The sequence below is a fragment of the Strix uralensis genome, chromosome 2 (assembly GCF_047716275.1).
Source record: "Strix uralensis isolate ZFMK-TIS-50842 chromosome 2, bStrUra1, whole genome shotgun sequence".
NCBI lineage: Eukaryota > Metazoa > Chordata > Aves > Strigiformes > Strigidae > Strix > Strix uralensis.
This window is the reverse complement of record NC_133973.1, coordinates 35,313,425-35,385,513: the sequence shown is the minus strand read 5'-3', so window position 1 is coordinate 35,385,513 and position 72,089 is coordinate 35,313,425. Positions and strand designations below refer to the sequence as shown.

The 72,089-nt window shown below is 40.9% G+C and overlaps 1 protein-coding gene across 7 annotated transcripts; it reads left to right on the top strand.

The window, feature by feature from the left end:
• The first annotated feature begins 33,293 nt into the window (after positions 1-33,293).
• On the top strand, positions 33,294-70,270 carry CLDN14 (claudin 14). Of its 7 annotated transcripts, none has more exons than XM_074858314.1 (3): positions 33,294-33,517; positions 36,271-36,455; positions 59,534-61,027. In XM_074858314.1, exon 3 carries the CDS (start codon positions 59,642-59,644, stop codon positions 60,350-60,352), a length of 711 nt encoding a protein of 236 aa, XP_074714415.1. In that variant the 5' UTR covers positions 33,294-33,517; positions 36,271-36,455; positions 59,534-59,641; the 3' UTR covers positions 60,353-61,027. The 7 variants fall into 7 exon arrangements, 6 of the variants coding, with proteins under 6 accessions (XP_074714415.1, XP_074714414.1, XP_074714416.1 ...); XM_074858313.1 differs by having other exon boundaries at positions 33,294-33,729; XM_074858315.1 differs by lacking the exons at positions 33,294-33,517; positions 36,271-36,455 and adding exons at positions 57,940-58,231; positions 59,342-59,406.
• The last annotated feature ends 1,819 nt before the right edge of the window (positions 70,271-72,089 follow it).

Sequence of the window (72,089 nt, the reverse complement as noted above, 5' to 3'; positions counted from 1 at the left end):
ATATGGAAATCCCATATTTTGGGATCAGCTCTTATACAAACACACAAGCAAAGTGTTTTGACAGAAAAAAGGATGCTTAATATGCTATTCACTTATTAGAAATGTAGGTAGCTATGTCTCTAGTACACTTGATTCCAGATATGCAAAACAATCACTTTCAAAATGGCAGGTGACAAGTCCAGTCACAGCCTTGTTTTAACATATTTAACACAGGCTTATGGGTACATCACCTCCCTTTTGCCCACTTACACTCCAGATCTCTAAGTGCAAGTAAATTAACATTTTAAAACAAGAAACAGCTATGTGAACTTGTCTGTGTGATGCTACCCTTCATAAGCCTAATTTTTCTAGAATGGGAAGAACAAGCAATGGTCAGTTTGGAAAAGTCAATGGATTTTACGCTGAGTGCTGCCTGGGCCAGAAGTCAGTGCACATTCATCATACTGTAAGTTTCTCTCTCCAACAGGCTGAGGGAAAAAAACCATAGGGGTGGTAAATCAAAAGGATCCAATTCACATTACCAGAAAATTTCGGGTATAATTTGCACTAAAAATCTGTGGTGAGCATGGTTCAGTAGCTTTTTACATCTTACAAGCACTTCAGATACCAAAAATCCTCAGTTAGCAGAGCTCCAAAAGGAAGAGAAAGAAAAAGTTCTTCTCTCTTACATACATTTGAGCAACTGAGCAGGTCAGACTGCAAAACAACAATAGGGATTGTGGGAACAGCAATGGGTGTGAGGGCTAATTTTTCTTCCCATGAAAGTTCATTAAAATGAAAGCCAAAGCAGTTGGTCTCCACTGAACTTCATCTTTGGGTTATATGTTTATATGAACAGGCTGTCCCTTTTTGCAATACCCTCTTCTCACCTTCTCCTTTTGTTATCTTGTTTTTTCTCACCCCCCCTTTGATTGTCCCTGTTGGCTACAGCTCCAGGCTCTCACTGCTCCTGGTCTTGGGGTACAGGGCAGCACTGGCCAGGATGAGATGGACGAGCTCTGTGCTTCCCGAACCAGTGGCGGTCTGCAAGACATCCTAATGTGTCAGATGCTGGCAAACCCTCTCTCCTGCCACAGCACGGCCTTCCCACACTAGCAAGTGAAATAGGTCTGAGACTGAGAAACACTGAAAGAGGTGTCCTTCTAACATCTTTTCCAGCCTTGTGTTTGGCCAGCTGGCCAAGATAATAATTCAAAAGTGGGCAGTTACTGAAATATTTGCTACAGAGGTTAGGATACACTTAAGTCCACTGCCTGGTTTCCTGACAGGAAGAAGCAAACGCGTATTTGGTGTCATGGCTCCTGCTCTGAAGGAAAAGGAGAGGAAGAAGAGAGACTGTGACAGAGCCAGGCAGAGAGGCTCAATGTTAAACTGTCAGCCCGTTCAGACTTTCAGCATTGCACTGCCTCTTCATGGTGAAAACTTTCACATTTAGACCAGGAACCTTTTATCTGGAGAGCTAATTTCTTTTGTTTGAAATGCCCAGGAAGCCTTGCAGCAAAGTGTTTTCACAGGGTTCCCTCCAAGTTTTTACTTTGGTCTTAAGAAGATTTCACCTACAAGTGCTTTCCTTTTCTGATAGATCCAAACAAGGCTCCCCACTTTCTATGAAGATTAATTTAGATTTTCTATTGCGGAGGCATCCACCCCCCAGCCACGTGATTCCCCTCCTTTTGAAAACTAGGTAAAGCCTGTAAAGAGGCAGCTGTGTTTCAAGCTCTTTGAACAGTGTCTCTTATAGAAGAGGAGAATAGATAAGCTGTCTTGCAAACACTGTTAGTAGAGACCAGTAATCAGTGTAGAAGAAGTCTGCACTGGGAATGAATGTATCAATTTACCTCAGGCTGTGCACTTCAGAGATGGGCTTTGCCCTAGATTGGGTACATTTTAAGCTTAGCCTGTAACTAAAATTAAACCACTTTGTTATGACAGGGGTTTGTTTCTAAATTGCAGATTTTCCTCTTTGTATGAAAAGGCACACTGATGACACTCTAAACCTGCCTCTTTGGGGGTTTTGCATCATGAATACATACATTATGCACACATGCACTTTTTGCTTATATATATATGCACATGTAGATATAGCTATCTATAAATAAATTAAATGAAATGCAATTAAAAACTTGCCTTCTCCCCATGCACATAAGCTGGCTATAAAACAGTCATTAAAAATCACACTTTATACTATACATTGATTTCTTAATTTGCACATTCCTATCAGCACTAAGGAAGGAATTCCTGGGAGCTGTAAAGCATCTTTATTTGCATTACACCAATGTTTGCATCTTTTTAGTTTTTTACTCCAGTGCTTGTCAGGTTAAAACCTTAAATTTGTGATATATAAAGCTAAAAGCAGAAGATTGAAAAGTGCTCTCTGCTAATCTAACCCTGTGCAGACTGAGTTAAGATGAGCACTCTAAGAAAGTTAACTAAAAAAATTAAACTCCTGTGATTCCTGCAGAATTGGTGTTTCAACCACTAGCTGGAAACAAAGTCAAGTTGCCTATAGTTGTCTTTCAGAAAAAAAGATTTCACATCCTGGAGGAAGTTAAGCACATCCAGTTCTGGGAGTGCATGGTGAGACACTGAGATGAGGCAATAACTCCATGCGCTTTTTGTTCCATAAAAGGAGGGAAAGCTGAAATATAGGAACAAAACCTTCAAGAAAATAATGGAGATCTTGGCTACATAAAAGATCAATAATTCAAAGCAACTAGCCTGACACTTCAGTTGAAGACCTCTGGAACTTCACTATGGAGGAGGCTTTAAATTTCTTTAAATCAGATATACAAAAAAAAGTGTCCCAAATCTATTCTAATGAAAGGGAAAATGTTCATAAGGAACATCTTCAGACTAAATGGCAAATCAAAAAATTGCTTTGCAGCAGATGCAAATGACTGCAAGGATGGAAAGTAAAGAGCAGAGAGCTGGGGATGAGTCTCTTTAACCAAGTAACAAGCAATAGAACAAGAGGTAATGGCCTCAGATTGCACCAGGGAAGGTTTAGACTGGATATTAGGAAGCATTTTTTTACAGAACGGGTTGTTAGGCTTTGGAATGGGCTGCCCAGGGAGGTGGTGGAGTCCCCATCCCTGGAGGTGTTTAAGAGTCAGGCTGACATAGTTCTTAGGGATATGATGTAGTTGGGAACTGTCAGTGTTAGGTTAACGGTTGGACTGGGTGATCTTCAAGGTCTTTTCCAACCTAGAAGATTCTGTGATTCTGTGTGATTCTGTGATTCTCTGAAAAAAGGCTGAGAACTGTGTTCTAAATAAGAAAGTGTAAGCATAAAGTGAGAATTTCCAAGAGTCAAGCTGAGGTAAATTTGTTTGGAAAAAAAAGCAAGTAGCAAAAGATTCATCCAGAATATCTACAAAAAAATCACAAGAAAATCGCTTAAGAACAAGTCAGGCATTAAAGATCATTCATTTGAGATTCAGATGAACTTGAATGTCTTGTTTCATCTTCTGAGAAATGTGCTGATAATGAGAGGCCACATGGGAAGGTGATTATAAAAATGGAATTAACCACCACATTGAAAATTAAATTGCAATTCCAGTGGAAGAAATTTTATTAAATTGATCAAATTAAGAAGTGGGACCACAAAAAAAGGGGGTTGTATTAGTGGCATATGTGTTAGAGAAGAGGTGGCAGACCAGGGCATCTTTGAGTCCATTGGTCTAATCTCAATAACACACAAGAGAACAAATGCTGAAAAAAAGAAAATTTAAAAGGAAAGGGCAACAGGATATAAAAATGTGTGACAGAGGTTTATTGAAGAGAGAATTTCAGACATTTTAAACTCTTTGATAACTGATTTTCTAGACAAGAGAAATCTATTATATCTACTCTGTCTGGCCTTTGTAAGGTATCAAACATGCTGACACATGGGTAATCTTTAGAAAGATGGGGATGAATTCAACTATTGAAAGGAAATAAAGAACTATCTGCCAGAGAGGCAAAACCAGGTTGTTATGAAAGCAAGCCGGTTGGGAAACTACTAGGATAATTCTTCAAAGATGGATCTAATATTAATGCAAATAAACTATTTCACAGAAAGTATGAACTTCACCAAAAAGTCAGTATGCGTTGCCAATACATAGAAGGGGCGGAATATCCAGGAAGAAATAGAGCAATGAAACTGCATTAGTAGTACAGAGCAAAACATCTTGCATTGTGGGAGCAGTTTTCTTTTCATTGAATACTGACAGATAAGGAGAAGATACTGTTGCTGAGCAATAGAGAGGGAAAAATATTTTCTTTTATTATTAGCCAAATAACAGAGTTTTATAGCAAAATTACACTCATGATATACGTCAGATGTCTAAAGCATCTTCTAAGAAATAGGCAAGTTTCTGGGAAAGATTTGACATATTTAGTTTCACAACACTTCTGAGAGTTAAGGAAAATATTCCAACTTCCACAGCAGGACCTGAGGGATGTTCAGCAAGTTCAGGTAGTACCACTGTAAACACTCAAGGCCTGTATGTACTGCCTGTGTGACATAAACTAGATCAGTGCTTCAGATTTAAGAGCTATTAACAGCCATACAATTGTCCATCACTATCACTGTCACTCCAATGGGGAACTGGGATAAGTCTGTTCTAGAGGAAAAGATAATTTTTCTTTTCTTTTTTCCCCAAGTGTATGCTTTGGAAAGGCAGTATGCAACTACTGAAGCAGATACTCCCCCATGTGAACAACAAAGCTGAGCAGGTTCCCCATATCATATGAGAAGTTGCTGCTGCAGTTGTGGGTTGCAGAAAGACCCAGTGCTCAGGAAGGCTCCCACCTCCAATAAATCTGTGCTTGCAATTCTGTAACGTTTCAGCAGATGAGGACACAGCTTAGTGATTCAAGCAGTTTAGCAGATTTAAGATCTTCTGGATCAGATTAGAACTGGACCATCTCAACCCCATGAAGATGAACCTGATGAAACATACAGAAATAAACATAGATAGTTTAATATAGGCATGGCTGGGGTTATAGAAGATCCTCTTCCATTCCATGTTCCAGGAGAGAAGAAAGATCTTTGATCTAAGTGATGTCTGTTTTTCAGTCATGCAGATGATGTTTTGTTTTCCACCACAAACACTTCAGTGATACAGTCTGGCGTGGAATCCTTCATGAGCTAGAAAACACTCTGAAAATGCTATTTTTAGAGAGTCTGAAACAGTCTTTGCTCTTAGTTCTTTCCACAGGCCAGAGAAATCACTAATTGCAACAAAAGAGCAGACCTGTGTGCAAATCTGGCAATGGAGTACAGGAAGAATCATCAAGGTTACTCAGCTTAGTCCTTCTCTGCTTCTGTTACGTTAAAATCAAATTTACCACTGCTTTAAAGAGAAGCATTCAAACTACTGCTTTTGCTTCTGAAAAATCTAACTTTTCCTCTTTGTGTTAGACCTGATTGCAATGTCTGATTCTAGACTGGGAAAGAGCTTCATGGCAGAAAGCCTAAATTTCTTGTAGGCTTAGACTATGGAGCCCTACCAATCCACAACTGTGTTCCAGCTATGCTAATTAGTCCATTAATAACATGCCTTGATAGGGACAATCTGGATTCATTCCAGAGTAATTACTCTTACGTATAAACTTCAGGGTGATTAAAAGATTACACATTTATTTTAAATAATAATTTGAGAGTGCTCTTTGTAATGGTTATACTCAACACAAGGATCATTTGTATTTATGTTGCTGAAAATGGTATCTTAAAAGGACCAGCACTTCATTTAAACACTTCATCACAATAACAGCAATAATGAAGCCTCTAAACTGCTCTCTCACTCTCTCTCTTTCATCCCTTCCACCACAAAACAAAATAGAATGGGACAACTAGGAAGATAAATAAGCTGACCCAGCATACAAGTTCTAGCAGAAAATACACAATATATGAGGTTGCAGCAATGGCCCCAAAGAAAACGTTACAGCTTTTCCCAGAAAAGTTCCCCTGCCATATCCACATTAAGCCCTCAGCCTTCCACGCCTGATCTGGAAAGATTCAAAAACACACACAAAAGATGTAATTTACTGAAATATAACAAAACTGAAAAAGGGAATGATGCATAGATTTATTGCAAGAGAAGAAATACTGAAAACATTTGGCATGCTTTTCAATTCAACTGAAAAGGGAGGCGTTTTTGATAAACCTGACATTTACCCCTTTCACATTGCATCCCTTAAGACAGAGTTCCAAAATAGCTGAAAACATAGATTTTCTTCCAGAAGTCAAGTAACTTGAAATAAATGAAAATGGAGGGTACTAGCAACCACAAATAATTAAAAAGTGCTTTGGAAATATGCTGATAAGAAATGTTGTTAGTGAAATAAAGGAGGAGTTGAACAAGAAGAGAACAGCATAGACGTAAGTGGTGAAAATATTTGCAAAAGACATCCCACTGATAGAAGTCTGTGGAGACAGTGGCCATTTTTATCCCACCAAAGGTTTTCTCACTTCTTTAGCATCTACCACCATAAACTAAGAGTCCTTCCCTGGTTACTTAAAGTGAATACCACAGCACACCAGGATGGGTCCTGGGCATTCTCTAGTTTGTTTTGAAAGTGAAAGCTCCCAGCTCAAGTTGAAACATCCTTCCTTCTAACTTAGGTGATCAGCTGTATTTATAGGGCCAAAACATTGAAACATAAAAAAATACTACTTTTTTTTTTGCAAATATTTGTTTAAGATTGCAAAAAAAAATTGATCAAGAAATCATTGAGGATTCTTTAAGAATTTTTGCCAGCTTCGAAATGCCTGGAAGAGCTTTTGAATTATAGACTATATACTTTCAAGATCTTCCTTGTGTGCTTGTGCTTCAAGTCACTTTTAATATCATGGTGATGACTATCTACAATTTCAAAATCCAAGATCTTTACAAGTTATTTTTAGATTTCATTTGCTTAATGTGCTTTTGTCAAGTATTGTTGCTAAAGAATAATTAAAAAGTAAAACTAAAACAATTTTCAGATTATTGCTCATTCCTACCAGAATAGGCTTTATGAATTAAATCCTTTGGACTTTAATGTTATTCTATATGCCCTCTGAAATTGCCACAGGAACATAATGTAATTAGGTAGAAGATTGTTTCATTTAGATTGAAAATTTCATTGCTCCAGAAGAGGAAGCACTGGTCAAAAAATGTACTTAAATATTAGAATTTTGAAAATACCACCCATAGCATTACTATTACTTAAGCATGTCAACTAGCCTCACTGGAAAGAACAACTCTAAGATAAAGATATACATACCTGCTGTATGTTTTGTTGATATCACTGTACACACTGATACACTGAGAGCTTAAACAGCTTAGCATGGTAGAATTAAACGACATAGTAAATTTATTTCCATAAATTTTTTTTTTTATTTATCAGTTGTGAGTCTTAAAATGTTGGTATTTAAAAAGTGCGGTCATGTAAACTATCATGTGTATTTTGAAGCAGCAACTGGAATCAGACTGTAGAGTCGATCACCACAGAGTGCAATGTAAGAAAACTCAGAAGTATAGAGCTTTTGTTCAATAGAAGTTTTACCACAATTTCAAAGGAAGCAAGGTTAGCATCTGTAAATAACATCCCATGGGTTTGTCCCATGATCCTGCCATTTATAAATCACTGCTTTTTTCTCAAGGTTACGCTTGTTACATCACATTACAACTTAAAGTCTCCTCCCCTGCACTCCTTCCACTGAATCCAGTTACAATTCTTCAACTTGTCTTCAAAGAGCTTCATTGTACTGATCCTTGATATTCCAGATGTGACACCCTTACTGTTCCTTCCCTCTGCCCAGGGCTCCCTCTACCTGCAATGTGCATCTCACAAGAGGTCTACATATATGTTAATGCTAATCCAGAGGCAAGTAGTAGTGGTTGGGAACAGTTTTGCAAGATCACCATACTTCAGCCACCATGATAAATAGACCTACATGAAATCTGATCAACTGGCAATAAGCTACGTATTAGAAGAGGCAAGGAGCACTCAACTCAAAACAAGCAAAGACAAAATTTATTTAGGTTGCAAAATGCATTTGTTTGATCACCCCATGACTACTGCTTATATGTTAAAATGTTATCTTCCCCATGCCCCTTTTCTGGCTTTCTCTGTTTTCTAATTGAACTTAAGCTAGGGACACTTTCTTCTCCTGTGTTTTGCACTACTGCTAATAGAATCATAGAATAGTTTGGGTTGAAAGGGACCTTTAAAGGTCATCTAGTCCAACCCCCCCTCCAATAAACAGGGACATCATCAACTAGGTCAAGTTTCTCAGAGCCCCATCCAGCCTGACCTTAAATGTTTCCAGAAATGGGGCATCTACAACCTCTCTGGACAACCTGTTTCTGTGTTTCACCACTCTCATTGTAAAATTTCCATCTCTGAAGGGAAATTCATTGCCACCAACATTGCTGCAGATAAAGGAGAACAGACTAGATATAGTCATTGTGTTGCACTGATCATTCAACCCCCCAAATTTTGGCTGTGGAAAATAATTCCTCATTTTCATTTCTTTCTTCACCCCTTACCAAGTACCCTTTCAGCACAGTGAATTTGGTAATCTCTGTCTGGAGGAATCCAATGCTGCAATAAAAACCAATAAAACAACTGAAGCATGGATATTGGACACATTACTTCTTAGATGTTAAACTGGGAAGGAAATTTCATGGAAGAAAATACAAATAAAATTCTAATTTAATTTCTTAAGGCGAGTTCAGCAACACATATTTGACTGCTAGTCTAGATATACCCAGCGGAAAAGGAAATATGTCCAGCACGCCTTTGATTTTAACAGTTTTTTGCATATGTACCTCGATGTAGCATCAACAGAGAAGGAAGACCAATGTTTTCAATTGGTGATGTAAATTCATATTAGATGTATATTAGACAGAGCCTATGTGGAATGGAGTTCACATTTCTTCTTCAGTTTACAGGCACTAGGAGTTTCAGCAAGAAATAGAAGATGATAAATTGTACTGCAGAGTTTTGGTCAGAAATGAGAGGTGTTATCCACTTTCCATCAAAATGTTAAAATAAAAGAATCAGTGGATACATGAATAAATGATCAAATGGATAACTGATTTCTTAGGAAAGAGTCAACATGGCTTTTATAGTGAGAAGTCATGCCCTTGCAGATCTCTTAGAATTACCTGAGCAACAAATCTGGACAAGGGAGATAGAGTTGCTATATACTGCCTGGATTTTCAAAAGGTTTTCAACAAGATTTTTCCCCAAATATTCTTAGAGAAAATCAAATTGCCATGGGACAAGAGGGGAGGTTGTGGCATGTTTACATTACTGATGAAAAGGTGAGGAACACAGAAAAAAAGAAATTATCTTTTTTTTCAAAGGACGAAGGTCAAGTGTGGATTTCCTCTGATTTCTGTGATAAGGCCTGTGCTCTTCAGAAATCAGCTGAAAGAGGGGATGAAGAGTAAGGTGGCAAAACTACCATCAGAGCTAAATTATTCAGGATATTAACAAGCAAAGTCAATTGCAGAGCCCCAGAAGGACCTCACTATATTGAGTAACTGGGCAGTAAAATGGCAGATGAAATTTGATGCAGAGAAATGTAAAGTAACACTCTTGGGAAAAAAGACATGCAAGTTTTGCATATAAAATGATATTTTTCAGACTATCTACTACTATTCAGGGAAAAGATTTCTGAGCTCTGATAGTCAGCTCAGTGCTCAATAGTGTTCAAAAAGCAAGTAGTATAGGAAAAGAGGATGATGACAGAATACCATGTCTCTAGATAAACCCACAATGCACCTGCATCTTGATTACAGGGGTAGTGTTGATTTCTAGCCTCTATTTCCAGTCAGATATTTCAGAACTAGAGATGGCTTGGACAAGGTGAGGGTGATATGGGAGAGTCTCCACATGAGGAGTGACCATAATCTAGTTTCAATGAGCGAGGAGTGGAGATTAGGGGAGAAAATAAAAGAATTAAGTTTACACAAACCATATATAAAATTCTAGGTGATGTCAAGATAGTGAATATGGAACATTATTGATTGCCACTGTAATACAAGGAAAAAAGGGTAAAACCAGCTAGGGTTATAATCAGAACAAGGAGGTATTTCTTCACATGACCTGCAGACAAGCTGTGAAACATGCTGCCATGCGGCTTGGTGGGAGTTCACAAACTAACATGGTTTCAGAGATCTTTTAGACAAATAGCAAAGAAAGTTCATCAAGCACAATGCTGGTGCTACCTTTGACTCAGAAAGTCTCTGAGCTGGAGACTTCCTCAGGCTGTGAGAATGGCCCAAGTAGGTGTCCCTCTGGGATTACCCCGCTGCATTACACTTTCTGGATATCTGCTAGTGGCCATTGACAGAGGCAGGAAACTGGGCTGGTCAGGTCTCCAGTCTGCAGTGGCTCTTATGTGCCCATAAACAGGTTTCCTGTGAGAAGGTATGTACATTTAGCAAACAAATATGTGTCCTTCAGATTGCAAAGACACTTGGTCAAACCTGTAAGAGAAAATTCTGATTTCCAGAACTGAATTGAAATTGTTTTTCCCTTCAGCTCAGGCTTTGTTTATAGGAATGCTTTTCCCATTGCTTATAAATTTACTAACTAAATGGACAGACTTGACAGTGTCCAGGAATGTTCTCTCATGTGTACTGTTTACATTGCACAATTTCAAATAATAGGAATTCCATCCATTATACTGAAAATTAGAATGATGCCCTGGTTAAAGTTAAAAATTAAGGTTTAAGTCAGACATAGTAGGAATAAAAACCAGTATTAAATTTTCATGAAAAAGTAACAGTAAATAATGTCACATTATTTCAAATTGATGTGCAGAATATGTGCAGTTGTATGTGTATGCACTATGCATGTATAAACTTTACAAATTTACATGTGTGAATGACAAGAAAATAATTTAAAGCAAAACAACTACGAATGGATTAAAACTTGCCTCTAACTTAATTATGATTTGGGAGTTACAATTAGATAAGGGATTCATAACACCTGAAAAGACATGAATTGCCATTTCTGTATTTTGAAGCAGCATTTTAAAAAAAACTTCCATTGATCTGGCATTGGTGGCTCTCAAAAGAAGTACAGGGTGCCATAAGGGATTCTAGACCTCATCAAAACTGTTTCTCTAGGGTGATTATTGTTAAAAGATGACTTAGGAGAAGAAAGCTTCTCCCTTTCCTTCAGAACGAAGACTATAAATTCTGTTGCAGTATGGATGTGCCTGAATGCAAATCAAAAGATTTGTAATACACACTTACTACAGAAGCAGATCCACTCCCTGGGTTTAGCAGAGACCAACTATTTCAGGCTGATTTCCCCTGCTCCCCTGTCCTTTTCCGTGAGTGTGTTGAAGATGAGGTATTGCGTTTGATGAAATCCAGGACTGCAGATCAATACACCGTGGAATCAAGATATGCCTGGAAAATGTAGTTCCTGCATCTTTAATATACTCTATTTCCTTTTATCCTAACCTTCACACTCCCAGGAGCTTAATAGCTCTTAGTCAGCTTGGTGGTTCCAGTGCCCCTCTTCTTCCTGCTGGCAGACACATGCCTTCCGGCTTGAAATGCCGACGCACGTCGGACAATCTAATTTATAATCCTAAATCTTCTGGAAAGGGCTACAGAGGCCAGACCATACAGGGCTTTCCAAATTAATTCTGAAAGTAAAACAGTATATGCAGCAGGCGGGTAACTTTATCTAGATTTCAGAGATTTAGTTACATGAAAGTGAGAATATAAAAACGCTTTCGCATGTAGCAGAATACTGTTGAACACATTTGGAAAGGATCAAGTCAAGACTACCTAAATCATTCAATAAAATCTGCTACATAAAACATCTAATAAATTGTAATGGCAAGGACTTGTGCAGAGAGGCTGAAATTCCAGCTATGCACTGAAAATAAAAGTTTGGTCACATAGTCACTCTCTTTTCTTTTCTTTGCTGACTTTACTAGCCATTGGGCTGGAAGTGTCCAGTTTCACTGGAACACCACAGAAAATGTTTGGCACCAGTCTCAAAGGAGAAATGATTTGGTATGCTGTGATTTGCTTTATGATTTTGGGGATACTTTATTAATCCCTGAAGTTTCAAATCTCTTAAGACCATGATTAAATAAAAAGAAAAAAACTCCCTTGGTGCAAAGACAACTCCTATCATTAAGAAAAACAATCATAAAACTCGAGTGACAAAGCAATAAGGATTTCATAGTAAATTACAGAGTTAAATAATGATAGTATCTAACATGAAAATAAAACTTACTAATTCAGTTAAGCACTCTGTAATTAAAACTGGAATGCTGCTAATACAATAAGATTTTTGTAATCACATTAGTAAGAATAATAGCCTTATGTTCCATATCTTGTTTCTCAAGTTCAGTACCTATAGGATGCAGTGCAAGAAAACAACCCCACAGAATACATATGAGGAATCTGGAAGCATCTATTTCTGTTACTCTTTGTTCTAGCCAATAGGTATGTTTATTAAATTGCATTTATCTGCATTTTTGCTGCTGATCTGCCTTAAAAACACAACAACCAAGTCTAGGAAGCTATTCAACATACGCAATAGCATGTATTGTGTATTGTCTGAACCAAGCTCTCTTAGAGACAGGATATAAGATACTTGTTATTAGTTTCTAGTTGTCATGATCCAGGAATTAAGTTCAGTTTGGGTGGGTTTTAGAAATTGGACATGTTTTCTCTTAGTAATTATTTTTTTAAAGTAACATTGCCCAATATGTTCTCTTCATTTTAAATGTGACTTGTAACATCCCCATAATTTTAACTACTAATTTAAACTAGTTTCAACAAGCACTGCAGAAGTTAGCATGGAGGAACTGGGAGAAATCTTTGATATATCAGTATAGCCTAAGAAGGAGCAAATGTTTCCTCAGAAACAACTTCCTCTACTCTCAAGACTATTTTTGTCAACACTTTTAATTTTAATGTAGATGATGGCCTTGTGCTGCATTTGGACCTGCTAATTTTTTGCTTATTAATGGCTAATGAACTCAGAGAGGCAACAAGTCTGCATGGTCCATGCAAAATGTGGCACACAAGTTCGGTTCACATGTTATGAGCAAGACAGCTCTGCCTGGACTTGAGTTTCCTGGGTACAGCTGCAGTGCTAACCATTTCTTTTCTCTGCAGCTTTGCTCCCTTGAGGCCAGGCCAGTGACAGCTTAAAAATAGGGGTCAGATTGTATCTGTACGGTGGGAGAAACTATACAGTGTAAAAGGACTACACAACAGGTCTCCAGCTTGCTGTTTACACTAGCTCCTCCAAATAAGATGAGAGTGGTACAAAGGTAAGACCACAATTCAGCAAAGTTTCAAGTAAAACCAGCTGCCCGATATGGAGGGAATGTAAAACACAAATTTAAAAAAAATCAAAACAAAACAGGTGGCATGACTACTGCAGCACAACAAGCAAAGGAGCTGAAAGCTACAAACCTGTTCTTTTCTAGGTTGTTCTTGTAGTAAGACTGTGACTTCCATGAGCCAATATTTGACATAGTTTTTAGCTCACTAATGTCTGCTTCTCTTTCAATTGGGGCTCAATTCCAAGCACTCTGATATTACTGAAAATACTTATATCGGCTGTAATGGGGATTTGATTGGAACCAGAAATATTAGATAACAAGCAGGGGTTTGGAGAGCCCTTTAATATAGTAGGAGTACCTGAGCAGAGGGGAAGGAAACAAACCGAAAAGTGATAATAAATTACAACAAGGTCAGAATACTAATCTAATGACATCTGTTTAAAGAAGACAGTAAGAGACAAAGTCTTGCCTTGAGTTTTAAAAAATATATCTGACATAGAGAAGTATATGAAAAAAGTCTGCATCACAAGTAACAAAAATGGATTCATAATTACCTGGAGAAAACTGCACATGCAAGTCCCACATATTTCCAATACATGGATGATCTTGTGCATATTACTTGAAATATTCTTTACAACTGTAATTGTGAAGTATGTTGCAAGCTCACTCCCACCTTCTTGGACTAGAAATGGCAGCATAATTTACTAACAGCACAGGATAGGAAGGGTGCAACCTAAAAAGTACCAGTAATTTAAAACTTTCCTCCACTAAAGCAGAACAGACAGAAAACAGCAACATTCCAGATCCCAGTGACCAACAAATGCTGCAATAAGACATACACAGGGTTGTCATCCAAGGAGGTCAACTTTCTCCTTCCATTGCTGGCAGCAATGTGGCAGGGCACAACCGACCATCAGAACAAAAAAAGTGCTTATGGTACAAAGTCTGGATGGAAGTCTGACATTCCTGAAAGAGCAATAGTGAGGGGAAGGAAGGAGAAAGAAGGTGTAATAGAGTGGGTTACTCTAGGGATGGGGATGAGTGATGTCCAATGTGTGGGGTAGCAAACCTTTTTAAGAAGCCAAGACATAACAGACATGAGTTGCAAAAAGGAAAGAGGAAGAAGAAAAATGTATTTAACTCAAAGACCACCATTTGTGGAGACTCTTGCAATAACCTCTGACTGACTATTCTCTCTTCTAGGACAAGCCTTCAGGTTCTGGCACCTCATTCTCATGATAAATATTCCAGCAGGAAGAGACACAACCTGAGTATGGTTTAACAGCAACTTGTAGACAATAAAATAGGAAATGGTGCATACATGAGATATTTTTATTATCGTTTTAGTTTTTATAACTTTGCATTCTTTCTTGGATGGCTTATTACTAGTCAAAACCTATTCCCGTACCTCTGTTCTATAATTATTATTATTATTATTAACACCACCACCACCACCACTACTACTACTACTTCAACAATAAAGTATTTTTCTCAGCACATGTTTCAGAAATACCTTCTAGTTTTCCTACATTTGGCACAACACAGCAAGTTGCTTACAAGGAACCTCACAACTCCCGGCCAAGTTTTGAAATATATAATCAGTTGCAAATGTTTTGGGGTGGTTGACTGATGAATGCAGTAACTTTACAATTTATCCCATTTTTTTACCATTAGATATTTTCAAGACAGCAGCACTTTCCCTTTTTTTAGGATTAAAACACCTCAAAAACTTTTGAAAATGATCAAACCAGCTGTTTAACACATTGATCGGTCTGCTCCTCATAATAATAAATACAGTAATGGTATTACAGTGATGAACTTTCGTAAGAACTAACAGAATAGGATAATTTCTATTATAATAAAACACAGTATCAAAATACAGTTACCTGCCACTCTATATTTTATAAAAAACATTTTCTTTCTTGGATTCTCATTTCAGCTTCTTCCCCTCATAATGATACATGTCATCGTTTCAGGAAAAAGTCAGTGACTCACAGAACTATCCCTACACTGTCCTGGGCCAGAAGGCTTTTCATTCATTCACCCTCTTTTTAGTTCCAAACTTGTTTATCACTTAGAGTTGCTAATTTTTTTTTCCATTCAGCACGTCACCTGTGGTTTACATGAATAATAAAAACAGTCAGAGGCGCATTGGTGAGGACTTGCATATTTTGGAAGGTATATAAAGCCTTGTATGTCAGTACATAAGCCAAGGTCTAAGTAATAAGGAGCTGTTATTATATCAACAGCTTGAGCTAGGCTATTTTGCAACTTCTTCATGCTGTTGGCCCCTGACCACTCTCAGAATGAGTATGGACAAGGAGGACCACTGGTCTGCTCTGACATAGAAATTCCATAAGAGATTATTCAGACAGTTGCAATTTATTTAGGGGGGTGTGTGTTCAAGAATTTCTTTTGCAGCTTGCCAATGAGGAGTGAAAACCAAAATGGCTCTGAAGAACAAATACGTATTGTTGCATCAATGACTCCGACAAGTGCGTTGTGAGACTGCTTCCATGTCAGGGAAAGAAATACCTGGCAGAATACCTGCAGGAATCATTTATCAGGGACATACTCCTCCAGTTAGTAAAATTATCACACCTTACTTTGAGGAGTGGAAGTCAGAGATTTTTCTCCTCCATGCGTATTTCAACACCAAATACATCTTTCTCATTTTACAGCATTTAAAATACAATTCTTCCACTTCAGGATCTGAGCATGTTCACAATGCATTAACCTGTATTTTCAGAGTTCTTAAATACTGCAGTAATAAAGCAAAACAAAACCATCCTTCAGGCAAATAATTTTGATTCTGTTCCCTCATGTCCCCAGATAATGTAATTTTAACAGCTTGAGGGTTCTAAAATACAACTACCTATGCATTTTTTAATTTGTATCCCAACAGGCTTTGAAACTGTCATTGGCAGTACACAACCTGAGTCCACAACATGACATGTGAGTGCACCAGCAGTCTACAGACCAGGTGTTACTTTTGGTGTTGATGCTGACCTGCTGCAGAAAAAGGGGGAAAGAACTGTGCCTCACTATGTCTCTGCATCTTTCCCATCTTTTGTCTTATATTTAGACTGCAGACTCTTTAGAGCAAAGGCTGTCTCTTTGAGAAACTACAGATACAGGTTAGAAACAGGAATCTTGGTCTGTTTGGGTTTTTGCATACTACCACAATTTAAAAATAGAAAACATCTATTTCTGAGCCCGGATGATTTTTGCAACAGGTTGCTGTAAACAGATTCCATCATCCTCCTGACTTCCAGTCTTTGGCATTCCCAAATTTTATACCTCAATATAGGAACTCAAACTCAGCTAATACGGGCTGTCAAAACTTTATTTACTTCACTGGCACCATGACAGTTCACACCAGCTGAAAATCTGCTTTGCACATTCGAGCTTCCATCCTGTAGATGATGTTCCATAGCTTGCATAGCTAAGATAGGGTTTTCGAAGTTATGCATCTCAACCAGGGCAGGAACAAGCCAGAAACAATTACTCTTATCACACTCTTTTTCCCTGTAAACGTGCTGAAACTCCAAGCTTTTAGACAACAAATCTTACAACCACTTTTGTAACTAAATTTCTGAAAGGTGTAGAAGGAAATGATTTGTACTTCTAATTTATAAATCTAGATTAGTACATGCCTGTCTCAGGTTTTTTGCTACTTATTCTTAAAAAAAGAAAAAAAAATTCTTTACTTGGGGAAAAAACCTTCAGAGGCTTCAAGTTCTTAATTCCCCACCTCAACTTGAAAAAGCTGCACTTGCTTAGTGATGTAAGAGAATACACATTAAGTGCTAAGTCTCAACTGTTCTATAGACTTCAAATTTTGAACATGAAGTACTGAAAGTCTATAGCAAATTCTTCAAGAAATTCCATGACTGCAAGAAGCACTAAAATATGTGTTGAGTAAATTAGAACAAGTATTAAGTAATTGCAAATTGCTAATAGTCATTCAGGAACTAGGAAAGCTAATAAACTGAATACATTTTTCATCAAGTTTTATTTGGTTGTTTCTAATGAAGAACTAAGGAATCAGTATTTCTGTTGAGTACAGCACTGCATGCCCTGTAGCATTAAAAATCTTTCACCACCCACACTGCATTGCAAATGTTTAGGAAAAAAAAAAAGGGTTTCAGTAGTTTGGGTTGCCTAAATAAATGCAGTTTAGGGGCAGCAGTAGTGGGGAAGAGCTGATAAAAAGCCCATTCTGGGAAGCCGCCTGCAAGAAAATGGCAAATTTGCACATCATCCTAGTCTATACCAAGGCTCTGTGTGCATTATAAAGGCTGTAGAGAAAATACTTACTGCTGTGCTTTGAGGATATATTATTTAATGGTCTTCCTCCCAACAGACTGAAAAATATATGGACAGAATTAGCGATAAAGGCTATAGTAATAAGACAAGAGTACACATTTTTGGGTGTGTGCCACTACTCCAGGATGTCACTGGCATCCCAGAGAATATTTGTTGGTCTGTGTGGTCTCACCTCTGCTCCTTCAGACACTCTTCCTGCTGCTGCATGATTTTAGAGATACTCCATTTTCGTCTTCCTCCAGCCTTTGCCTGTCTCTCTCAGCTGTGTCCAGTGACTCTTCCTTCTGGCTGTATCTCTGGAGCCTTCCCATTTCCACCACCATGCATGGTGCTCAGTAGCCTTCTGGAGCCTTGCCTTCCCTCCTTTGTGTACAGCTCAGATCTCCACAGGAGAGCAGTTAAAATGACCATCCATCCATTACTGCAAAATCCTTGGACACCATCTGGGAACCCAAAATTTCCAACTGCTCTCTCACATGGAGAAGATGCTTTGTAGTGGAGATGGTTAAATTTTCTTCAACTGACAAAAACAAAAAGCAAGCCCTAAACATTTTTATTAAAACCAGAAGCATGTTCAGGTCCTGGTATTTCACCAAGACACAAAACATATTTCCACAGGAAATTAATTTTTTTCAAAGTTTCCAGCACCCCCATCCCTTAAATCAGCCCTAAACTTCTTTAGCAGCCACATGAACTCTCTGATAACCTCACTGTGCCGTCACTGTGGAAAAGGCAGATGGAAAAAATTCTGACCGACAAAAAGAGGAAAGGATGCTTCTCTACCAGGGGCGTCTAACAGTAATTGTCTGGTTAATCCCCCTCTGTGCCTCTGGAAACCTCCCCCCTTCTCACCACAGAGCTAAACAGACTCTGCAGCGGTCCTGCTTTGCTCAGAGATACAGTACAGAGCGCGTAAAGACAGCCAAAACACTGTGTGTCTCCAAACGATGGCTATCAAGCCCTTGCAATTTTCTCAAGTCAAAATAAATTTTTACCAACACTTCTCATCGGGTGCAACAGCATCTTTGCTGAAGCTTTTATGAGCATGGTGAAGTTGGGCTTGCAAAGGAACTAGCAGTCAGGAGTGTTATGTGTAACAGTGGTTCTCTACCTCTTTTTACAGCCTAAAATTCACTTGAAAGAGTTGGAAACACTCTGAACCTCACCAAGCTCAGCTTTTTCCATTGTCTGCCATCTCTCTCAGTTTCCATCACCCTACTTCACCTCCCACTTCTTCTGCAAAAAGCTGGTTTTCATGCAGGGATAACTCACAGGACCAGCACATATCCACGCTCCACCTCTCACCTACAGTTTATCCTGTCTTCCTAGTTTGAAACTACCATTGCTTTTAAAAAGGCTGGGGTTTTTTTCATGTCTTAGATCATTGTAACTAATGTTTGTAATTTCTATTTGGAAAGTTAGGTTCAAGCTTTGATCTTCTTTAAGCATATAACTTAGACAAAGTTGTTCTATTGAACTAAAAGAGACTTACATTCCTGAAGTCAAGCATATGCACAAGCGTTTTAAGAATTATGGCTTCAACCTAAGTCAATCCTAAACCTTACATGAATTTTGGATATTAAAAAGAAAAATGTTTTAAAACCCAAATCTCTAAGGAAAGAAATAAATACTTATATATGTCCACTATGTTATGAAAACTACTGTACTTGAATAAGACAGTCATGAATGTTTTTTAGATTTAAGAAAATAATTTTGAAATAAAATATATCCATACATACATGATTAATGTGGCTTCTCTGCTCTCTTCTGCTCGAATTATTTATATTCCTAGTGAGAGAGGAAAAATTCTTTCCAGCTAAAGAAGCAGCCTCTTTTATGAATAAAAATGAGGGTTTTTTTTTACAGAGAAGTGGAAAAAGGGTCTTTCAGTTTGATTTTGTGACATTAGAATAGTATGTTGTAACTCTGAATATGATCTTCTCTCTCTTCTTTCTACCATGTCAAATTTTCATAACAGACTTCAGCAACACTTAGAGACTCCAGTAAGACATTTGGTAAAGTACACACAATAAGTAGGTAGTCATGGACCAAAGAACTTATAAGAAGAAGACAGGGATGGAGATAACACAGACGGAAACAATAAAGTAGCACAATTCAGATAGTAAGCAGCAATCATCCCACACCCATTGCCTTGCCATGGTAACAGAACAATTTCCCAGCATATACATTTATCATAAAGACTCTTACAGATAGCTGTGTTCAGCAAGATTCCAAAAATTCAAGTCAAGAAAACTCTAAGTGGCCAGACACTTAATGAGCAAAGAAAGAAAACTGGATAGAAGTGTAATCCACATGTCAAGTAGCCACATTGCAAAGTAGACATTAGCCAGGGAAGAAATGTTAAAACAGAAGGGTTTTGTAGGATCAAGTTACTAAAAAGTGGAGAGCTCTTGAGATAACCCAGCCATTTGGGCAAGCTCCAGAAAGTGAGGAAGGCTTCCTCCTGTAGGGTTCCCTCCCTCGCCAGCTCAATATATGGTCCACTTCTTCAGATTATGGAAGCTTTTGCACTTAAAACAGTGTCTTAAGCCATTGGTGATGTCCTCATTCTCTTCTTGGGACACACTGTAGTAGCTGAAGCTGCTGTGGGTCTCTTGTATTTACATATAAAGTTTGCTAAAGGGTCCTGAGGAGCATTTTGGGGATTGCAGTAATATTTTTTTGGCTCTCCAGACAAAGTGTCTATTTCATGCTTGTTTGTAGCTGTGGGAGACTGGGCTCTGTGATCCCAAGGGTCCAGTCCAGGCTCCTTTCCACTAGCCAGTCCTCGGAGCTGTTACGAACAGATCAAAGACTACTGATTGCTGCAATAGCATCCTTCTTCACTTTGCCAAGGGATGGAGGTCAAATAGTAAAGACAATAGTTTGCAAAACTAGACTGGTATAGAACATAGGTGTAAGAGCCTTCAACCATTGTGAACAGCCCAGAGATGAGAAAACAAGGTCAAACTGGAAATGGTATAGAGACAGAAAAGGAAGAAGCTAGAGGAGTGTGGATTCAAAGGAGAATAACAAGGATAACAGGTACAGAAAACCATCTTTTTGTTTGCCTACAGATACAGCTCCTCCCTCTGCAACTTCTGACAGCACGCAAGCAAGATTATGTTTTGAAACAGCAGTTTTCTGAATGTCTTCTCAAAAGCGGTCTTTTTCCCCTGCCCAATCCATGCTGAAGATCTCTGGTGACAAATAAAATACTGATAGGATACCAGACACAAGAACACCGCATATCTAAAAAGTCCATTTGTAAAAGCAGCATAATGAAACTCTCCAGTAAAAATAAACTATTCAAAAATCGTGCCTAAATGCTGCCCAGTGGAGACAAAGATAAGTTTGGATTACGTGTTGCCTTCACCTCCCCCCGGCCCAAAAATCACCAAAGGCAAGACAACCTCTGTTCCCAGCTGTGTCCCAGTAGCTGAGGAGACAGAGCGAGGTGGTGCCTCCCTGCTGTGGGCACTGCCCCGAGGCGGCTCTTGGTTTCCAGGAGGCTGCCTTGCAGTGGCTGAAACAACACTGACCAGTCACAGAAGCCAAAGGAGAGGGGAGGGAGGTGCCTTGATGTTTAAGAATTGAACAAATAGTACATTTTTCAGAAACAAAGGTCAGCTGTTTATGGCCTCGCAGTTACCTACTACTACTTCTCCCATCTCCACCTGTGGAGCCAGAGGTTTGAAAGTGGTTTCAAATCATAGTGGATTCTTCATGAATTTTTTAAAAATCACTCTTGGGGCAGGTGTCCAATTATCTTTTTTGCCAAAACATTTCAGGAACAGCCTTATAAAGCCCAGTTTGTTCTTAAATCATAACAAAGAGAGCAAGTTATTTGCTTCCATATTGTGAACATCAGTACTGATCCCACTCAGGGTAATAGGAAACTCCTTTCAATTTAACCTCGCTGGGACACTTGGCCACTATCCTTTAGTACAGGTACACAAGTGAGTCAGTCGTAAGTTACACTGAACAGCGAATCAAATTGTATCGTTTTCCATTGGTGAGTAATATATGGGAAATGTGAAATGTCATTACAGGGCTGGTTAACCATCTGGCAAAAGCTCCTGTATGAACAGTGCAGATGAACTACATTGAAATATTAAGGAAACATCAACTGAAGCTATTTAGCCCCTCCAGAGACCTATAGTTCACGCATGGTGGGCAGGTAATAATGTCCAATTATTCTGGAAACAACTAAACAAGTCACTGTAAAATTATCTCATTTGCACTAGATCCAACATTAAGTATTTTTTTAAATATTCATCATTCATTCCAGGTAACAAAACAAAACAACTAATCAATCTCCAAGGAACTGCCCATAAATCAAAAAGCCATACGGAGAAGCTGGCAATTTTTCATTATTCCAGGAGTAATATTTTAAAGCTGACAAGCCAGCGGGGTGGTCCAGGTCTGTGACATTATCACATCTGTGATGAACAACCAAGCTTTACACAATTACAGTAGTAATTGCTAGAGTTACTCTAAAAAGTTATCACAGAACTTGTGGAAAGACTAAGACTTCTTTTTCTTAAATCTGAACTGAATTTACTTAGCAGCCAAGTTATTAAAATCAAGCCTTGGCCAAATTAAAGACATCTTGTTATTGATACACAGAGAAAAAGATTTGGTTTTGCACACCCTTATGACGATTAATCACAGCTTTTCACAAAAGACTCATCTCCTGAACAGAAGTGTATATTCAGCCTCTGTTTATTTCAGAGCAAGTTGATGTGAAATCGTTAAAAATACTTCAGTGAATGGCAAATCAGGTAGTAAATTTGAGGCTATCCTGCTCACAAGTGGTACACATTAATTGATCACCATGATGGGTCATGATAGCACATAAAAACAAATTTGTCCATCGCTTTACATCCCTTTCTGCTGAGGATGTAGGTCAAGACTATCAATGTCATTTAATTGCCTACTGAAACAGGTAAAACCAGGGTCCATAGAGCTCCTGGTGAGCCATGTTGGATGCTCATCTTAACTCTTAAGCTGCTCCTAACTGCTGCCATAACTGAAGGTATGAGCGAGCAAATCCTGAAAGTCCCTTAAGCACATGGCCCAATTCTGCAGTCTGGGGGTGATTGGTTACATACACATGAGGAAGATTTGAAAGAGAACAGGCAAGGCAAAACCACAGAGCCTAAAAGCCTGGTTTAGCAGAGCAATGGTATTCAAGCATATGGGTCTTCTGGTAGACATGCAATTTATCACCTTTTTTTAAAAATTTTTTTCTTTTTTAAACTCAGAGCAAATACCAGCTGTATATACAGATGGTTTGGGAATGGCTTCTGTTTTGGATAGTTCAGTTTAGGAGAAAACTTCATCCAGGCTTGTGCTGCAGCGTAGTTTGCTGTTTAGAGACATAAGCACAGTCGAGTGCGAAACTGCAGAAAGGAGACTTTGAATGTGGACCCTAAGCACACACAGCATCATACATAAGCAGGAGCACCCCACAAGACAAACCAGCTCCCAGCGGGCATGCAGTATCTCTGTAGGACATGTGTTGATCAGGGTATAGTAACAATGTGTTTAGGAAACACCCTTTGCACTTTCTCGGCAAATGACTTGACTATAGCTAAGTATGGGATGGGGAGGGCACAAAAGTTTGGGTGATACAAAGAGAAGGACTGTCTGAATGTCTGAACTACCCACTGTTTTACCCAGTTTGCTTAGTTCATAAACCAGGGAATGTCACATGTACAAGAGCTCAAGATGACGTCTAGTCACATGGGCAGAAAGACTTGACTAATTTGTCCAAAAGCTTCGGTACCCAGTGCCATGTTTAGATTTGACTCTTAACTAGCTCAAATATTTGTTAACAAAAACTGGGGACAGGGCAAGGAGTGTTACTTCTGTTTGCATTCAGACACACACCAAAAAGCCAGCAAAGTACTGCTTTTGCCTCCGATCTTTTTATTTTGCCCCAGTTCTTTTCACTTTAGCAAGTTTACCATAAGATACAAGTGCTTACTTCCTCCATTTTTGTCCACTTTCTTCCCCTGTTTCTCTCCCTCATTGTCTTTTCCCATCCATTGTCCTCGTTTTGGCTGGGATGGGGTTAATTTTCTTCCTGGTAGCTGGTACAGTGCTGTGGTTTTGATTTAGTGTGATGTTGATAACACACTGCTGTTGCTAAGTAGCGCTTATCCTAAGTTAAGGATTTTTCAGTTTCCCATGCTCTGCCAGCAGGTGCACAAGAAGCTGGGAGGGAGCATGGCCAGGAGAGCTGACCTGAACCAGCCAAAGGGATATTCCATACCATAGGATGTCATGGTCAGTATACAAACTGGGGGAGTCAGCTGGGAAGGGCCTATCACTGCTCGGGCATCGGTCAGCGGGTGATGAGCAATTGCACTGTGCATCACTTGTCTTCTCTTGGGTTTTATTTCTTTCTTTGCTATATTCCTTTTCATTGCAATTATTATTATTATATTTTATTTTATTATTGTTATGTTATATTTTAGTTTAGTTATTAAACTGTTGTTATCTTGGCCCATGAGTTTTACTCTTTTTTTCAATTCTCCTCCTCATCCCACTGGGAGAGGTGAGGAGTGAGCTAGTGCCTGCGTGGTGCTTAGTTGCTGGCTGGAGTTAAACCACGACATCCATTAAAATACAAAGGATTTATATGTTTTCACAAATTATCTCTTTCTTTTAAAATACAAGAACACCAGAAGTTTTAGAAATCAAATTGCTATATATTCAGATGTGGCCACTTGCATAACACAACCTCTATTTTTGGAGTTTATCTTCTCTATCCAAGCCTTTAAGCTTTGTTTACATACTCAAATCCCGTTGTGCTTCTCAGGCGTCAGCGACAAACCAGAAATCATTAGGTGGCAATATATCATCAATAGTCAAAAAAGACAACTTACAAACTCACACACTCAAACTTCAGATCTGGTTCCTTCAATCTTCAGCATATTCTAAGAATAAATGCCACAGCACAAGTCCAAGTATTTTAAAGACAGCCTTTAAATCGCCAAATGCTCACAAAGGCATATGGTTCCATTGCCAAGAGCTTTGTACTGCTGAATCTGAGGACTCTCAGAAATACTCTCCAAGTGATTTTTGTTAAACTCTCAAACTGAAAATCTAAGGCTACATCTACATTAGCAATCAAGTGATCTGATAAGAGTGGATTTATAGAGTGAAAAAATGGTGTTGAGTATCTGATGTGCAGATGATACATGCTTCAAGGGAATTTACTTCAGGCTAGTTTCAGGCTGGGCCCGTGGACTGAATGTGTAGAAATAACTGGAGAGCATTAAGAGCAACACTGGAACACATTGTCTGGTTTCATTTAATCCAAAAGGAAACCAGTTTGTGTACTCAGAGACTGCTGTGTGCTGTGAGCCAAAGCGTGGTAAGTGGCAATGATCAGGAGATCACTAATGTAGCCGCACCCTAATTAAGTGTCAGTCTGATCTATCAGGAAGGTTCAAATTCACATTTCCTAAGACAATTATTAGCAAATGTAATTGGAATAGTTGTATTTATGGCCCTAAAGAAATCGCAGTGATAACAGAACTTGCCTCTGAATTGCCAAAACTTTCTTGTCCCATTCTATGGATACTTAGATCAAAAATAAATTGGAAATTCTGGTATGTCCTTGCAAAATTCCTGTATATATCAAACCTAATGACTGAGGACTAGGGAGAGAATTTGAGCCAAGTCATGGTTCATAACTTGATTTTGAGCCTGTTCCAGTAACACCACCCTGCCTCACGCCAGTTTGATTTAGAGATAGGCTTTGTGCCCAGCATCTAATTTTGTATATAATTACGGATTTAATGTTTGTAATATGGTCTTTGTAAAAGGAGGAACCCTCTGAGGAACCTTCAAACTATGCCAACAGTCTGAATAGCTGCTTAGGTTGAGACTCAAATGCTTAAAAAGAAAGACAGAAAAAGTGAAGACAACAAATCAATACAGGTCAAGCACGCTCACGCTCCTTATCTGCTGCAGTATTGGCCCTTGGTCAGTGCAGGAAGCTGTCCTCTATACAGATGTGTGCACAATGTTTAGATGTGGAAGTGGTGGACTGAGATTAGGATCACAATAAAACAGGCTTGATTTCAGCATGTAATGTGAGGATTATTTGCTATACCTCAGAGGTGTGTTTTCTTTTTGTGACTCCTCCATTGGCATATGGATTGCTGAAAAGCAGGAATTAGACCCTGATAGTCAGCAGGACTGATTCTGCAACTACCTTTGCTCCCCTGTTTCCTTCATCCTCAGCAATCTTTAGCCATGCTGCATAGGCTTGTCAGCAGTAACAAACCGGTATGACTGGCAGGCTTCTGTACAAAATCCACAGAAAACGGACAACTATCAATTTTAGACACAGCAATGCAATGATTATTGCATTGTACCTTCACATGTGCCTACATCCCTTTGTGGAAGATTCCTCTGATGATAAAGCTGGCACTACATTTCAAAATTATTCAATAACCCTTAAGAATAACCCAAACAAGAACTTAATTTTTGCCTCAGAAATTACTCACAGAGTAATTCTGCATAATCCTGATCACAAACTGTAACCAGATTGGTATTTGTTAAGATAATATAGAAGGCCATAGTGCTCCAATTCTTAGAACTGAAATTAAGAGCAGTGACAACTTTAGTCTCTCATGTTTCTGGGTGATACAATTTGATTGGTTGTGTATTTAACAGGCACTGCTAACCTTAACAGACCTATTAACTTCTGGGACTGATAATATAACATACTTTATTGACTGGGTACTATTCAGGAAGTAAATCAGAAACTCTTGGTTCTACTTTTCAAATAACCCACAAGGAGATCAAATTATTAAAAAATGTAAATAAGATCTTCACCTACAGATTTTTTCATAGTTTTGATACCCTGAGGCAACTCCTACTGATATAAAAGCTATTTTGCTAATAGTCAGCTAGTAGTCAGGCTGCTACTGCGAGTGGAGAAGGGAAATCAGTGGCTTAGTTACCGCATGACTAAATATGCATCACAGTCTGTAAACCCATGTTGCCTCCCAAAACTCAAAACTGTCGTTACTAAAATATTGCTCAGTTTAGCTGCAAATTATATCCCTCCATATTCTCTGAAGTGCCATTTTTTAAGGAACTATGTTCTGTAGCAAAGCCAGCATTCAGATATCATCATCCAAGACAACTTTTAATACTGATGCTCCGCTCCTATCAGGAAAAGAAAATGGATCTTTCTTTAAAATGAAACATTTTTGGTAAAGTCCTTCTCTTCATGTTGCTATGACAAAGACCGGATCTCTTTCACACAACGTCTTTTAGAGAAAATTGTTGGTGCACTGTACAAGCACAAGGAAACAGGCCATGCAGCTGAGAAGAGATTTGAACTGAGCCACGTAAATTGTTTCTTAGCTGCAGGATTTGGGATTACTCCTAACTTCTGAGTCTAGAGAGCTCCTTGGCTAGGCTTTTACACCATCCAGTAAGACCAAGGTATACATCAGCCTGTCCTGCACCCCACTTCTAGGGGAAGAAAACTTGGTTATAAGCCAAAGGAGAGTCATGGTGCAGTGCAGCCAAGTCACTGGATTAAGGGTGCTGGGCACTGCATGAAGGCACACAGTACAAACACAATGAGAAAAGAATTTTAGGAGTTGTACCTAATAGGAATGGGATAACTGGATGGGGAGATGTCCGTGTACAACTCTAACCTTTCCCTGAGGAAGAAGAGCCTATGGGGAACAAGCGCAGGAAGGTAAAAGCAGAAGAAATATCAAGCAATATTTATCTCGCAGAGCAGTAAATGCTTGAAGCATACAAGATTGCGCAAGAGGCTGGGCAAATTGAATCCGTGAGACGCTTCCTGCCAGTAGTCTCCTGAACAAAAAGCCACCTCCTTGTGCCTCTCCTCTGGTTTCTGATCATCCTACTGACAACTGCCTGCTCTCCCAGATGCTATGCGGTTACCGTCTGTGTTCCCCAGCAGCCGCCTTGCAGGACCCTGTGCAGGACTAAGTGTTGCTGAAGCCCAGCAGCTGTTTTGCCCCACTCCCTTCCGATGCTGTTTCCAGCCCCAAAACATAAGGAACCACAAGCAAGGAGAAGACAGTACTGCAAAGACAGCGCTCCTTATTCTGCAAGAGTAAGGGCAGAGGAAGAGATTGCAGAATCATAGCAACTTTGGCACTTCGCAGGTGGAAAAGGACCTCTACTACTCACTCCCTTTGTGAAAACGCTGATTTAAGAGTTTTGCTTTCACAAGATTTGGTGTTCTCCCTCTCCATGTCTGTTACCAATAAATAAATAAATGTCATGGGGGAAACCTGAGTGAAGCTTTCCTGTTCTTACTTTGAAACCTAGAAGAGCCCAAACTTACTAATTTCAAAAGTTTATTCAAAGCATCTGACCAGCTCAACTACTTGACTACTGTCACCCATATGACTGTGACAATGCAGCATGACCAAGGACAGCTGTGGTCACAGGCCACTAATGGCATGTTATAAAAATCCATTTTTGCAACAAAATATGTCTGGTAACAAAATGTTCAGAGTTTATTACATATATGTGGAAAATAAGGGCTTAAGCTATATCCCAAAGGAGTTCTACAAAAGGTTAAGTACTGTTTGGTGGAGAAGATGAGCAAGTCTGCAACAAAACAGGGATCTGAAAGGACATACAAGATCACACATTATCACAGAAAAATTATTTCATTCACCTAATGAGCAGAATGACATTTTTTCCTTCTGTTTTCTCTGTCACAAGATGCTTTTCTTTTAGCTAACTAAAAGTAGCTCTGTATTAATAACTTGATCAAATGCAGGTCAGAGGTGACATTAGGTGACATTAAGAGATAATGTGCAAGTAATGGCTGGAGCCAGCAGAAAAACAAAAGGATTTGGAAGGAGTTTTAAAAATTTTACCTCAATCATCAGACATTTGTGAAGATTATTTGGCTGTTTTAAAGCAACAGAGAAGTCTCAGAGTGAATGCAGCTATCTCTATTCCTCATTAACTGAAGATTGAAACCTATCTGCTACAAACCCCACTGAGCTTGCTTGTTTTATAACTGGATTCATCATTAAAAAAACCCCCTAAAAACTAACAAAAAAATCCCCCCCCCATTTTTTTGTACACATGTGTGAGAGATCCTGCTTCTTCACCTAGAATTCATGTAAGCAAAGATTTTTCAAATCTTCTTGAACTAACTGAAGTGGTAGCTGACAAGAGCAGATTAAAACAGAGTGCTGCACAAGGCTTGTCAAACGTCCTTTCTAAGTACAATATGGTTGTTCAAAGGAGCATTTCAGGGAGAGCATAAGGTGAGGTTAGTCGTGATGCATCAGCTATCCATTTTAAAGTAAATTCCTTCGAGCCAGAGGGAGGAAAAGCCTGGGGGAAATAAAGAACTGTTAGCTCCTTACAGGGAGTTAGATCCTGGATGAACATCTGAGAACACGAGTAGAAAGTTTATGGGTGAGATCTGCTCCATTTCTTACCTCTTCCCTGCTGATGGCATTCAACACATTGTCTCTCCCATACACAGTTACTTCAGAGATTTTTGAGAGCACCTGTTTCCACGTGCATGTGCCCTCTCCCTTCCAAAATTCCACAGGCACAGGTGGCATAGTAGCAGAGAAGGCACTCAACTGGAGCTCTTCGGCAAGCTTACCATGAATAACCCTCTATCCCAGCCATTGTCCTCAGTCAATGGATCCCACTGCAAACCACATGGTTTCAGCTGATTTTGACTTTTCTGGGCTATCATTAAGATTCAAAACAAATAAACTGAATGTATTATGGGAGCCTACTGCTCTCTTGCAGTATCTAAGTCCCTCCAGGAGAACGGTTCCTCTAGCAAGTTCTCCAGTCAAAGATGGGCAAAGAGTTTCTAAGAAAATTTCTTCAAACCCAGAATTCACATTTTTGTGCTTCAGCCATTACAGGAGCCACTGCCCTCCAGTAGCTTTCCTGAGCAGACCCATCACTGTCTGACTTGGAACTCCCCAGGGCTGTGAAATTCCTCCATTCTTCATTTTAACCTTCATTCTTGGCAATAGCTGGAATTGGTTTTCAGAAGCAGAAAATTTAATTTTGGCAGCAACCCAAGGGCAATTCCTGAGAAGTTGGCTGAGCTTGGGGCTCAATGCTATCATCACTTACCAGGGTTTAGTGAGTCCGAGCAGGCAATTTGCCTCGGGTCACAAAAGCATTAGTTCTTTCACACAGTGAAAAATACTACTATGCTTTCTCCTGCTTGACTTTGTCCATTCTTGACCTTACTAACAATTATGATTTATTGTTATAATTATTCGTAACTGTTTCAATATCTGCTGTTTCACAGACATTGTAAGTCAACATCTGTAGCCTATATAGTTCATAGGATTCCCCTGCATGAAAATGCCTCCAAAGGAAAATCATGGCACAGCAACACTAGGAACAAGAAATATAATTGTGTTGTATTGATTGTACAGCAATATGACTGTGCATTGCTGTGGTTAGTAACACACATGTACAAAGGGTTTAAGAGTTCAAAAAAATGAACATATCAGTCTTAAGATGGGCAGAAGAAGGTTTCTATGCCTCATGGAAGGAACCAGTTTTAGTGAGAAATGCTAAGGGATTATTCTTTCCTAATGTCCTCTATGTTTCAGAGTACAGTAAGTTGTATGTTTCTAGAAATAGTTGGTCATATACCTCTGCTGTTTTCTGAAACAAAGCTTTTCAATCCAAATTTAGAGATTTTTTTTTTTTAAAAAAAAGAGAGTTAGATCATCTGGTCCATCCTCTGCCAGCCTAGAACTGTTCCCCAAGTTTGCTAGTAGTTTGTCCGCTGCACTACTCAGTGAGTCAGGCAGTGGGACCTGGTGCATCACCTTGGGGAGACTCTTGCACAGTTCAGTAAGACTAGTCAGCTAAGAAAATTTTCCTAATATTGTTTTAAGTAACGATGAGATCAATAGGGTGGATATCTGGCTTACCCTAGTAAGAGCTGTTGCTGGGTTCCCTGCTGCATTTCAGTTTTAATTTACATCCTCTAATCTGCTTTACATTGAACAGCACTATGCTTCCCTTAAAAAAAATCTCATGCTAACCCTGTACATCCATCACAGAATAAATAAAACAGATAAATGCTCAAATACCTGACCTACTTGTTCAGGCTTTGTGAAGGATCTGCCAAACTTACAGTTCAGATGTATATCAAACATCTGAAGGAGGCATTCTCTCTTGCCTCATCACTTACAATGGTTTCTTCCAGATTTTTTTGTCAAATACTAAACCTCAGGAATATTAATATTCTTTGCAAGAGACAGTCCCTTGAAACAGTATAGCAAGTAGATTTTTATAGGTCTGCCAAGACGATGATGATATAGTGGCAGTGGGATTTTTTTATTTTTTAAAAATAAATCAAGAGTGAAATGTCTGTGATTGAGATGGGCCCAGAACATGGGATCAGGAAAGCTCCAACAGCTGTGAGCACGGACGGAGAGGCTGGGTGACTCTGAACCCACATCTGGATTCAATGTTGGGCCGGTTCGTCTCTTTGGATTGATTTGCACCAAATGCATCAGGCCAAAACATCCATGACCTTTCCAGGGAGGCAGGGATAGGGAGCTTAATGGCTAATGCAAAGATCTGCCTTCTGCAGACTTGGCATTTCCTAAAGGATCTTTGCTGGTGACAGCATTCACAAAACAGAGTGAAAATTTATAGCCTCGTGCTCAAGAAGAATATTGGATAAGTTGTTTAATAAATGCTTCGTGATGATGCGGCCTGGCAGTAAACAAACAAGTTTCCAGTTCAGATACTGATGTCTGCAACATCCCCAAGGCAATTTAACGTTTCAATCCCATTTTCTTTAGGAAGGGGTGCGCATCTACGAGACTCAGCCAGCCAAAGGCATCACCAGGTCTTTACGCTTCCATCCCACAGCCCCAGCGGCTGATTCCCGAAAGGCGCGAGCACAGCAACCGCCCAAGTTTCTTTCCTTGAAAATCGGAGGAGCTTCGCGGCGGGAGAGCTCAGCTCTGGGGCATCTCCCAGCCGCCGGGGAGGGCTGAGCCCCGCAGCCCCGGCCCCGGGGAGCGGCGCTCCGGGGCGCTCCGGGGTGCGGGCAGGGCGGCGGGCAGCCCGCGGGCTCTGCGGCAGGAGCCGGGGGCGCTTGAACCGGCAGAGCACACTGACATCTAGTGGGTATTTGGGAAAGTACTTGGGTGTCTCCTGTGCTTGCAACAACCTAAAAAAAGGTACAAAGAAGCGTTTTGCAGGCTACTCGTTTTCAAGCGTCAGGCTGATGTCTGAAAAGGGCGCTTGAAGTCTGCGCTGAGACACTTGGCTTTACTGGTCCAGGTCAGCAATGCACTGCTGTCTGACAAGACAGCATCCATCCCCAACTTCACATGGCTTTCAGGCCAGATGAAATTCTCATCACATTTCCCTCCTTGCCAGTTTGCCTTTCAAGCCCCCAGCAAGCAGAAGTTGTGGGGTATTCCATATGGGAAGGGAAAGTGTGATTTTCATTGTTTTGAGGATGCAAACTGTCTTCCAAGATGGGAAGTGTTAACCATGTTTACAAGGAGCCATAGCTCCCAGGGAGTCTTCCAATGTTTTTTGGGTTGGGAGCTGTTATGTTCACCAAAGTCCAATCTTACAACCCAGGCCATTTTGTCTTCTCCCACTGCAAGTACATACTTAAGAATTAGGGGTTAGAAGAAAAGAAAACCTTTATTCCTCAAGTACATTCTTCACTATACCCATACTGTTTCATAAGTGCTGATGTGGGATTGACGTTCACCACAGTTTCATGCAGAAGCAGCTCCCAAAGGGAGGAAGATTGCCCTATACCACCAAATGATTTTGCAGCCTTTCTCCTCCTGCTACTCCATTCCCATCATGCCCAGCTATCAGAACACCAAGACCAATGGAGGGTCTGGAGAAGAGTATTTATACTTGCCCAAGGTGTACTGTTTCTGAAACAGCTCTGGCATTAGCAGAGAGAAAGGTGATCCTCTTCCTTGCCCCAGCTCTATTTCGGCCTCAGTTTCCACCTGCTTCCCAGCTGCAGTCACCAAGTCCCCTTTTGGGGCCTGAGAGGGAAAAGACAACTCCAAAGGCTATAGCCAACCCAACATACCTTCCTGCAAAGGGAAGTGGATCCTATAGAAGAATGTAGCAAGAGAAAGAGAAAAGGAAAAATAGAGGTAAAATACTTTCAGTTACATAGTCCTCATATGACTTGCTTCCTTAGTTAGCTACATGCCTCCAAGTTCATATTACAGAAAAACAGGGGTTCTGGTGCTGGGTTTGGGGGGGAGTGGGGTAGAAAAGTCAATTACCCATCCTGGTCTGACACTGAAGGCTGAACTCTCACGCTGTAAAGCATACTACTGTAGGTAAAAAAGGGAGTTCATGCTGTATATTAGACTGAAGGGACCCCATATTAACCAGTCATGCCAGTTGCACTGTTGTGTCCATCTTGGTGACTACCACTCCAAAACTCACAGGCTCCTTGTCTCTAGGAGACTGTAAATAGTCAGCTGAACTCAATGCTCCCATTCCAGCATTGCATCCTTCACTAAACAGTTAGGCATGCTCTGTTTTCTGTCACCTCTCCTCCCATGACAAATTTAGACAGCTTGGGTCATGTGCTACCAGCTGGTTACTGACACAAGACTTCCTAAGCAAAGGATCTGCCTTCAGCATTTATGTGTGACAAGATGTGTTTCTAATTCCTGCTTTCAAGGTCTCCTTGAGAACTGCCTTCTGGTAGTTATTGGGCTTGTCCTCTCCAGTATCTCCTAGTGATCCATGTCAGACGATATGAGAGAGTCCTGTAGGAAACCAGCTGATGCAGACAGCAGATCAACTCTTCACTTAGCATACAGCAGGACAGACTACTGGGTGAGCATGTCACTCACTGCCTGTGGCTTCCCAGCAGCGGGTGTACCGTTTCCCTTCACGACGCAGTACGTCTCAGCTCTAATCAAGTGTGTGATGGTATTACCCTTTAGCACTTGTAGCCCACCAGGGATTATCACCACGAGCTTCTGTGTTGATGTTTCTGAAGCGTGTAGAGGCAAGTTGCCGGGATGTCAGAGAGCTGTACAGAGAGCGTAAGTCACTGCGGTGGAAAACAGGCACTTCTTGTCTTTCCTATTAAATGCGCGGATGAGAGAGAATGAATAGCAAAGCCTGCTTGTCGTGTTTTTCTAAGCAAGGCATATAAAGCTGAGTATTTGTAGAATGAAATATGTAAGTTTAACCTATGTATCTGTCAGGACTTTTTTAATCAGCCAGGTTTTAAAAAATTCCAGCTCCTGCACCAATTGAGTTTATAAGAGTAGTGTATTTATTTAGTGTTGTTCCAAATGAAGATTCCTCTCCCCCCAAGTTATTAATAAGTGGGAACAAAGCTGGGGAAACATCATGTTTTTAGAAGGTCTGAGACTTCAGGGGTGGGGAGGGGAAGTGATTTAGGACATTTTATTTTCACCTAAGGAAAAAACAGAGTCTATTCTAGCCTGCTGTGAACACAAGGGGCTGTTTTAACTGTTTGGCATTGTTCCTGTTGTTTGTAACTAAATAGCACTAGCAGATGAAATTTTTTTGATACCTTACTGATCGCTTCTGAACAGCTTCCCTTCCATGACTGCAGAAGTCAACAACAGAAGTTTACACTGAATTTTAGGTCCAGCTGTGAAAGGCTCAGACTTTTTAAAGAAGAAATAAAAAAAGCGTACTATACATCAAAATGAAAATCACGCCAAAGATGTACAAATGTGCAAGGTTTAATTTTGTAGTAATTGTCGCATAGTATTTACATTATTTCTGCACAAACTTTACCTTTTAGAGAGCATTTTCTTGTTCACATCATATGCTGCCAAAGGTCAGTGGAGCCTTTCTAGCTTTTGGATGTCTGCAGAGAGTTCTGACTAGCAGAAACTGTTTGAGGGGAGCCAGAAAACCGGTTCACACACTCCTCCTGAATACATATTGAACACATCTTTGCCAAGCACTAACATAAACAGAGCCAGCCTGTAATAAAGCCCAAGAACTTATTAATTCACAGAGTGCAGAAGCAGGTGCTATGAGTCTGCTACTTCTGCAGTTTTGGTTTGTGCTACTCTTGTGATAGTTTTTCCTACTCTCATTTCACTCTTAGGGTAAAACTTACCTTTCCAATACACAGTGATGAAGTGATCTGTAATTAGCAAGAGAACTGAAGAACTGAGGATATTAAATTCACACTCTCGAGCCACAAAAAACTGCCCACCTTTCTACAGTTATTACAGGAACCAGCAAAGGGGAATAGGGACATCTACCTTATTGAGATCCAGTGGCCTACATTCTTGCTTGAGGGAAGTGCTGATGTAGTAACCTGAACCCCATCCCATTATTTTCCTAGCTCTCTGCCAGTGCAGTCTATTCAATATAACATCTCACTGGTGCAGATGGCTCAGCTCACTGCTTGCATTCATGCAGCAATGCACCTCAGAGCAGTGGTGGCATGGTGAGATATGCACAAACCCTTCTCCATTAGGAGAAGTTTCCATTTTTCCTGCCCAGATGGAATTCTACTTGCAGGTGTGGGATGTTTATTTGCAAGAGAGGGCTAGAGAGTAGTAATGTATACTGTATAAAAGGTCAGGCAAAAAGTCTCATATAAGAAGCAAGCAGGATGAGGGAGGATTTAGATACAGGATGAAAATTGTAAAACTGGCTTTAATATTGCTATTAGGCTTCCATGGGAGGGAGAGAATATGTTAGCAATTTTATATTAGAGGTAAACACAATACAAAAGTAAGCCTCTGAGAGATCACTGTGCCTCTCCTTTCTACTCAGGCTATATTTCTTTTTTAAGTAATAATTGAATTTCCTTCACAAGTGAAGTCCTCAGTACTTAAAGAAAATCAGTACACAATGGCATCTCAGTTCCTGAGCCATATATGTAATTATATGATTGAAATAGCAAATGTCATCAATAAGGCTGCATTTGTCTATCACAATCATTGTCTGTTAGATCGTTGTTCAGTACAAACCTAGGACCTGGATGTTACCTCTCCCATATAGTAATGCAGAGCAATTGGGACTGTGTTTGAAATACAGACTGAAGGTTTGTTCCCCTGAGGGTTATGCCATCACTTTGCTTATGCACCACTTTTTCCACAATAATTTTGAATTTATTGGCCAACTCCTACCAGACTTGAGAAAGCAGAAGCTTCTGAGATATTAAGTTTCTAAGCATTTTATGAAAATGAGCAGCTAAGCAGAGAAAACTGTCTTTATGGATGCTTCTAATGGAAGAAAGGCAGCAGCAGAACTGCATTTACTAAACAACACAGAGGCACCACAGGGATGCTCATCACTCCACAGGAAAGAAGTGTTTTTGGCCCACTTCTTACTAAAATACAAGTACCTGCAGCTGACCCTATTACAGGCCAGGTGTCCTCTGTAATGTGGGGCTGGGGCCATCCTGGGAGATAGGAGGGTGTGAGAGGTGCAGAAATCCAGCTTCACAGGAGCCCACCAAGAGCCATACAGGACATTCGAAGGGACATGGGTGCTGAATGTAGGTGCTAAGTCATACACCAGTTATTTTGCTCCAGAAGAGATTAGCTTTTGGGCAGAGCAGAGAAAAATCTTTTCTGTTTCAGGCTTTTCTGGGAAGAACAAAAAGGAGACATTACCCAGCATAAAAGGACCTGAGAACCAAAACCATACTCACATGAGCTTTCACTCCTGCTATGAAGCAGTTGACTATGCTCAGTTAAGGCAGCCACAGCTGGAAAACTGGGGAACTTCAATACTTCTACTTTAATCGGAGCCCTTACAAGGAGAAGTAAGTAAATGGATAATATTTTACACGTGCTACACCCTCCCTCTGCTAATCCTCCCTCCTCCAAATACAGAAAGTCTAAGTCTCAGCCTGCTTCTCCCCACTCTTTTCTGCATCTAAATTCCCAATGAGGCAGAGCTGGGGACTCTCCTCTCCAGCTTAGCAACCCAAAAATGTTGGGCACCTCTCTTTCTCTGCTTGTAGCCTTGACCCAAAACTTTTGAAGTCTCTAAGGTCTGTAACAAAGTTAATAACATTTGAACTTCATTTCTGGTGCCTCCCATGCTGCGCCTAATCTTCCTGCAATATTTAACTATTGAAATTCTTGTTGTGGACTAAAAACACCTGCTGCAAAACTTGATGTTTTCTGTTTGGTATCAAATTTTCAAGATTGTGCTAAATTTTGAAGAAGCGGAACATTTGTTCTTCAGTGTACTTACTCAGGCACACACATAAAAGTGGCATGTAATATGAAATGTATGTGGTTAATATTATTCACAAAGATAATGCTAAGGGAACTATTTAACTGGCTATGGTTACATACCTGGATAAAAGGTGGAAGAGGAAAAAAGGCTTGAACCAGTTACATCCTGAGCAGAAGACTTTAATTCCTTTCATTGTTAATCTTAGAAGAAAGTAAGGGGAAATAAAACCCAAACCACTATTTCTGTTCATTCCCCAAAATATAACACATTATGAGCCTGAGTGAGACCTATTATTCCCCACCCCTCCTTTTGCAGGCAGTAGGTGCTGCCATAAATCCCTGTGTCTGACTGATGAGGTAAAGACAGCTTTTCAACCTTCATTCCATATTGCTTGACTTTTACAGCTTTAAAAATTGTGTCAATATTGCCTTTGCAGTATAATATTTTGGTAGTTCTCCTTGGGTCTATTCTGAGTTTGCTTAAAGATAAAAGAGACGGTAATTAATTCGTGTGAAAGAAAAGGCAGATCCTTAAATCCTTTCCTGTTGGAAAGCAAACTGAAGTGTGTGCTTAGTAGTGGTGGCAGTTAAGGGGTTTCTCATATTCCTCATTTTCCCGAGAGGAAGAAGATGATTTGTAAAAGCCCTTATTATATAGGAAGATCCACTTATGGTGTTTGAGGACATGAATTCAATCCCAGGCTGTGAGTTTTAGCATTCTCATAGAGATTCTCTTATTAGCACTACTTATCAGCACCATGCTGCTAGAATAAGCTGTTTATAAAGAACTGGCTCGAAGTCTCCATTTGTAATATTCAACAACCAACAAAGTATTGCTATTAGTCACACAAACCCCAGAACGATGTTAAATATTCTTCAGCTGGAACATTATCCTTTTGCTACCCATTAAGCCAGACAGAGAGGCAGGCCTCATAGCAGATTGCCCAGTGCTCTTTCCTATGTCTTATTTTTGGATGCTGTACAAATGCCAGTTGTTGAAAACAGAATTGTTCTGAACAAGAAAATTAGATGCTGAAGGCAAGAGTACCTTTCTCATTGGCTTCAGAAAGAACAGACTATATGAAAAAGCTGCTGCTGGAACCTCACTTGACACAGACCACTTCTATTACCCACTTCTGGTGTGGGTCCAGCAGACTCCAGTTTGTGCTATGGTCCTTAGACACATGCAGACGTGTGCTGTGCCTACTGCAGCCTTAAGCTTAGCATTTCTGTTTTGTTGGCAGTGAGGCATTTCTTATAACTGTAACAATCTTTGCTGGTCATTGCATTCAAAGTGATTTTCATTATGAAGCAATGGGATTTGCACCTATTTTGACCAGGTGAGATTCTGCCCATCCTCACAGTGAGTAGCATTTTTATTGGAGAATTCACCATGTGATGCTGTTTCACTTAGTTTTGTAAGTTCTTTGTCTTAGTGTACCAGCTTTTCACTGTCTTTAAAGAAAAGCTCTGCAGTCGTCAGTTTTCTGATGCGGTTGTCTTTTGGGGGAGATCCTTCAAAAAGCAAGGGGTCATGTCTTCTGCCTCAGTCTCTTGAGTTAAATGTTGAGCAGATCCACAAAGACTTAACCTGGTGTTTGGGCTGAATTTCCTACCTGTAATCTATTTGTAAACATTTATATAAAACAAGCCATAGAAAGAAAATACTCAGATTCTGTGCCACTGGCTGCCCTTCTTGTTCCCCTCCCACCACCACCTCATCCCCCTGGCAAAAACTAATCTGGTCACAGAGTAACTACAAGAAAGATACTATGAGTTTCCACCAGCTGGGAACTGAAGGTGGATCAACTGCTTGTAAGGCAACTCCACTCACCTCTGTAATATCAATGCACACTCCCTCAAGGGAGGCCAACCCAGAAGGTCCCAGCTTTTGCTATGTGACCATATTATTTCAGTTTGCTATTTGTATAGTGCAGTATTGGTCAGTAACAACAATTATGGTAGAAGAAATTTCATCTGCTCCTTGTTGAATTAAAATGAGTTTTTTGAATGGACTGCAAAAGGTGGGCTTAGGACAAATGTGGAACATGACAGTATGCAGTGTATGAAATGCAGATCAGTGCAGTCACAGGACTTACATTAGAGAGTAAAACTCTGCTTTCTTGGACTTCATGGTGGGTCCCTTTGACTATTCACATGAGTAAGACAAGAAGACTTGACTCTCCAAACAAATTGTTTAGATCCAAACCACTTAGAAGATTCTTGAAAGGTTTTTTGAACAAGTTGTTAAGAAAGGTACAGTGTAAAATCAGAAGACAACAGTTATACTGCAGGAGAAATATGCTGGATTTGAACTTTTCTACCACACCAGCCTTATCTAACAGAGATTAGCACTTACTATTTCTTCATTGTCATTTTGCAGGATGGTAAACCACTATTTTTCAGGTTCATACAAGTGCCTAATCAAAACACCTTTCTGATAGGGACTGCAGAAATATATGCTGTTGATTCTGAAGTCTGTCTTTTGCATTTCTCTCTACTCAGTTTGATCCATGGCAGTTGTGATACTTTTGGCTCTGTTAGTTTTCAAGATGTTTCAAATTTAGTATGTCATATGAGGAAAAGACCCTGAGACAGAGGCAAAAAGAGATGTGTGAGGCATGGGGAACAACTGCAAAAAGGAACTGGGGAAGAGGGAGAACATCTTTGCAGGCCAAATATCTTTCATGCATCTTGAGCTCCTACCCTTCATTCCCTGTATCACTGCACATCTCCCTTTCCCACCTCTCTGCTTCAGGAACTTCATCCTCTTCCTTTGTAGCAAGGTCTCTGTATGTCCTATCACACTGCCTTTTCACTCCCATACAGTAGCTTTTACTACTCCTTATCCCAGCACTGTTTGCTTCATATCTGAGTTCTACAATCCTCCCCTACGAGGAGCTTTGTTTTCTTTTCATCACTTCTTCTCAGTATGAGGAGTTGTGTGCCTCTATGTGTTCACCCACAACTTCTTCAGTCAAATCTCAAGATAAGTGAAAAAGGAGGAAAAAAAAGATTGAATTTAAGGAAAACAAGAATAAAATTTGCTGCATGTACTGGAGTTTTTATGGAGTATTTGCTGCTTAAATATACAGTGAGAGGCACACTCTGAATATTTCTGCTCAATCCTGTGGTACAAACTATTATGGAAAGGATGTATCTCCTACAGTACTTAACCGTTTTGGAAAAAGTTATCCCCTGTCTTCTGGGATCCTTCCACACACAAAGGACTTCTTGTTTTTTTTCTCAGCATGAAGCAGAGAAGCCAAGTAAACTACTGAACACTCCACAGTGGGGCTGTGAGTCAGCTCCAGGGAGAATCTAATCAACAACCTGTCATCTTGCCCAAGCTTTAGGAGTATGGGGGAGGTTTCAATTACTTTATCTCTTCTCAGGGAAAGTGCCTATCACCTGGTTTCTGATGCCAAGTACATCACGGGGAGATGGGATACTAAGTTCTTGCTTTTAATTAAACTACATTCCTTTTTGAAGTTGTATTCAGCAACTGAGAATGCCTCTTTCCTGTGCATAAGGTCTGTGTGCTTTAGACTCCCAGATTCCTTGCATGTATAAAATTTTCAAAAATGTCCAGGAGATGCAGGAGATCAAGCCACTGCAATGTAAAAAGATAAAGGCTCCTAAATCTCTTTTGGTGCTTTGGAAAATGTTAACTGCTGTCCCTACTGACCATAGTGAGAGGAAGAAGGAAGAAAGATGGACTGTGATCTATGCCTGGGCCATTTTAAGATTTTACAGCTGAAAGACAAGATCGTTGAAGCCCGTTGTTTAACTGGACCAGAGTCCAGAGGGAGTGCAGAGCACCGGTGTGAAGTGCTTTCTTTGGCATGTCCAACTCAGGAGACAAGTCTCATGAACCAGTTATGGGTTCTGAGTGCCTTTTTGTGGTTAACTCCAGCTTGAGAACGTATTGCTTGCAATAGTCTAACCTGAAGGTGATGAAAGCGTAGTTTGCTCAGCCAAGTTCCACATCCAAATGTAAGGGGCACAATTTCCTGGCTAATTTCAGATGAAATTAGGTGTTCCTGTTGTTATTTTGGTTTCCTGAAACAGAAAGAGCAATGGGAAACTTAGGTCCACATCCATCTTAGCTGCAGGAGGGCCAGTCCTTCCAACAGACATGAAACCACAGCTTCTGCAGACCTGTTGGTTTCTCCCCTTTTGCTACACCCAATTGCTTTCTCCAAGTTGTTCTGCAGAAGAGAGTTCTCTGTATCTGGTTTTCAACTTTCTTCAGACTGCAGACAGCTAGGAAAAGTGTTGCTGAGGCATGGGAAAGAGGGCAGACTAAGACTTCTGGGATAGTGGTGGCCCATAACTCATGCAGTCCTGTCCTACTGGTTCATGGTTTGACATAGCCAACAGACAGGAGGAGGGTGATGAGACTCTGAAGAATTTCACAGCTAAAGGTCTGAGAGAAAATCAAGAAGCATAGGAACTACTTTGCCTGAGTCTATTTATTCTGAGACCTCTGAGATGGCTGATATGGTCAGCCCCTGGTACCAGATAGCCCCATTCAGGAAGACACCTGTTTCTCTGGGCCGAGCCACTCCCACCAGCTGGCTTTCTTCTAGTGTCAGCATAGATCTCTTTCTTGTTGCTGAGGTCCTGCTGGCTCCTATAGGCTGCACGTCATAGATCCCTGATAATGCAGCACATTTCAGCAGCTTTCCAAATTGTTGATTGCAGATTGTTGTTGGCAGTTTTTCTCTGAAATGAGCCTTACACGGGTTTTGACACTTACAGAAACAGTCATCGCTCAGACAGTTGAGGGTCACTGCAAGGCAGTGCTGATAGATTTGAAATCTGGCCTATTTCTGGCATTTCAGAGTACTTTGTAAAGCCTTTCACTCAGACCATACTAAATATGGAATATCTTATCAACACACTGTTACACTACAGCTGAGCTCTTGTGCTGGAGATTCAAATAATAACCTTTTTGGGGTTCAGAAGACTTGCCATGTTGAAAAGACAGGTAATATAGAGTAAATGCAAATGAGTAGGTGATTAGTGTGTATCTGTGTTGTGTGTATTAGAAGAGAATGCAATTTGAAAGTGTTAATTCTGGTATTATTAACTTGGTTATTTTCAATTCTGAGCTCTTGCTGGGAAGTCATGTATTGAATGGGTCATAAGAGCGGTTTTGATTTCCCTTTTTTTTTTTTATGTCTGTAAAATTTGCAAATGTTGTGTGCACCCTTATTTACTTTGCAATTATCCTGCAAGAGCAGTGCTTGCTCTCTTGGCCACATTTTTCAATTACTATAATTCTCTTTTGGTAGGCTTCCCAGATAGCGAAAGATGTAGCTGCACAGTCTCAAAATGCAATGGGCAGCCACTGTCACAGTACAAAGCCTTGCTTTCCTCATATCTGCTCACTTGGCTGATATCTGAGACCACATCATGGAGCCTGTCCTGAAGACTTGCTGCTAGGATGTGGTCAGGAAGATTTGGGCTTAAATTCATGCCCGCAGGAAACAGGAAATGTGGGAGTCTGATCCAAGCACTCCTCCCAATGTGCTGTGTGACCAAATATTGCTGTACCCCCATTTCTCCTTTTGTATGACATGGGTCATACTATCTACCTTCTTCTGCAAATCTCTCTGAGATCAACAATTGGCTGTAGGGAGGTAGTGAGTAAATTTTATTGCACTTACTGGGGTGAACACAGAAAGCCTCCCCTACAGAAGCTGTGCCTCAGTTTTCCTTGGGCTGGGGGAGCAGGTATGTACCCCTGTGTTCACACACCCCATGTGCCCAGCCTGACTTACACAGTCTTTCCTTTCTACTGCAGGGCAGGAACCACCCCAGACACATTAGCTAGCATCCATTCAGTATGCTGTTTTCCACACAGTGGCTATCGAAACCTATTTCTACTCACCTGACAATATCATTTTTAAAATGAGTAAGATTGAAGATTTTATATTACCAAACAAACAATGGTAAAAGCTTTTATTGACGTCTTGCCACTTGCTGGAGGACCTGGAAAAGAGCTACAAATTGCATGTCACTCAGTGAGCCATTATAGATTCTGCATCCCCTCTCATGCAGGTGAGAGTTCTCCCATGCTGCTGACATCAATGGAGGGATTTGTAACTGGGTCCCTGCCACACAGGGCCAGAGGTCACAGCCAGGAGGCAAAACTGGGTCTTGGCTGTCCCCAGGCTTTGCCAAGCTGTTTGCTCCTGGATAGTCTGGTAATTTTTCTTACCTGCTCAGAGAGGGAAAGAAAGAAAGGCCCTAGTGTACTGGCCTCTCCTTTAGGACCCAGAAAGTGCCCGATGAGACCCCACTCCCATCGATTTCAGCAGGCACTCAACAACTTACAAGTGACGGTGCCTGTTATGACATGAGCCTTACTTAAAGTTCGGTCTCTTCATCCTCAAGTGCATATTCATTTTGTTTAGCTGGTTAAAAAATGGTGCCATTCTGTTGATTTGCTGTGATTTATACCAGCAGCAGGTATAACACTTTCTGTGTATGAGTGTCTTTGGATTTGTGTCCTGAAAGCAGCCAGGGATAAGGAGATGTTTGGTTTATTCTCTCGCAGGTGTGCCTCTCTCTGCAGTTTCTCTCTGCGAATGAGCTCCATAGTAATGAAAATCTACTCAAGCAACATCCTTCCTGAGTTCTTGCTTTTAGAATATTTTTAGTATATTTTTTCCCAAAAAGTGACTTCAGCATCTGGTGCTCCCAGGACCAAAGTGGATTGCTCTACAGCTGAAATAGAGCGGTATAATAACAGAGGTTTGAAGTTCAGATTGCTTTCATGGTGTGCCCAGAAGCAAGCCTTGCAACTGTAATTATTGTCAGATAATTTTTCATTTTATTGATTTAAGTTTTTTCCCATATCACTGATTGTCAATAAGGACATTTTTCCCCTGGACCATTGGGTGTAAGGCAAAATAACTTTGCAGTCTAGTAAAACAGTAATAATTGAATGGTGATATACACAGATGTGGCTGGTGAGGTTTCAGGGTTATTTTCTCAGTGGAAGTTACACAATTCCAGAAGTCTGAATTTGTCATTTACTTTTTGTTTCAGGAGTTGCATTATTCAGCCTAAGAATACATAGTTTTTACAAACAGAATCTAATAGAAATAACATATGTCTTTTTAAAAACAACGCTTGGTAATAAACAGAGACCTCCAGTATTTTAAAGATATATGTAAAGCCTTGGTGCCAGCTACTCAAAAATCATTTAGAGACCAGCAACAGAGGATCAGATTCTGCTGCTGTTCCTCAGCATGAGTTGTTTTTTGCTTCTACTCAAGTCTTTTGAGGGTAATTTGCAATCAGATAAAACTCAGTGTGAGAAAGAGCAGCAGAGCTGGACCCTGAGTCACCTGGCACTTAGCAAAAATTGAAAAATACCAGAGGCACCTGAAATTTTCACTGAAGACTGGTGGTCACCAGCAAATAATTATTATTATTATAGTGGTAACAGTGACTCTTGGCTTCACTGGCCTTTTACTACTTTGAGTAAACAGTCACTTGCCAGATTATTATTATCTTGGCACTTGATGCAAAAACCCCATAGTTTTCCATGTTTCTTAAAGCTGAGTATACACTTACTGAATGAGAGCATTTATTAAACATATGGGGACAGATTCTCAACAGGCATTAAATAACTTACCTCCATTTGCCAAGAACTCTTGCTTGCTATGTTTTATTATGTTGAGAACTGCAGGTTGCATAGGTGGGAAATGGTGGAAAATGTAAATAGGTGGAAATGCAGATTTGCTATGAAAAGCCAAACCGTTTTAATATCTCCTGATATCATGTAGATCTAAACTCTGTGGTGTTGGATTGTCCTCAGAGTTGTATCTGTATTACAAGGTCATGAGCAACAGAGAGACGTTAAATAGGGAGTGCTGTCCTAATACAGGAAGAAAGGGGCATACAATAAAACTAGGATACAGCAGGTTCAAAATATTTAGGAAAAGTGCTTTACCCTCTGCCACAGGACACTTGATATTAAACGCTTACATGTGTTCAAAAGTAATTGGGCAGAATAATGAAAGAAAAAGTCATTAAGGTAAAATACTAAGATAACATTTCAGGGTCAAGAAATCTGTGATCATCAGCTTGCAGGGACAGTATTCTGGAATAGCAATGCTATGTGCTTTTCCTATTTTTTCTCTCTTTCCTAAACCTCAGCTATTGGCACTGTTAGGACAGACTACAGGGGTGGATGAGTCTTTGATCTAAGTCAATACCATTTTTTACATTCCTCCGTAAAACACATTTTTTGAGCCAAAGAATGAGAAAAACTTGCACAAAGAGACTGTTGTATATGGAGATACACACTTAAGCTATAAATTGATCTAAACCATAACCTAAATATCCTAAATTAGACATCTTCAGACATAGGATTTGGTGTGATCCCATCACCAGACATTGATGGCACACAGAATTACTAGGTGTAGGGATATCCTGACTTCAGAAATCAGGCTGATTAAAATTAGATGGGGTGTTTGCAGTATCTGGTGAAACTTTGTCCATTCCACAGATAATCTCTTTTGATATTCAGGAGAATGGGGCAAAGCTTGAAGCCCTCCTCAGTTTTCCTTACCTTGGCTCAACTTGTACCGAAACAAGTAGGACTTTCGCCCCCATAAAAGCATTTGGACTTTTTCCAGCAATGATAAATATCAGCAGGCACACCATCCTTCTGGTTGAATAAGGGTCAAAACTAAGATGTTGCAATGAAAGACTTAACTGTGTGACAGGAGTTCAGAGCATGAGTTAAGATGGCATGCCTTCCTCAGCTCAGGTAGACATCACCAAACAAAAAGGGCTGAAGATTGATGTTGCTTAACACTACTTTGTATTAAAATCATCTTGTAGCCTGAATTATGTCTTTCATTTGTTCCTCTCTGAGTTTTTCATCAGCTGAGGTCAGCTGGCATTCACCCTACCCATCACGTCCTCTGAAAGTTTATTCTTGTCCACAGTGATGAGAGAATAATTTGACATCACCCAGAATTAAAACCTTGGCCCAGGATTCATTCAAGTGAACGGTAACTTCAGTAGACGCTGAATTCAGGACTGGCAGTTTTCTACCTTTGTTGTGTAGTGAAAGAAACCCAGGTAGGTAAGTCAGAAAACATCTAGGGACAGATTCAGATGTTAGTCACATCAAGGTCACACAGATGTCACCAAGAGGGCCTGTAGGCTTTTATTACCTCCTTTCTCTTTTGCAATAACTACTTTTACAAACAGTTAACCAGCCATACAGCCCACCACACTGCACTGCTTTATCTATCAGCATCCAGATGAACTACTGCTACTGGCCAATCCTGGAGGATGATTATTCCATAGCATTTATTAAGCCCCAGGAAAAGGAAGGTAACTTTGTGTGTGTGGAAACAGGCTTATATCCATATCCTTAATAAGGCTTTAAAGCAGTTGTGGAGACCCAGAGAGTTCTCATGGAGAATCTGATACATAATGTAAAGAAAACTTGACCCTTTTACCATACCTTGCATCCTGGGACCAAGCAGCTGCTGTGATCTTTACAGGATGCACGATATTCCAGTGATATGTGATAGAATGGTGGACAAATAAAACAGAAAGGGTAGGGATTAGATAGCTTAGGTCCAAAAAGCATTAAAGGGCCCTTGATAACTCCTGGGAACTATTTATTGATTCCCTCTATGCATTGCACATTCCCATTAAGTGATTTCATTTCCTTATTTCTCCTAATCACATCACTTGGTTTAGAAGTCTTTTGCTCTCTGAAACCTGGACGTACACAGATAAGTTCAATTTCTTGTGTGGCTATACTTTTTATTACATGTGAAAAGTTGATACCGTAAAAGTAACTCCTTGGAGCCAGCTGGTCTGGAGCTTTCATCATTACAAATCACTGCATCCAGGAAGCACCGGCTAATTGCTGTGTTAGTCTCAGTCAGACTAACATGTAGCTTTTTCCATCTCTGTAGTGGACATAGATAAAGTCCTTGGAAGATGTGGCTGCCTCTCCAAAATGTATTGCTGCCTTGGAAATAGTAGTAAAAGAGATCACTAATAATAATAATAACAATAATAACCATAACAACCACAACAATAATAATAAGGCAGTGATGTTGTAATGGTCAGATCCTTGAGTCATTATTGTAGAGATCCAATTTGCCATTGTAATAGCAGATACTACAAATAACTTCTACCATAAAAAAACATGTTCCATGCTGGGGTACACTGCTGGGAAACAGCAATTTCATTTTGCGGGGTAGGGAGAGACTGGAGAAAGAGAGAAGGATTGCTGTTCTCGTATTTTTCTTTAAAAATTGGGAAGTGGAAGGTCTTCAAATATTTTAGTTTGACAAAATGGAAAAAAAAGCATTCCTTACTCTAGCTGAATCTCACACCTCATCCTGGGCCATTCAGTGCTTTTACTGCCCTTGCCTTAAGGAGCTGCCAACGCCCTAGGCTTCTCACTAGCCAGCCCGATGGCACCTGGAGAGCAGGAGGTTTCTCTTCCTTCCCTGGGAGTGGGCAGAGAGTCACCTCTGCTGCCTCCCAAAGCCCAGCTGACTGGGAGGGAGAGTGAGGAGGGCACTGCTGCTCCCAGGGACAGGATGATCCTGGCCACCACACACTCCCCTTGCAGACCTTCCAGCCTGCTCAGGGCAGGACTCGCTGTGGGCTACGGCTCACCCAGACCAGCTTTTGGCACCGCTCACCTCCGAGCCAGGAAAAAAATCTGCAGCTACACTGGAACAAGAAAGAAATGAAAACAGAGATACAGAACATCGGGTCTATTTCCATTGGCTCTGGATGCTAGGCGCAGTGTATTAGCAGCCTCTCGTTCCCGAAAGATCCCTCCTTTGCAGATATTTACAGAGGCATCTGCAGCAGTCAACCGGACGGCACCTAAATGAATGAAAAATAAACCTATGAAATGGTATTTCCCATTCTTTGGAACACAGTAAAAGTGTCTCCTGTGCCTTTCAGCATCTAAAGTAGATACATTCATCAGTGCAGGAAAAGATGCTGGCACGTGGTTTGGGGAGACACATATTCAAAGGAAACAAACCCAGTACTTTCCAAATTAAACACCCTCGTCATTGTACATATTTTTAAAAACCAGGCTACCAGCAGTGTGAATCATTTTCTCCTGTAAGATGCTGAGCCCTTTGGAAGACCTTTGCTTCCACAAGATTTTGTGCTCTTTGTAGCACAAATGATTTGCCCTTGTTTAAGAAGATAATGGTTTCCACTGCAACTCTTAGTCATATTTGTATAAGTGACTTCCTGTGGTTAACACATCTGCTCTAAGTGTAAAGCCATGTGTCATTTAAGGTTAGTAATAAAACACGTCATCACAAACAGGCGTAGACTGTCCAGTCCCTTCTTGCTTGCAAAGGGAAGAGGACGATGTACTATGTGAGCAGCTGGTGCCTATTGGCAGTGCACTGTGCTGTGGTTCATCCGGGTTGGACTGAGGGACACTGCCTTTCCTTTGCTTTCAGATCTCACGTTCACCTGATGAGGGGCAAAAACCCGTCTCATTGTGGAGAGCCAGCATTAGTCTGCAGACACCACTTAATCCTGTTTAAGGGGGTTTAAATATTGTATGGGTCTGATAAGGCCCCTCACAAGGGGAGAATTTTCACTTAGAAAGACCAGCTAATAAAAGAGCTCCCACCATCTGTTCACCCCTAGAAAACCAGTCAGCTGTGGGCACAGAAAAAAATTCTTAACTTGAGATGCAAAACAATCTGGATACAAACTGAGAATCACCTGTGCTTTGTTTTAAATGAACAGTTTCTCTTACTTATTATGCTACTTTATGATTCCATATAGACAGAAGGGATTAAATTCCCACTCATGTTCAGAGAATGTGCACACTAGCAGTCATTAGATGTAATTCGTCACCTGTTTAAATCCCATATGCATTGATAGGAAAATTAAATTCAATTTCCTTTCAAGTTTAAATATCTCTAAAGATTCTCCCCAATCCAGGAAAGCACTTAAGCAAGTACTTTACCTTAGGCATGTGAGTGGTTCTAGTGATGTCAAGTGCTTTCCTGGACAGGGCTGTGATCCGTAACAGATGTACACCTGCACCATAGAACAAACACCCAGCAAATGCAGAAAAGTTAAGGCACCAGGGTACTAGAAACACACTTGATTATTTTTGAGGTCCTGTGATTTTGCTTCTGTCTGCGAGATTTTCAGTTGGAAAAAAACCCCAACAAAACCAGGGAAATTAGCTACAGAAAGGCAATGTTTCAAAAGCGCATAGTTCTCTTAGTCTCTTGGGCAAAATTTTACACGATCCAAGTTTCAAAATAATGTTAAGGTTGCAAAATTGAGCAATCATAAAAGTCAGGAAATTTAAAAAGTTAGTACGTGTCTTTCAATGTTAGCTCAGCAATAGCAAATATATGTAGTGGGAGAAGTTTATATTTGCAATTTCTGTGTTAAATATAAACTTTAAAGTATTCTTGTTGACCATTAATAAGCAACATAAACTATATTGGTATTTAATATCTATAAGAGGCATCTTAATCATAAGAATTTCCTGGCCTTGGAATTCAGAGGGCTTGGTTTTGAAATATAAAATGTCACTGTTGTGTTTCTGAGTTATTCTGGCTCTTTTCTCACTTATGGGTGAAAGTCATCACTGGGAAAGAAAAGGAATTTCACCTGTGTTATAACACAATTCTCACATCAGAATAGTTTTGTGACGTTTATGAAATGCTGTGATTTATATAGTTAGGGAACTGACTTAATTTTTTGGGTTTTTTTGAGAAGTAAGAACTTCCGTGGTAAAGAGACCGCAGTGCTTCCCCTTTGCTGGCAAGAGAACTAAACCTCCCAAAACAAATGTGCTCTACCTGAATTAATAATACGGAGGTGTTCCACAAAATGTTTAAAATACAGAATAATCTTTCCAGGCCAGATGTATGACTTTCTCAAGTCTATGTGTCGTGGTTTAACTTACTGTGAAAATCTAAATACAGTGTGATGGTAGTGTTTAGATAAGACAGATGTAGAGTGCAGCACAGGCTTGGTATTGAAGAAATGCTGATCCTTATAAATGAGCTGTATTGCGCTCTGGGATTTTCCTGGCTGAGTCTTTCAAAACCCAGGATAGATTAAATCATCACAGCTGGGAAGAAAATATCAAGAGTTAAATAACTACTTTATGAGAGTTGTAAGAGTGTGAAAGTTTTAAGAAGTTAAATAATTACAGCACTCTCTAAGAGTTACAGGAAAGACGAATGAGTTTGTGGCCAATGGTCTCATTTATTCCGATGTTGTCCTGAAAGACAAATGAAAGTGTCAAAGATGTGGGGAGAATTTCACACGTAACCAAAGGTGTATCTATCAAAGCAAATACAGGTCAAAGTGAGGCAGTGAGGAGTCCCCCACACGCTCAGTTCAAAGGAAAGATGACACTTTGAACTCAGTGCTCCCACTGATTTTTATGTTACGTTTAGTGCCCCAGGTCTTGTGCAGTAAGTCATGAGCATCTTAAGCTCTCCGCTAGCCAGCTGTCAGCTTTTTTGTTAATGAAACTAAGCCAGCCTGGGAATAAAATATGGCTCCCATTAAGGTATGCAAGTGTGAGGACCTAAAGCTTTATGCTCCATGAGCGTGTCACAAGTCCAAAACTAAGGCAAACACCTAAGGAAGAAGATCTTTGTATAGTGTTTGATTCCAGTGTATCATCTCCTTAATTGAACAAACTCTGGGGAAGCTGCTCTCTGCTTATACCAACAGGATTGAGCGAGTTCAGACCCGTTCTCAGATATGTCTTCAGTGCACCCAAATGTTGTGTAAGCAAGAATGGGGATGTTTGACCAATCTGGGGCTGTCAAATGTCTGTCCAGAAATGCACTCACGTTGCCTGCTGACCCACTGGGTTCTGCCAAACCTGGGCAGGAGGCACCATGTATGTGTGGAGCTCCCAGGCAGCCCAGGTGCCACCAGTCCCCCCGTGCTGCCCACCTATTCAGCCTAGGTGCAGTCTGTGCAACATACACAGGCATATAGGATGTGCTGCTCGGAAATTGCCCACATTTCTATCTGGGAGTCTTCCCACCAGGAACATGGGAACCAAAAAAGGCAAACAAATAAAATAAAAAATGTGAGTGGGCTGCGAATGCCCATACAGCTGCAGGCAGTTGGGATGAAAGTTTATCAGGCCAAGAGGCACGCAGAAGGGAGAGGCAAAGCGTGCCCTGAGTCCATGCACATGGAAATCACAGGGAGACGTTCCGCTGACTCTGGGCAGCTTAGCTCAGATCCAGAGAATGGCCCTCCCTTTCCCCCTCCTCCCTCTGCTTTGCGTCTGCTGAGTGAAGCATGGCAGCCCAGATCTTATTTCAGGTTTTGTGATGGCGCATACTTTCTCCCTTAGATCTTTCAACAAGTGAGCACCAGCCTCTCTGTGTGGGACTGCTAACGCTCCTGGGACTGAGTCTGGAGACAGGGGTTGGGAGGGGAGGGCTGGCTGCGCTGCCAGCCATCGCTCCTGGAAAGCCATCAGCAATCCCAGGAACGAGAGTATAACTGAAGATACAGACACCTAGCAGGTTATGCTACCGGTAACCCAGTAAATTTGATTTCAGTCTTTAATGAAGTAATGGTTCAAATATTCCGAAGGAGTTTCTGAAACCACCTGCACCATAGGATAATGCTGAGATCAGTTTATGTAATGGCTGAAGGGGCAAAGACAGCATAAAGTACAATACATCACAGAGCGTTGCAAGAAATGTGGAATTAAATTAGCTTGAAAACTATTTTAAGCACTATTAAGTAATGTAAATAATGTGAGAGTGGAGAGCAGAAGGGGAAGAGGGAGTGAGCCCAGGTGAGACATGGATAATAAAAAAGATATCATAACTCTCAATAGGTATTTGCAGGGCATACACATTAACGAGGTAATTTGTTTAGGCTGATTCAAGGAAATATGGCTGGGAGAAAGAGTACGAGGATTTGGTTTGGCTCTCGGGGTGTATTTCTAAACTACGAAGTGTAGCAGACTGTAGAGCAGTCTGCCACAGGAAATGTTAGAAACTCCAAGGCTTGAGTCATTTAAAAACTGACTGGGCAAAATCACCCAAGAATAATCTGGAGGGAAACGCTTGTGCAACTGGCAGGCTGTGCAAGCACAACGGTCTCCAGTCATAAATTGTAATAACTCGGATACAATAGGTAGCCAGAAATCTGCACACATGTGAACGGGGGGACAGAGGTCAAAACCTCTGCCTCCCAAGGTCCCAGAAGCCAAACTGTGTCGGTGTAAATTGGTGTATCTCCATTCCCTTCACTGAGTGATGGTGCACTTACTTATGCTAGCTGAGAGCCTGGCCCAAGGGCTTCTGACCTTCAGGCTAAAGTAGTTCAATCATCTCATGGTATTCCCAGGTAATAAATACTCTGATTTAGCTGTTAGGCTTTCATAATCTGACTGGGCAGCGATTAATTTACCAGCTCACGCTTGCAGACAGGAATCCTCCAGTGCACACAGAGCCCCTCGTAAGTTCTGCGTCATTCCGGCTGCAACCCTTTCTGCAGATGTGGTGGCCTTTTAATCTGAGGGCCCGATAAAAGGCCAGCCTACGCACAGACTTCCCCCGGTTCCAGCGGATCATGTTCCAAAGATGGATATGGTTGTTTCCAACACGAGGCTACAAGGAGACCCTCTGATGTTGATTTAGCTACTTTTATTCTGGAAGTAAAAGCATCCACAAAGATACTGGTACACAAACAGTTGGAGTATCAGTTCCCACATCTCCTTATTTTGCACAAATTTGTTTGTGCACCAGTACTATGCATAAATACTGAGATGAACTCTTACCTTGCCTTTTTCTTGTATACTAGCTTACAATAAAATTCTATATTAAGTTTAGAGCAATGGCTTTGTGGTCTCACTGTAAAACATCAGTGTTTCAAACACTGAATTTATCCTCAGTTGAAATTATTTCCATTTTGTACGTGGAGAAGAAAAGCCAAAATTATTGGAAATGTCACCCAATATTTAGTGTTTGACAAGTGGAACCATGTACATGATTTTCATAGTACTGAGTATTTCATAGCACATTACCTTGTCCCATCTCCCACTGAATTTCTTAATTGTCATGTTTGGTACCCCCTGAAAACGAAATCTGGCACCTGTGATTTGCCCCACACTCCCCAGAAGCTTTGGGAATAGTGTGAATAAAGCATCCTCAACAACAGCCTTGTTCATGTCATTTTTCTGACTAAATGAGGGATGGGCTCTAAAGGAAAAAACGCTGTTTTATCAGGTACATATAGAGGACTTCATAATGTTTGTGTGTTTGCAGATGAATCTAAATTAAGATGACCCAGACAGGTACTAATAACTCAAGCAGAGTTTCTTCCAAAGCCACAGTCAACATGTAAGAAAAGAGCCCATTATTTCTAGTATGTTAAGCTGACCCATCCAGCAGTGTCCCACAGGCAAACAAACGCCTACTAGCTTCAGTAAACCAATTTCAGTGAAAGGATTGACTTTTTTAAAAGAAATGAAGGTTTATAGTGTATATGTGCTACAGTGCTCTTTTAAGACATTAATACTGTAAATAAAGGGCAGAATTAAGTAGCCACATTGCATGTAGAGTGCACTTTACAAATGTACTATTCATCATATCCTCCTCTATGTTACACTTATATGGAGAAGGCCCTACCACATTGTGGATGTTTATTATCATTCAAAACTAACAACTTTGGCTACATTAAGTAAAAAATGAGATCATGTGAGCTGCTAGTGGTCCAAGCACAAGAGCTTTTGTTCATGTGCCAGACAAATAGTTTTATGCATATACCCCTCTCTCTGAACACATCAATCATTTTAAATAATCACAGTTTAGCTCTCAGATAATTTTGTCCTTTGATTCTTTTTTCCATACCACAGATTTTACGGGTGGACATTGGGACCCAGTTATAGATGTGACAAGTGATTTTAAGTTTCCCAGTTCTTGGAGCTTAAATCTGACTACCATAGAGTAGAGCTGAGCATTCAAAGGTTTCTCAAGCTAAGCATCCAAAACCCAAGCTGCTCAGAATCACAGCACTCTTTTGAAAGGTCTAGTCCAGATGAACAGTTTCTGAAATACCTCCATGTACAAGTTTGGAAATATATACAGATACATATGCATGTACATATATACAATCTCTGATTAGTGTCCCTTCGTCCCTTAACCCTCTTGCTTACTCACACCATGCAAACTGCTTCATGTTGCAGTCCTCGTCCCTGAGGCCTGGGATCAGGCACTGCCTGAAGCACCTTGGTTAGGAGACCCACTCCTTCCAGCTGCCCTTACTGACACCTGTTGACCCCCTATTGCCCTTGAGGGCAATTCATACCAGCGGTGATCTAAACCTCTCTCTGAAGGTACCTACCTCTGCCACTGGCTATCTGGAGGGCTGAGGTGACAAGACTCCAAAATTTGGGGAGTAAAATTATGTGGGATTAAAATGGGGTTTTTTTGCAGGCTCTCTAGTTTTTCTATGTCTGTTGACTTTTACATACTTGAAGGGTGAAATGAGTCTTTTGGTTTGCACCTCTAGAAAAACCCCAAGTAACACACCCCAAAAAGTTAAATACTTCTGTGATAGAAAAAATTTGAGGTCCACTCAAGAATATTTCAAAAAGTGAGATAATTTTAAAGCCATCAGTGATTGGCACAGAGATGATGTGTAACTGCTCTCAGGCAGGAACAAGCCATGAAATTAATGGCAGTACCACTGGCAGCTGACAGCACCCATAGCCAAGACAGACACCTGAAAAGCTGGCACAGGCATATCACCACAGCACTCATGAGAAGGATCCCATCCATGCAGAAGGAAAAAACGAGGCAGCACAAGGCCAGTTACAGGCCAATAGTCCCACACAGGGAAAGTCCTGGAGGCTTTGTGGATCTGGGGAGGTGTTCAGGCTTCTCCTGCACATCTGGCGGAGCAGCAGCTGCACTGCAGTGATCAATGTCAGCATTTGCCACGAAGACTTGTTTCACAGAGAAGGGGTGGGAGTAGGTGTAGGAGCAGCATTGGTTACGGTGTGCCTTTCAAACTTTTATTGATTTCCTAATCTCTTATTTAAAAACATTAAGAGGGAGGGAGAAAGAAAATAATTTTGCTGTGAACCCAGAGGGCCTTATTGCCCCTCAGATCTACCCACCTTCATCCACTTACATGGAGGGATCTCTTCTTACTGAATGCAAAGTGCCAGTCAATTTTTTCCCTAAAAACACTTCAGCAGGAGTTAGCAATGAAAGGGCCTGGGGAGGTGAAACAGTTGAACTCATGGTGTTGGAGTGAGTAACCTGTCTGTCTGGCAAACGTACTACCTGAGCTTGCCTGAAAGCTCTGATCCAGCTGGCACTTAGACATGGGCCCAACCTTAATAATTCAGTCTGTGTGAGATTAAGCAAGCATGTAAAATGAGTGCATATTTAAGGGCCTGGCTCAGCTGAAGTCCACAATAGGGAGTACTTCAGGCCTGACTCTCCACTGGTTTGCAGCTGGTAAGGATATCTGAAAAGGACATCACCACATCGCGCCACTATGCACTCCCAGTGCGGAGGATGAAATGGCCAGGTTTCCAGCATTTTTGAGAGCGAACTGGTGCAGAATTTGAGAGGCTAAAGTGAAAAAATAGGTTGGTAAGGGTGCACAGAGAAATACTAAAATTATTGAATTAAAATTCATTGGCAGAACCAGGGGACGAGAGGCACCACAGCCATAGTCTGCACAAGAAGAAGCAATTCACAGGTCTGGAGAAAGGGCTTGGAAAGAGCAGAAACAAAAGGATAAGACTGGTATGGGTAGGGAAATAGTAAAATGAGAAACAATGAAAGAGACAGCAATAAAACATGCATCTGTCATTTAATCCTGGGTAAATACCCAGATTAGTGACATCAGTTTCTGCTGTTAATTTGGAGCTTACTTTGGAGCCATGTCTCCCAAGGCTGACACAGCTGTGATACAGCCCAGTGGAAAGCACAACCAAGGATTTATCCCAGATATGGCTGTTCCTGTACAACACAGGCATTAGACAAAACTAAAGTTTGTATGGAAAAGTTGTGTTTCCAACCCCTGTGCTCATAAAAATAAAGCTGGCATGAGCTGGCAGAGCAAGGAAATTCAAAAGTTTCAGATTCTTATCACAAATTTTCACATCATTTTACAATCACTCAGTGCTTAGATGGGCTTTGAAGGTCATGAAGGCTAAACACTCACACTGTTTCTTGATCGAGTTATTGGGTCTTGACATTGGACTCCATCACCCCATGTACAGTGGTAAAGTAACAGCCCTCATCAAGCCAGGTCTTCTGCAGGGGTTCAGTTCAGCTGGCTCAAAGCTCCTCGCCAGTACAAGCCAAACTGCACCAAGGGGATGAAGACAAAAAGATTTATCTGATGTGATAGCCTTGGACAAGAACCCAGGAGGTTGCTGGTGTTGCTGCCAGAGGGGGTGCAAACAGACACCACTGTGGCTAAGAGGGACTTCCTCTGAAAGAAGCAGCTTGCATCTCATGTACTCCGCAACAGACAAGATGTGGGTGTTCGGCTGAGTAAGTCAAAGGCAGAGATGAGACATTTCAGGAGTGTGCTTAGTTTGAGAAAGCCGTCCCTGCCTTCTCTGGCAGGTGTACACTGAGCAGTAATGCTACTGCCTCCCCTTAGAAGTAAACAGCGATTTTACCAACTTTCATTGTTTTGCCACCCCAGACACTGCCCCACAAAGGCTGGCTCTGGTTCGTTCACTTTCTAAAAAAATATTAACAAACACAATCCATGCAAAAAAAATGGCGTTTTTTTTGTTCTTGATTTTAACTAGGTCAGCCCACAAGAAACATCCAACCCTCCGCTCACCTGATCCCGCTGTCGTGTTCCTTGCCTAACCCGTTAGGAACAAAGCTGTAAGGTGAGATATTTTAACAAGGCCGTTGATGTTCTTGGAGATAAATGTGTTAAGTTACTGCTGGTTTTGCCACTTGCAAGCAGAGAGGGGAAGGCTGGTCCATAGCAGTTAAAATGTTACTGAGCACCAGGGGCAGCTGGCATCTGCTGAGAAAGGCACATGGAAAACATGACGCCAAGCAAGCGGGGCTAATTAACACTGGTTTCTTAAATTAGAAGGCTCTTAATGGCTAATGTTTAAAAATAACACCTTAATGACATCTAAAAATAGCTGCTGCCAAGCTCCAGAGTATTTGGACCTCCATTAAATTGGGAGTCCATTTCCCGTGACTGGTGGTGTAAATCACATTTATCTTTTATATCCTGTTCTGCCTGGGATTAGCTGCAAAGACTGATGCCTGACCTTGAAAGCCTATTTGCAAACATGCAAGAGTAACCTAGAGCACTCCTCTGAATGGTGTGCAATATATGAATATAATGTGTGGGCTGAGTAATTGGATAGAGTATAATCTCAGGGTTGCACTCATCTGCAGACATGCACAGGGAAAAATACTGAGGGAGTGGGGGACTATTAGACTAGGCAGAGACCAGGGATGTGAAAGAAGGTGCTGGGGTTAGGGCCTGGGCCTGCGACACAGGAGACCCGATCCCCATTTCCAGTTCAGTCACAGATTTTCTGTGACATCTGTGTAGGTGGCTTGTCCTCCTGCTGTGCCCCAAGGCCATGTCTAGATCTCCCTGATCCTGAAGGGGTATTACCAGGAAAATTTCTCTAAGGTGTATGGCATGCTTAGATACAACAATGATATACCTCTCAAGAAACAAATAGTAATATAAAAAGAGAAAATACTGCTTAATTTTCCTTATGCTTAATATCTGAACCAAATCTGAATAATCTGGAACGCAAACATATGTTGAGGACTTCTAGAGCTCTTACCCAAGCATGTGGTGGAAACAGAAATGAAATATCTCCGGCACTGCTGGAGATAACCATTTGCTTACTTCTGCTGTGCTTCTCTGTGTTGTGCTTGGCCCTAACCTGTGTCCTGTCATATCACAATACTCTGTGATAGCTGATACAAAGAGAGAATCCCGTGGCATCTACCTGGAACAATGATTTCCGATGTAAAACCCTCTACATTTGTCTTACTATTTGCAAATTAGGCAAATTACTTCAACAACCACATAAACCCAGTTATTTTCATTTAAGCATTATGTAAAGAGTCTCTAAAAGGCCAGAAAGCCCTAACAGTTGGAAAATGCCTTCCTAAAACTAGCCACAATAAAGGAAAGCTGGTCTTTGATTTTTCTTTTCCCTTCCACTCAGAGGGCTGGGTACTTCTCTGCATATCCTGTCCAACATCGCATTCCTCCCCATCTTATATCTGCACACAGCAGACACACTCCCAACAAAAGAAAAGGAACATGTGTAAGTATAAGACTCTCAGTCTGCATTGCTGTCCTGCCTAGCCCATATAATCCCTGTGCTTTTCAATTTTTTCCTTTCTTTTGGCATAATGTCCAAGGCAGATTCTGGGTTGTTTCAGGAAGAGACGCCCCATCTTGTTATACTCAGAAATCGGTGCCTGCTGCGACATGGTCTGGAGATGAAGACGGGCACTGATGCACACCTCAAGCACTCCCGCCTCATTACTGAGACAAGGGAAATATAAACCAGCTTTTACTTTTCTCCCTTTGCATTATTTTGTTGTTCTAGTGGTCTTCATTAGTTTGGCCAGGTGGTTTTCCTCCCTTTGCCTGCTAAGGCCCAGTCCTGCAAACACTTATGCTTTCTTCCATGAACATGCGTTCAGCACATGCATGGGTCTTTGCAGAATTGGAGCCTAAATTTGTTTCTGTTTCTGAATTCCAAGTTGGATTTTGATGCAACAGTTATTTTATATATTAAAATATCAGGTTTCTGCCCACACACATAATGCATGATGTATAACAGACCTTGCAAGGCAGCCACTGGAAAAGACCACTTAATCTGCGATTTATACAGAAGGAAGAGTTACTATTCCTTGTTTTTCAGCTAGAATTTATACGTGACCAAACTGTGAAGGTGTTGCTGCTCAGAAGCTCCATGATGTACATCTGGTTTCATGTGCTGTCATTTCGCCCACAACCTAAAATCATAAGCTGAAACTCCACAGAGGCTAATGAAAATTATTCCCCTTTGAATTGCTTTATTAAAACGCAACCTCAAGAAATACTGGCAAGTCAGGAAAGAGACTTTAATCCAATACTTATTATCCTCTTCCACAGGTTTTAAATCACTCTCTTTGCTCCCTACTTTGAGCAAATACACCCTTATTGTTTCCCTAGTCCTGCCATGACCTTCTGGGAATGTTTTCATCATGTAAAGCAACCTGCAGTTCCCTACTTTATAAATCTCATTCATTCCAAGTGTTAACACTAGCTAATTCTCTGCTTTAGAAAGGAAATCATGTTTGTTTTTTTGAAGAGTCTGCTGGGAAGAGGAATATTTGCATTTAAAATATTTTTTTCCATTTCATAAATTGTCTTTTCTTCCCAGTGGACAACAGAAGACTGTTTATATAAGTGAAGAGGGAAGCTTACTTTCCCATTACTTCCACAAAAGTAAGATTAACAGCGATAACTATGCTAATTATTGCACTAACTGCACTTGGACTGCACCTTACTGGCTGGAGAGGTAATGCATTTGGGTAATAATTAACTCCTTTTTTCCTCAATTACCTTTTATTAGGAGAGCAGAAGGTGTCAAAGTAAAACAGCTGCATATCTTCCAAGAAAAGCTCGTGTTTTCCGAAGCGGAGGTGCTTTATTAAGAGAACTAGGCAGGACAAACATTAACATGGCAAGCTCGGCTGTTCAGTTACTTGGCTTCTCTCTAAGCCTGCTTGGCCTAATTGGGACATTAATTGCTACTATTCTGCCACACTGGTGGCGAACGGCACATGTAGGCACCAATATTATAACAGCTGTGGCCTATATGAAAGGGCTTTGGATGGAATGCGTCTGGCACAGCACCGGCATCTACCAGTGCCAGGTCCACCGCTCCCAGCTGGCGCTGCCCCCTGACCTCCAAGCCGCCCGTGCCATGATGGTAATTTCCTGCGTCCTTTCCGCGCTGGCATGCGTGATTGCTGTCATCGGTATGAAGTGCACACAGTGTGCCAAGGGGACTTCTGCCAAAGCCGCCATCGCAGTCTCCGGGGGGATCGTTTTCATTCTGGCTGGTCTTGTTTGCCTGGTACCTGTTTCTTGGACCACTAACAACGTTGTTACAGAGTTCTACAACCCCATGCTTCCCAGTGGGATGAAGTATGAGATAGGTCAAGCTCTTTACCTTGGCTTCGTCTCTGCATCTTTGACTATCCTCGGTGGTGCTCTGCTGTGCACATCGGGCGAGTGTGGTGGGAACGAGACACCTTACCAGACACAGCCCAGCAGCGTAAGAAGGACTGCTCCCTCCTATAGACCACCAACTGTCTACAAGGGAAACCATGCTTCTTCCCTAACATCTGCTTCCCATAGCGGCTACAGATTAAATGACTATGTGTGAGTTCCCTAAGATTTGCCTGCGGGACACAGCTGCTTTATAATTTCTGTGCATGGCATAAAACAAAGCTAAGATGACTTCTAATTTATAAGGGTTACAATACAAAGTTTACCATTGTTCTTTTCATCCGTTCCTTTCTTTCCCGAGGAAGAAAGAATGCAAACACAAAACTGCTTGCTGCAAAACCAGGAAAACAAATACAAAGGAGGTTGTGATATTCCAGAGACAGCACATACCTGCCTACTTTCAATTAGAGTTTTGCAGGCAGGCAGTTCAAGGGCACTTTTGCTAACAGTAATGGTTTGGTTTGTAGTTTCTGCCCTGCAACAAGCACTAAAGTGGAACTAGCCACAACTTGCTGTTTGAACAGTGTTCCAACAAAGGACGCCGTTTTGCCTAAAACAGAGAACTTTATGGTGAGACACAGCGATTTTCAGCAGTCCTGCTAAGCCTGCTAAGTTTCTCATTTCCGTAATGCATGAATGTTTCATTATGACAAGGTATTAGTTTTGCTTTGACTTAAGTTTTTGTTTGTTTTTTTAATAGTCCCTTGAAATATGACTTTCAATAGCATTATGACAGATGTCTTTGACAGTATGTTATAACCAATATTTTAAATTATACTACAATGTTTTGACCTTATCGAAATAAAATTCTAGCATATTTTTGAAACAAAAATGATGTATCATAATGGAAACAAACCATCTCAGAGGTTCAGAATTGGGTTTTTAAAAATGTCGATAATAGAACAAAACTAGACACTTGATGTTAAACTTTTATTTAAAAAATTTTTTTAAAAAGTAGCAGAATTTGTCACAGAATGGACATTTAGCTCTAGCAGATTTAGCATCCTGTACAATCTATGGATTATATAGATCACAAAAACCATTTCTAGAATCCTATCCCCAAATGCCATGTAATGAAATGTACTCATTTCTTAGGCTCAGTCCTGGCATTTTTTGCTGGGGGTCCTGACTGAAGGTGCATTAGGGTTAGTAAGAACATTTCCATCTAGTCCAGTGGCATTTGGGGAACTTCCATTCGGCCAGGCTCCAGCACACAAGTCAGCCTCCATGCCAGCAAAGGTTATGCTCACGGATCATAACCATTGCCTGTCAGGAGGAATATAAAATCAAAACATTTACTTCTAAAATCCTTGCAAAATGCAATCATTCCACAGTGTGTTCAAACAATCTAAAAACAAACTAATGAACAAAGAACTCCAGCCCTCTCCATTTCATGTTACAGTGAAGTCCAGTGCAACATATAATACAGTATAAAACCATCACAAAAAATAAAAACACTAGATTCCTGTTAACCCCAGAAAGCTATAGGTCACTATAGGACCAATACACTGACATTTAATAGGGTTTAATAAAAAAAATACTTCCATGAACTCTGACACAATTGCACTTGCTATACTTCGTTTGGCAAAAAGCCTGTTTGCAATTACGTTATCACCTGGTAACACCTCCAGAGCTGGGATCCTTTCAACATTTCCCCTGGTTTCACTCTGAACCTTCCTTTCTGTGGCTGATCACCTAGTCATTTTTTTTCATGTTGATTTGAATTGTGACAGAGGGTTTTTCAGCATTGATGCAAGTTATTATCATCACTATTAAGAAACAAAATGGCATTTCTAAGCAATTTGCTGAGACCAACAATAACAAAAAGGATCTGGGACCAGGCTTTGGTAATTGATCATTAACAACTGACTATAAACTCATGTTTTATTAACTGTAGGTATTACATTGATGTGAAAAAAAAAAATTGTACAGAAACTTCACTGATGCTGCAAACATCTTAATAACAGACTCTGAGGTGCAAGGAATAGACAGAAACTGCTTTGACAATGGCTTCTTAGAAAAGATGGAGTCAAACTGTTCATAGTCCATTACGGATTTTCTGGGATGCCTTTTTAGGACAAAAAGTAGCTTAATGAAGGTGGTCAATTACGTAGTTTTTTTTCTGTATTTACATTACAATAGATCTAGCCAAGTGATTACAATATCAACTTTGAACAAGGGCTTTGGACAGCCATGAATACTGGAACACAAATCCAAGTGCAGGAAATGGGCTTGTGTCTCATTAGGTAGTATGTTTGCTATATACTGATAAATTAATTCACTTGCCAAGATGTTTGTGTGGTGGGAATACTTATGTGTAGTGCTATTCTTACTGCACAATTTTCCAGCCAAGCAGGATACGTGACAGTAGTAAGAACAGTTTATAAAGTCCTGGCAAAAATACCTGGAAGTGCTCTGATGTCAATAAAGAGAGGGAAATGGTTTCTTTCACAGAGGGCTGTGAACCAGTGGATCTTGTTCCATGCTAAAACTGACATAAATTTCTGCTTCCTTCTTTCTTTTTTTAAGCTGCCATTTGAAACAAAAAGCATATCCATTCTAGCAGCCTTAGAGGTCTGACTGCAGCTCCCCCAGACCGCCGTACATGTTGATAACCCAAGGAGCTCCTCCCCTGCCCCCCTGCTGCCCCGCAGGCCGGTGGCCAGACCTTGCTTGCTGCTTGTGTGCTGCCTGCCTTGGCAGCCCTGCACAGGCAGAGCAACGAGGTGTTCCTTGGAGACCTTAGCCAAGGAATGAATCCTGACCGCCCCTCCTTTGCTGAGTAATCCCTTGGTCATCAGTGGCACTGATAAGTGACAGAGTGTCAAGGGAAGGGGATGAGTTTCCTGGACTACCAAGGTGCTGTTTATGGGACTGTGCTCTTTGGGCAGCTATAACTCAGCAGCAGAGGCACAGGACAGGGCAATGGACTAGGGCTGCCATGTGCCTGATTCTGCCCGTGTGCATCCACTGCGTTTTTGCAGAGTCCTGTGGAGGCAGATTATTTCATTATTTATTTTTTAAATAAGTACAGCCTGCGTTTTGCCTCCAACTCGCTAGAGCTGAGGTCCCAGCCTGCCCTCCCTGTGGAGGCACTGCAGGGAGGTGAGGAGGGGATCCAGGACCGGCAGGAACTCCTTGTAGCAGCGCAGGCATTGTTTGTGCATGTGACTGTGGTTACACCGTGTTTTAATCAAATTCAGTGCAACATTCCTGAAGGAGCAGGGGTGGGAGACTTGGCAGGGAGGCGTGGGTGGAGGATGGGATTTGGCATCAAGAGGATATTGTGGTTAGATCTGCAACATCAGGAGGGAGTGGGGACTCTGCTGCAGGATCAGGTAGAGATGGAGGCATCTGAGGTAGGGATGGAGGCTGGGCTCAGAGAGGCTGGAAGCTTCTGAGGCTCCAAGGAGGTCTTTCAAAGACACATCTGACCAGGACCACCATGTGGGGATGGGATGAGGTCAAGAATTCTGCTCCCCACCTTGGCATCCTCCCTCAGGGCTGGTGGATTATCCATTCTCCAATCACCTTGGATTTTGTCATCTAAAATATAGCAGGCCTTGATATTATCTCACAGAATATGCCAGATGAGTAACTCTGATCCAGGGCATCACAAACAACCAAATACAAATCCAAAGAAATCAAGAGAAGAAAATATTTTAATCACCTCTAATACTGTTGCTATAAAGTGGCTAATAGACTAAAGGAAGAAAATGTGCCATTCTGTTATTATTGAGCCTGTGGGAATAAAATCATGACCTCCCTCGCAAAACAGTATCCCACCAAATCCCTTCATCTGCAGGAAACGGACCAGTCCAACAAGTTGTGAGAAGAGACTGATCTAATGACATGAATGCTAGGTTGAAGGTCAGCACAGATGTAGACCAAGACGTTTCTCAGGTGCAAGGCAGGTGGGTAGAAAAGGTGATCTACCTTTTGGTTTGATGTACAAGAATACATTGATTTTATGCCCTGAAGGAACAAGCCTGCCATTCTGCACAGCAGAAGTCAAAACACTGTAGTGCTGGAGGAATACATAATCCATCTGTGAGTTTTAATGCTGCTCACACTGGAAGTTATGTTAGATCTAAATTTGGTAGGATACAGCAAGAATGCTCATGTCCCTGCAGACCTGAATCACAGGTTTCAACCGTCGTTGAAGCTTCCACCATAATCCATGAGTTGATTCACTGCTACTGAATGGTGAGGTCCCATTTCCCCTGCCCTTGCTGCCCCAGCTCCCAGCCACCACTTTGTACTTTGGTCCTCTCTGTGGACCAGTTTAACCCCTTGAAAAGGCAGAAAACAACTACATCAAAGAATGGGATAATTTTCTAACATTGACATAGCTAACCTAGCTAGCAGAAAGGTTTGAGGAGAGCGACAAAAGGGATGCCCGGGAGGGCAGGAGCAGTGGGAAAGGAAGAGCAAGGATTGGAGTAAGTGTGTAAGGATTTCCCCTTTTGGCAGCAGGGAGTCAGTCAGCCAGCAGATGGGCACAGCTGCCCCGAAAACCAGAACCTGAGATGCACCATGATGGTCACTGTCACAAAACCAGATAGAGCTACTGGCAGACAGAAGCTCTCTGAGTCGTGAACTAGTTGGTGTTTTTGTTGTTTTTTCCACAATGCCTAGTGCAAGTACTGGAGCAAGGTAACTGATAAACCATAGCAAAACGTAAGTCATTTCTTCAAGATGTGTCTGAGTTAACTAATAAGATGAGGAAATGAACTAAATTCAGTAATTAGAAGTTCTGTTGATCTAAGACAAAAGTTATCAGATCATTCCTTCAATTAGCTGGTATTTAAGGTTCTTCACATCAGTGTATTAAGATTAATGGAAATTCTATGTCCACCTGTAAATATCTACTACTAATTTACTGTTTACTTTGCCATATAACCTGCAAGATGGTTTGTGTATATGCAAGGGTAAGGTGTTTCAAGAAGTCCAGGAGCAGTTTAAAGAAGAGCTGAAAGCTCATCCTTTTTTCCTCCCTAGCTCATCTACTAAAAGATATTATCTCTTCCTCACATGCCTTGCTTTGCTGTGCAGCAAGAGATGTTATTTTTCACTTGTTTTCTTAAGAAATTATTCATATAGCTTAGTCCATGTAGTCCGATTATCCGTATTTCCTACTCTTACCACTAAATCAGCACCTGGTCATGTTGATACCCAGTTTAATTTGTATCCTTTCCTATTCTTCTGTCCATGACATCAGAAGACATGTTTGAGGCTTGATCCTGACCAAGCATAAATCAGAGGAGTTCATTACCCCTCTTCCTTCACATTAGATCTAGATGAGGTGTCCCCCTTCACTGAGAAACTTGTCAGTTTGTAAAACAGTTTTCCATACTTTTGGAAAGTATGGATGGAAAGGCATCCACTCAGACATCTGAATGGGCTTAAAATGCTCCACAGAGAAGAAAGCCAAGATACACTGACCTCCCTCTTTTTTCCTTTGAAGAAGGTTTCCTGGTGGAAAAGATTGTTAATTTTATTTTATGCTTTAGCATGAGGAAAATACATTCATTTCAATAGCTCACATGTAAAAGATGTTTGGTAAGCAAACTGTTAGAGTGAATAAAAAGAATGAATCAATGCGCAGATTTAATCTGTTAAGAGCATATGTATATACTTCATATATATGTGTGGATATATAAAATGGTGAAATTCTGGCTCAATTGACCTTACTGAGGTCAGAATTTCACCCATAAGCTTGTTATTATTGTCAATATTTCCAAGTCTATTATAGAGCTTTTAACTAAAAGGCCTCCAGAGCACAGAGAATGAAAGTCCTGGGAGTTTTGCCCCTGTAAGAGAGACAGCAAGGGAAGACTTGCAATGGCCATTTCACAAAGTGTTTCATATTGAGCAGAGCGATTGTAACCGGTGGCATGTATGAGTGAGTCTTCCCTTCCACTCGAGTCAAGGACAATCAATTTTATTTTTAAAATGTCATAATCACTGGTATTGATCAATGTTCCCTAATGGGGGTGCTCTTGAATCCATACTGGCTTGGGCTATCGCCATTTCCCTGGCAATTCAGGCTCAATTAGGCTGCCTTGATAATGCATGTCAGATTCATTTAATTGCACTCAGGCCCGCAGTGTGAGAAAAGGGCAAGCTGACGGAGTAATCCCACACTTCCACTTTGCAGTGAGCTGCCTATTTGTTTTATTTGTTCACATTTTAAAGGGCTAAGCACTTGTTATATGGAAAACACAGGAGAGCAAAAGTCAAGAAGTATTAATAAGCCTTGGAAAACAGAGTTAGAACTCAATTGCTTGTGCAAAGAATTGCTGATGGTTTCAGTATTTTGAAAATAAGGTGGATTTTGTTGCTAGGGTGCTAATGAGTAGCATTTGTCTCATGGGAAACAGTGAAAATTGGGTGAAAGCAAATGTCTTCTAACAAACAGCTACATTCTAGGGAAAACAATCTGTTTATTCCTTGGTTGGCTGACGATAACATGGCAGAAGCAACCTCTAAAGGAAGCTGCTAATGAGCTGGGGATCATAGGGTTATGGTTTCTTCCATAATATTTAACATGACTGTTAACAAATGTTAATAAATTAGGAGACAGGGGAAGAGAGGGATGGCAGCAAGCCAGCAAAAAGGAAATAGCCATTAAACACCTAAGATCTCCAATCTGTGCAAGAAGTACATGAGTAGCTCACATTTCCCACAGCAGAGCAGTTGTGAGGTGAAACAAAGAAATTACATGTGAGTACCAAAGTGCTTGACTGCAGACAGAAGCTCTGTGGCCTTTGCCTCTAGATCTGAAACTAAATATTGGAGGAAGAAAAATGCAGGTATGAGAGAAGTGAGGGAAAAGACCTCCAGTGGGGCTCCCTAGAGCACAGTGCCCCCTTTATAGTGAGGCTATATGTTGCCGGGCCACCTTCCCACCTCCTGGCTGAAGGTTAGGTTTGCTGAAGGAATAAAGATGTCAGAGTAGCGCTTGGAAGGTAAAGTGGACTCACTGCCACAAGTTCTGGATTGTCAGCTCCAAAACTCAATGTATATCTTGGGAATCAGACGCCAATCCGATCATAAAAGGCAGACTAAGGTTGCATTTCATTTTGTTTCTTTCTAATTTTGTTATTGCAAGCAGTGGATGCTGCTAATCAAATATCTACTTGATATTTGGGTGAGAGGAGGCAAGGCGCATCCAACAGATTTTGGATGCCTTGATTCCTTGGAGCCAGTGGCTCTGCTGAAGTAACAGCGTAGTCTGTCTGGAGGGACCTGTGCTCCAGCTGTGGGCTGGCGTAAACTGCAGGATCCAGCCAAGCTGAGGCTGTCTTTCGGCTGCCAGCTAGGGGCTTTGGAGAACTGTCCTCAGCATCACACCAGTAAGTGGCAGCACCTCATCTCCATAGCTCTGCAGTCTCACTGTCTTTACCTGCAGAGCTGTGCCCTGCGCCATCTGACAGGACTATAGTAGCAGAGCATTAGAAAAACAATATGAAAATAAACTCACTTCAGTGCTGGAGATGATGTCATTTCTTGCCTCTGTCTTTCTGTTTTTCATCGATTTCTTAAGTTTTCATTTTCTAGCCATGACAAGCTCTCTGTTGTTCCAGGTCTCCTCTGCTCCAGACTCTCCAGGTTGCTTAGCTTATGATTTTACTTCCCTTCTAGTCTTAAACTTGATGAGGGCAGTGCACATGACTCAGTTTATAGCAAATACTGAAACCACCCAAGACAGGCAGGGAAAAAGAAAGATGTAGGTTTCAGTCTGAGATTTTAGTTTAACTGGGCTGAAAACATTCCAGTAGTCCTACAAAGACATACAACTGGTGCATGAAGACTGTAAGATGGTAAAAGTGCTTAAAGAGGCCACCTAGAAGTGCTCTAATGTTGTCAGATAACATTATCTGACTACTACACAAGGTAATAGACTTATCTGACACAGCTATCTCTCACTTGTGTTCCTCTTCTACAATTTATTTTATTAGAGCTATCTTGTATAGCATTTTTTAAGAAGACAAGAACAGTGCTCTTTATTTATTTGTACAATTTAACTGTGATGTTTTGCTCGGCCAGCCTGGTGATCTGGCAAGCAAAAAGGCCCAATTCTGCAACATTATGGCCGACAGAATTTTGGCCAGAACCAAACGGAAAACACCAAAACTATTAATTTTTACTTTTTACATCCAGTTCTGGTTTTTAATTGCCTAACATATGAATCTGTTGGTTTCATCTGCTTTTTATTCTTGTTTTAATTGCCAATAACACAGCATTTTTCAGTATTCTTTTCACAATGAACACTTAACAAAAAAAGAGCACACACAAACATTACAAAAATTCTCCAAAGCTCTGTTATGGGTTTTTTTTAAGTTCTTTTATATATGTATTTATATATTCATTTATTTGTATGTATATATTTCACCAGCTTTAGTTTTCACATTTGAAATAAATGAAGACCTATAATGCCTAAGAATGCTTTACAAAATTTCCTTAAATTGATCACTGTGTACTCTTATATACCTGTTTATGAAATGTACATGCTACGGGTATGGACTACAAATTATTTTTTGTGTTACAGGTTACTAAAGACGGGCCTCTTTAGACATTCAAATGTAGAAAATGCAAACCCAGATGTTGCACTCCCCCCCGCCCCCCAAGATTTTCATCACCCGCACTTGTTTTGAGTATGTTTGAGTTTTAAAAGTTACATTACACAGCAATTTCAATATAATGAAGCAAAGAGAAAATTCATAACTCCGGTAACATGATCACTGATGTCTATGGGCCACATGCCAGAAACACTAAGGCCAGTAATGCACAATTAAATTTAACTACAATTGGTTATTAGCATAATAAATATACACACATGTATCTGGTGAAATCCTCCTGAAATTAGGACTGGCACTGTCAATGTTGTCTGCTTGTAAAAACACTCTATTTTAGAGTAAGAGCACAGTCTGGAGCAGGGAAGAAGTGTCACACAATTCATTATGCATGACTAAATTAGTGAACTTTTGAACAGCAGCTGTCAGTGGGTACAGAGGGAAATCTGCTTCCATTCAGAGTCAGAAGATGCCCCATTCTGCCTGCAAAGCCCCCGGCTAGAGAGAGCACTCCCCACACATCTCCTCCAGCCACAGGTGGGTGCCGAATGGTGATGACTGACACCTGAAGCCAGCCACTCCTTCCTTGTGTTGGGCTTCAACAAAGGAGTGGTGTGGTAAGGACTCCAACTCCAATGTATGACCGAAGGAGGGATGCTCACATCTTCTTGTAGAAACCTCAAAAACTGACTGGGTGAGATGCTCCGTGTATTGGCCAACTTCCACCCCCTGTGAAAGCCAGACATAGCAAAATGTTGAGAATTAAGCCAGACCTGGGTGTGTTGGAAAAGCCTCTTCCTAAATGCATGCCATCTTCACCATCATGCCTGCAAACTACAGGACGTTCTTAGAGGGCCTTGGCAGCACAAGGGAAAGGTACAGGCTGCTGGCTGCCGTGGGATCGGTGTCACACAAGCCAGAGTCATCTCCTCGGTCCTTGCCTCAGTGATGAAACCCAAAGACAATGAGCTTGTTGTTTAGGCTTGCCAGGGCCTTAAAAGAAATCATTCTAAATGAAAAACAAAAGCTCAGTATGTTTCTGGCAATGTACGTATGGTGGTTTGTACTTTCCTTACAGTAATTGTCAGTGATGTGGTGCACTAGGTTTTGTCATGTGTATTCCTGTTTATTTGAAGGACTGTTTTTTAATGTGCATTTATAATGGCAGGCTTTCTGGGCACCTATAAGTTGGGTATTATCTTTTGCTGTACTTTCTCATAAATCCTTCATGTATGAAAGGAGATGTAATAGGTCATTTTGTACCATGGTTGTAAAATCTTCACGATCTTCTTTAGAGACCTTGTCCCTAGGTATCACAGCCCATGTAAAAGTGATTTGGCACAAAAGCACCGTTACTGTAATTTATTTGGTTTCTGTTGGAACATCATGGATTTAAGTTTTTTTCTAAATTTTTAAAATGTTTGTATCATTCTCAATTATTTGCACAAGCATAGCAACTATTTGAAAGATTTTTTTTTAATAAAGAAAGATCAAGAAATAAAGTACGGTGAGGCTTTCCTTACAAGAATGTAGAGATAATGTTTGCAAAAGAAAAAAACTAGCCAGAACGAAATCTTACTTAAAATTAAAATGTTTGCTGCTGTCAGATAATGAATATCTGGACTAGCCTTCTGATGACTAGCAAGGGTAAGCAATCAAATAGTTATTAAAATGGAGCATGGTTACTTAATGAAAGGCATAAAGGGACATCGCTCCCTTGGACAAAGGGAACTGGACTCAATAAACCAGAAGAGTCCTTCCCATTTCCTTATCTGACAATTAAAGTTTTAAATACAAAACTTGAGGGAGTATAAAAAAATATTTTCACATAGGGAAGAAAAGGTCTTAGTTTTTCTTAGGGAATGGACAGTGTCTGGAGTGATTTGAGAGAAGGGCACAGATAATGAGAAGAATCAATGGCCACACTAAACGAGCAACAGGGGTTAAGGCCTGTAGATGGAAATTTGTCTGTCAAAAAACAAAGGTGGGCTGAATGTAGTAGAATTTTAGGAAGTACTGGCTAGACTTGTTTCCACACATCACAGTGCAGAGTTCTCTAGATGTTTCTTCTTATTCTAATTGCAACAAATATGAAAGCTGCTAGTCAGTATACAATTTCTGTTCATCACACACTATGCCTAGTGGAAATTAAAGATGGAGGAAGAGAAAAACAAGTAAAGAAAAACTCAAAGAATCAAAAAACTCAAAGAAAACACTTTAAAAAGTTCCAAAACAGTTTCAAACCCAAAATCTTTGTAAATGGAGACCCCGCTGCCCCCAGCCACTACTGAATGCTACCAATATACATCTGAAAAGAAAGTGGCTGTATTGGGTTTGCATGGCAAAGTTTTAGTAGCAGGGGGGCTACAGGGGTGGCTTCTGTGAGAAGCTGCTAGAAGCTTCCTCTGTGTCCAATAGAGCCAATGACAGTGGGCTCCAAGATGGACCCATCGCTGGCCAAGGCTGAGCCCATCAGCAACGGTGGTAGCGCCTCTGTGATAACATGTTTAAGAAGGGAAAAAAACCACTGCTGCGCAACAGCAATCAGAAGAGAGGAGTGAGAACATGTGAGAGAAACAACTCTGCAGACACTGAGGTCAGTGAAGGAGGAGGGGGAGGAGGTGCTCCAGGCACCAGAGCAGAGGTTCTCCTGCAGCCCATGGTGAAGAGTGTGGTGAGGCAGGCTGTGCCCCTGCACCCATGGAGGTCACTGGTGGAGCAGATATCTGTGAAGGACCCCACACCGGAGCAGGTGGATGTGCCTGAAGGAGGCTGTGACTGTGCAGGAGCAGATTTGCTGGCAGGACCTGTGACTCTGTGGAAGGGACCCACACTGGAGCAGTTCATGAATAACTTTAGCCTGCAGGAAGGACTCATGTTGGAGAAGTTTGTGGAGGACTGTCTCCTGTGGGAGGGACCCCATGATGGAGCAGGGGAAGAGTGTGAGGAGGAAGGAGTGGCAGAGACAATGTGTGATGAACTGACTGCAACCTACCATTCCCAATCCCCCTGCACCGCTTGATGGGAGGAGGTAGAGAAATTGGGAGTGAAGTTGAGCCCAGGAAGAAGGGAGGGTTGGGGGGAAGGTGTTTTAAGATTTGGTTTTACTTCTAATTACCCTACTCTGATTTGATTGGCAATAAACTAATTTCCCCAAGTCGAGTCTGTTTTGCCTGTGATGGTAACTGGTGAGTGATCTCCTTGTCCTTATCTCAACACACGAGCCTTTCGTTATATTTTCTCTCCCATGTCCAGCTGAGGAGGGGCATGATAGAGCAGCTTGGTGGGCACCTGGCATCCAGTCAGGGTCAACCC

Bases quoted from the DNA above. Each gene is read 5' to 3' on its own strand.
- CLDN14 (XM_074858314.1), top strand. From the start codon at position 59,642: ATGGCAAGCTCGGCTGTTCAGTTACTTGGCTTCTCTCTAAGCCTGCTT.